This window comes from Muscardinus avellanarius (assembly GCF_963383645.1).
Source record: "Muscardinus avellanarius genome assembly, chromosome: 19".
Classification (NCBI taxonomy): Eukaryota; Metazoa; Chordata; class Mammalia; order Rodentia; family Gliridae; genus Muscardinus; species Muscardinus avellanarius.
This window is the reverse complement of record NC_137805.1, coordinates 24,908,524-24,978,817: the sequence shown is the minus strand read 5'-3', so window position 1 is coordinate 24,978,817 and position 70,294 is coordinate 24,908,524. Positions and strand designations below refer to the sequence as shown.

Genomic DNA, 70,294 nt, shown 5'->3' with positions numbered 1-70,294 from the left:
CTTTGTAGTGAATCAGTCAAAGTTAAACTAACTATCAGCTGTGCTGGGAGAGGGGGCGGGGAGCGCTGGCTGGCAGGGGCGTTGGCGGCACCAAGCCCTCTGTGGTTAAAGAAAAACAGCCACCAGATAAAAAAGAAAACTGTTTAAGCTTAACAACTAAAAAAAGAAGCAGTTGGCTCCAGCCGTCCAACTGTTTTATAAAGCAACAGCAAAATGAAAAAAATAATAAAAAATAAACTGTCCCAGAGAACTGTGGGGAGGCCAAAGATATTAATATACAGGAACATGGCGAACCCTCCACAAGCTGTAAATATTTTCTTAGTTTCCCACGTCTAATCAGCAAGTGAGGTGGTCCTTTTTAATCTCCCCGCTCTTCCCGTTTGAAAGCCATGCTGTGGAAGAATTTTGCCAAGAAAAAGAAGTGTTAGGTGGAGAAGTTGTCTGCCAGAGACCCATGAATTTTTTTTTGTTTTGTTTTGTTTTATATATCAGAGGGAGTTTCAGCCCTTAGAACCAGAAGAATACAAAAAAAATAAAAAAATAAAAAAATAATAAAGCAGATGCCAGATCTCAAAAACACACAGCATGCTTCCTGGGACTAGTGCCAGGAGGGACATTTGCGGAGGTGGGTGGGCAGATAAGACACGGGGCACCGGATAACTTTAAATTTCAGATACGCAAATAATATCTTAATAGAGGCAAAGGACAGGAGATTCATGCTCATGAAAAGCAAACAGAACTTGGCATCCTATGTTTAATTCGCTGCACCTGATACCTGCTGGCTAGGAGAGGGAGCCCAGGCCCTGGGCAACTCTGCATTGAAAGACAGACAAGGCCCACCTGGGTGGCACGGGGCGCGTCCCTGTGCCTGCCCGGTTGGTTGACCAAGTCTCCACTGCTGTCAGGAAGGAGGCTTTGGGAGGACCCGGGGCCAGCACAGCAAGGTCTCTAAGTTCTCAGCCCTCTGTGGGCAGAGGACCCCTGGCAGTCACGGCACAGGAGCCTTGGCTCTAACAGAAGCCCCCTTAAGCCTGCCCCCACCCTGACGCACAGATAACAGCCAAGGTCATCTGCCTGGCAATCACCCTGGACCAGGGAGGGAGTGTGGGTTCCACCTGCCTCAGAGGGGTAGAGCCCCTCCAAGACCAGGGTTCCCCATGGAGCAGGGCCTCCTGCTGCAAAGTGGTCCCAGGCGAATCCGCTCTGGCAGCACGGTGTGTGACCGGTGCGACCATTCTATTCACCGTGGTTGAGGGCAGGCGAGCACCCAGCCCCACTGGGTCCTATGTCCACTCCACTCCATGTCTTCAACACTGATGTCCTCGAGAAGCAAACCCCAGCTCCACCCAAAGCCGCCTCTCCATCTTCCTGATCCCCTAAACTTCGTGGCTGGGGCCGAGGACCTGCCAAATGCCATCCCGGGGCGATGCATCACACCAAGCCCTTTACATAGCTCCTTCAAGGCGTCAAAGGTCGCTGTAAATGGAGAGGCACAGCCTCCATCTCCCTTTACAGACCGGCGGCCCCGCCTCTCCAGGTGCGCCCTCTGAGCTTCGGCGTCCCGCGCTGCCAGGCAACGGGTCTCCATGGCGACGCGAGACGCCACCGCGGAGCCCATCAGGGCTTGCGGGCGCTCAGAGACTCCAGGACCATGGCGCAGAAACCAATCAGCACCGCGGCGGCAGAGCGCATGAACCTTGTGGCCCAGGATGAGATTTGGTAACATCTGGCGTCCTGTGAGCCCCAGGGGGCTGGGCCCGGCTCACCTGAACGGTGCATACCTGGCGACCAGATCCCCCCCCCCCTGCCCACCACCAAGCCTGATCGGCCCAGGCACACTTATTGAGGACAAAATTAAGACAGAAAACAAAACCAAACAGTTTATATTTGTGCAAATTGAAGAAAAAATACATATGCACTTTATTTCTCAATTTTCCTGAATTTTCAAAGTAATAATAAGTTGTAATTTTAAAAATCTACTTTCTAAAAGATTTTGGTTTGGCAGACATTTGCAAGGTTTTGTTTTTTTGTTTTGTGTGTGTGTGTGTGTGTGTGTGTGTGTGTGTGTGTTTGTGATACTGGGGGTGGAACCCAAGGGCTTTTCTACCTCCGGGATATACTCCCAGACTTATTTTATACTTTATTTGGAAACAGGGTCTCACTAAGTTGCTGAAAGCCTCACTAAGTAGCTGAGGCTGGCTTCGAACCTGTGCGCTCCTCCTGTCTCAGCCTCCCAAACGCGGGGATTACAAGCGTGCGCCACCTCGCCCGGCTGCAAGGGTATTTATTTATTTATTTATTTATTTATTTATTTATTTGTGGTACTGGGGTTCCTGGAAGCCCTTCTACCTCCGGGCTACACTCCCAGACCTATTTTATATTTTTGAAACAGGGTCTCTTAAGCCAGTGCGGCCGGCTTCAAACCTGCGCGATCCTCCTGTCTCTGCCTCCCAAGCGCGGGGATCACAAGCGTGCGCCACCACGCCGGGCTGCAAGGGTGTTTTTAATTGGCATTCTGTTGGGTTGCTGATGTTACTTTATTTCTTTGGATATGTAACCAGTATAAAAAAGTTACTAATTCAGACACAAGAAAGTTTTAGTTACAATTCAGCATAAGCGCTTCCCTCCTAACTGTGGTGACTCTATTTACCACGTCTGTGATTTTTTTCGTTTTTAATAATACCTGTATTAGTCACTACATATTTGCATTTAAATTGGCTGTTTCACTTAACAAATGAATGTTTATAGGAAACAATGTCTCAGTATCATTTGGCATAAAGTACATAACTATTCATTTTAATAGTATGTCTTTATCCAAGGATCCTCAGTATGAAATACTACCTTAGCATGCTCTGTTTTCTCTCTGCCTGGAACACCATTCCTCCCTTCTCTGCACCAGACAAACTCCTACTCATCCTTCATTGCCCCAATCAAAAGGCCCCTCCTCTGGACCTGTTAAGCCCTCAGACTGTACTGCCCAATGCCCAACATGACCACCAAGCACTTGAAATGCAACTGGTTCAAATAGAGATTAGCTATAAATGTAAAATGCATCCCAAAGTTTCATATCCCCCCCAAAAAGTATTATTAAAATCAATGTCACTTGGCTATTTTTTTTTCTTTTTGATGTAGCTACCAGAAAATTTACAATGACACCTGTGACTCGTGTTTGAATAGACACCGCCTTCGATACTCAGTGTCAGGGCAAAGGGCGGAGCCGGGGCTTCCAGAGCTCTCGATGTGGGGGAGGGGTGCCGATACCGATCCCCAGACAGTGGCCAGGTTGGGCCAGGTGTCTGCAAGTGGGAGGGGCCAGCCTGTCCACTGCACCTCCGCTCAACTCAGATACTTGTGCTGAAATCGTATTGGAAACGGAATAAAAGCAGTGCGCGGGGCGAGGGGTGGCGGCGAGTAAGGTGCTGGGAATAATATTTAAGGAGGGGCTGGCTGTGAGGGCCACACAGGAGCTGAGTCCACACTTGCAGGGCTGGGACCGAGGACCTCCTGGGATTCCCCCACCCTCGGGCCTCACCCCCTCAGGCCAGCAGACTTACAGAATTGTTCCCCAAACGTCCATGGCCGCGGGGCACAGGGGCCTTCAAGATAAACAGGCCGGTCCTAGGCAAGCCCCAAGTGGTCAGCACCCGCAGAGTCCATTCCAGCCACTTTCTCTCTCCTCCAGCCTGCTCAGCCACTGGATGCTTCTGTCCTCTGGCTCCCAGCCCCGCTCCTGCAGCACCGCCATCCAGCCAGTGCACACGACGTGCCGTTGTTAATCAATTTATTTGTTTTATGTTTCAGTACCGGGGATTGAAACCCAGAGTACTCCTTCTCTCAGCTACACCCCCAGTCCTATTTTATTTATGTTTGGAAACAGGGTCTCACTAAGTTGCTGAGGGGCTCTTGAAGTTGGTGATGCTGTCCTCAAGCCCCGCCATCTTTCTGGCTCAGCTTCCCAAACACTGGGATCACAGGCGGGTACCACTGTGCCTGGTTTTAATTTTATGTTTTCTACAGTCTGAGGCTTGGACTAGTTATTATTTATTTATTTATTTATTTTGCCGTACTGGGGATGAAACCTAGAAGCATTCTACCTAAGGGCTACACCCCCAGCCCTGTTTTATTCTTTATTTTGAAACAGGGTCTTACTAATTGTGGAAGGCCTCCCTCACTAAGTTGTAGCTGAGGCTGGCCGTGAACCTGCGATCCTCCTGTCTCAGCCTCCTAAGTACTGGGATTACAAGAACTAAGTACTGGGCGCCACCGCACCACGCCCGGCTCAAACCCTTTTTAAAATTTTTTAAATTTTTAAAATTTTTAAAATTTTCTTTTGCAGGAGATACCGACTGAAAGCTGAATCCGAGGCACGGCAAAACTGGCCCCAGAAGTGGGGATTTTTAACAACTCCCTTCGAGGAGGTAAATATAAATTCTATGAACCCTGAGCCACAGAGACCATCGTTTCTGAGAACAAATGGTTATGAAGCGTATCATTTGCAAAAATAAGAGTAAAGAGCCCGTGACAGGCAAAGATCATTCACAGTGAAGCCGGAGGGCCCTTCCTTGTGGAGTCGCTGAGTGTCCCGAAGTGCGGCCCCGGGCTGGGTGCTTCATTGGGACCAGCTCAGTGAACCGGCCCGAGAGCCCTGTGCAGAGAGAGCTGCTGCTTTACGCACACATTAGAAAACTGAGCTCAGAGGACAGCGGAGTCACGTAGCCGATGGGGCCAGGCCACGGGGAGACGCGGATCCATCTAATTCTGGCCCCAGACTGTGAAATGGGGTGGTGGCCCTCACCTATCCCAGTGAGGGTGAGCAGCAGGGAGTGGGCAAGCGTGGGGCCCCTGGAAAAGCCCCCAGGCAAGCAGCTGCGCAGTGGTCGAGAAATGCTCCTGGAGTTCTCCAGCACAGGCAGCACAGGTCCAGGTGTCCATGGGGAGCACACACCAGGCGAAAGAAACTGGAGGGGCCAGGTATAGTTAATGGGGGCACCGGTAAGAGATGACTGGCCCTGTCCAACAATCACGCAGCCACCATCAGCCCTGCCCAGCACGCCACTTGGGGAAGCTGGTCGCATCTTCTGAGTAAGAGAGTCCAGAAGCCGGGCGTAATGGTGCACACTTGTAATCCCAGCGTTTGAGAGACTGAGACAGGAGGATCACGGTTCGCAGACAAGCCTCCGCTACTTAGTGAGGCCCTTGGCAACTCAGTGAGACCTGGCTTCAAATTAAAGAATTAAAAAAATAGTGCTGAAGGTGTTGACCACAGGTAGAATGCCCCAGGGTCCATCCCAAGTACAGTCCAGAAATTCAGATGTTTGAACAAAATTTGCATCTGGAACGAGGGCCTTCTACTTGTAAAAGCAGAGTAGAGCCACACAAAGGGGTTGTAACACTTCCACAGGGTGCCGGCTGTGACCCCCAAAGTGTCCCCGGCCGGTACCCAAGGGAACCTCCTTTCTTAGGAGGAACACCGAATCCTTCCCACCACTCACGACCCAAGGCAGCAGAAACCCCATCTGTAGCTCTAAAATTATGCCATTCTTAATGAGTTTTTAAAAATTCTTAGAGAGTTACACAATTTGAAATTTTAAGCATAAAAGGAGGCCTTATTAATATGATATGCATAAAACGCATCCATGTTAATATTCCTCATATGTAATTAAGTTGGATTTTTAGAGAGTTCAAAAGTGCTTTAAAAAAACCCAAAGTGGGGCGTGCGGGGTGTGGGGGAGGTCTCCTTTAGGGCTTGAAAGGTCGGTCCTGAAAAATGGTTGGGAATTTCTTTAAAAAAAAATTTTTTTTTTTGGTGGTATTGGGGGGTGGAACCCAGAGGCTTTCTACTTTCGGGCTATACTCCCAGACCTTTTTTATATTTTATTTGGAAACAGGGTCTCACTAAGTTGCTGAAAGCCTCACTAAGTAGCTGAGGCTGGCTTCGAACCTGCACGATCCTCCTGTCTCAGCCTCCCAAGCGCGGGGATTATAAGCGTGCGCCACCACGCCCGGCCATTTCTTAAAATTTGAGTCTATAATGGGCAAAGGTCCAGGCTGCGGTGTGTGCAGGAAGGGAGCCACCTGGACAGGTCTCCTCATGGCTGCTTTTTGTGACCCCAGGCCCAAGTCCCACCCCCACTCTGAACCCCCATGCACCACCGGTCAGATGTGGCCTTCTGGGGAGCAGAGTGAACAGGTCGCACCCCGCCTCGGCCTAAGTCTTCCATCCCTGGGTCTCTGTTCCAGTTGATCAAGGGTGAAAAACCCAGCACCCCGAAACCCGAAATCCAGCTTCCCGAGCGCTTCCGCATCCGGCCGGTGACCCCCGTGGAGAAATACATCAAGGTCAGCAAAACCATTTTAAGTCCTCAATGTCCTACGTAAGAAATAAGCCCGGTTGAAAAGTGTCACCTCGCCAGCCACCAAAAGTAAGAACACAGCAGTACCCGGCGGGCGTGGAATCCAGTGTCTTCAGCCAGATGTGGAAGCACCTGGGGTGAGACATGCTGACACCGACACCCCAAGGTCCTGCGTGCTGCTCTGCAGACCCAGAGGAAGCCAGGGCCCCAGGGCCCCGCGCACTCTTTCCAGCTTCTGCTTCCTGCTCGAAATTCCTTTCTTGTCTATCAAATGAGACAGATGTCCTCCTACCACCTTCTCACCCCCTTGGAATGAGTAGAACCTTTAAAAACATTATCACTGTAGCCAGGCATGGTGGCCCACTGTAGTGCCAGTATTCGGGAAGCCAAGACAAGAGATCACAGGTTCAAGACCAGCCTCAACAACCTAGCAAACCCGTTTCAAAATTTAAAAAAAAAATTTTTTTGAGCCGGGCGTGGTGGCGCACGCTTGTAATCCCCGCGCTTGGGAGGCTGAGACAGGAGGATCGCACAGGTTCGAAGCCAGCCTCAGCTACTTAGTGAGGCTCTCAGTAACTTAGTGAGACCCTGTTTGCAAATAAAGTATAAAATAGGTCTGGGAGTATAGCCCGGAGGTAGAAAAGCCCCTGGGTTCCACCCCCAGTACCACCAAAATAAAAAAAAAAATTTTTTTAAAGGACTGGGGGTGTAGCTTGGAGGTAGAATACCCCGGGTTCAATTCTCAGTACCCCTCCAAAAACTACACACACCCATGTGCACACACAGACTCATTGTAGCCAGATATGGTGGCGCACATCTGTAATCCTAGTACTTGGGAAGCTGAGACAGGAAGATCAAAGGTCTGAGGACAGCCTCAGCTACATAGCAAGCCCCTCAGCAACCTGGTGAGACCCTGTGTCCAAACAAAACATGAAAAGAGATGGGGCTTTCAGAGGTGGAATGCCCCTGGACTCAAACTCCAGTACCACAAACAAACACATGCAAAAGAGAAAAAGAAGATGATAAAGAAGATGGAAAAAGAAGTAAAAGAAGGAGAAGAAGGAGAAGAAGGAGGAGAAGAAGAGGAAGAGGAGGAAGAGGAGGAAGAGGAAAAGGAGGAGGAAGAGGAAAAGGAGGAGGAAGAGGAGGAGAAAGAGGAGGAGGAGGAGGAGGAGGAGGAGGAGGAGGAGGAGGAGGAGGAAGAAATAATAGTCATTTTTAACAGGTAATTTTTATACCCAAAAGCCACTTCCCCTGCCTGCAGGAGCCATTGTCCAGCTGCACACGCCCTGCGCACACCTGTGCACCTTTTCCTCTTAGAAGCTCATCCTGGGAGTGTCTCCACCTGGGAACACGCGAAGCCGCCTCCCCCCTTTTCGACGGCCGCATGGCCTCTGCTGCGGCTGAACCAAGTAGAAGCGTCCCGAGCAGGTGGATTCGCAGATCATGACCAACCACTTGCTCCTGCACGCGGGGCCGCGACGTGCCCATGCCCTGGTGTTGTGGGACCCGTGCAGACACGAGGGAACCTCAGGGCACGTGCCTAGGACAGGTGGCAGGCTGAGGGCATCTGCGGCCGCCTGCCAACAATGTCCATAGCATCTTATCCCTCGATGGCCTAGTTAGCCACGGAGCCCTCCTCTGTCCCATGACAGGGCGAGGTGTGACATCCCACGGGGTTCGCCATCTCTGCTTCAAGTTGGATGGAGACTCAGACTAGCCTGCTCCCAAGGGCCAGGAGGGCAAGATAGATAGGCAAGACGGCTTTTCCTCTGACTGGCTCCGTCCCCAGCCGGCTCAAGGACACTTGGACACCTCTGGTGTTTATAGATGTCTGCTCTGCACGTGGCTTCTTGGGAGATTAATTTCTATCCTTCCTCCAGGATATATTGTAAGGGGCTTTACCCCAAGCAGCCGCCAGCATCCCCGGACCATCCCCGCCCGCCTCTCTGCCGCTGGAGCATCCTTCTATCAAGAGGAAGCGCACGAGCCCGGGCATATTAAAACCCTTATCCCCACTCTTCCGGGAGAACAAATATTCCTCGCTGCTCTGCCTGTGTGCAAAAAAACCTTCAGAAGCAAAACGAAGGATTTCAGAAGTAGGGAATTTGCGGAAACACTTTACCCTCATTTATCCAAGAAAAAAGCCAAGTGTGTCCAAAAAACTGACCGACGAAGCTGAGCCTTTTGGTTTCGAATAGAAACCTGTCGTTCCTCTTGGTGTTTTAATTGAAAACAGTTGCCCTTCATCCCTGTGGTCTCTTGCAGTTTGGGGTGGGGGGAGAGAGAGAGGAGAGGGAATTAATAAATATGACTCTGTGTGTGCCTGCATATGATAGAGACGTATAACCCAAACAACACGCAAACCGCCAGAAAACCGTCTAACAGACTTCTCACCTATTTTATAAAGGGCAGGGAGGAACGTCACAATTGATATTTCTGAACCTTACCTTTTTTTTTTTCCTCTTTTACCAAATAAAAATGATTTCACTGGCCATGAGTTAGTACGCCGAGCAGGAGGAGGTGAGATGTGCCTTCTGCTCCTGCCTTCGGAGAGGGGCCCAGACTCGGCCGCTCACCACGTGCCTGGCTGTCAGCGGCGCGGGCTCCGCTCTCTCCCCCGGGGACTCTTTGCAGACAACCCCCGCCCCGTGTCGCTGTGGCCCCGGTGACTGACGCCCTGTATTTCCACCCCAGGTCCTCCCGTCCCCGCCGGTCCCGAAGACGACGCAGGGCTTCATCGGCTGGAGGTCGGGCGTGCCCGGCTTGAACAAGTGTCTGGAACATGACTCCGAGATCAGGAGCTGTAAGGGCGCCTACGCCCAGGAGCTGGGCTGGCCCAAGCAGGGAATCCACTGAGGCGGGAGCCGCCGGCCCAGGACCCAGACCCCATGGCTGTGCTCCGCTCTGCTGCAAAGAACACGACGTCTGCCGTCGACATCCCCTATTCCTCCGTGCCTCGCTTCCAGAATGTTCCCAGGACACGCCGAGCCTCGGCTGAGTAATGCAGAATAGATGGCCTGATTTTTGTTGTTGTTTATTTGTTGATACCTTGAGAGTTTCTACGTATGATTTTAGAAAAAATAGTGATTTAGAGCCAGGCTTGGTGGCTCACGCTTGTAATCCCTGCGCTTGGGAGGCTGAGACAGGAGGATCCCAGGTTCACAGCTGGCTTCTACTTAGTGAGGTTCTCGGCAACTTAGCGAGACCCTGTTTCAAAATAAAGAATTAGAGCCAGGTGTGGTGGCACTGGCTTGTAATCCCAGCATTCGGGAGGTGGAGACAGGAAGATCGCAGATCGCAGACAGCCTCAGCTTCTTAGCGAGGCTTCGTAACTCATAAAATAGAGCCGGGCATGGTGGCGCACACTTATAATCCCAGCGTTTGGGAGGCTGAGACAGGAGGATCACAGTTTGAGGACAGCCTCAGCTACTTAGTGAGACCCTTTTCAACTCAGTGAGACCCTGTTTCAAAATAAAGAATAAAAAACAGGGCTGGGGTGTAGCTTGGAGGTAAAATGCCCCTGGGTTCCATCTCCAGTACTGGAAAAAAAAAAAAAAAAAAAAGAAAAAAGAAAAAGAGCAGGGCGTGGTGGCGCACGCTTGTAATCCCCACGCTTGGGAGGCTGAGACAGGAGGATCGCGCAGGTTCGAAGCCAGCCTCAGCTACTTAGTGAGGCTCTCAGCAAGTTAGTGAGACCTGTTTCCAAGTAAAAATATAAAATAGGTCTGGGAGTATAGCCTGGAGATAGAAAGCCTGTGGGTTCCACCCCCAGTACCGCCAAAATAAATAAATAAATAAATAGACTAAAAAATAAGACCTGGGGTATAGCTCGGAGGTAGAATGCCCCTGGGTTCTATCCCCAATACTGCAAATGAATAAATGAATAAATAAATAAATAAAGTAAGTAAGTAAGAAACAAGGAAAAAAAGAAAGAAAAAAAGAATAAAAAATAGGGCTGGGGGTGTAGCTCAAAGGTAGAATGCCCTTGGGTTCCATCCTCAGTACTGCTAGAAGAAAATCGTGATTTAAACTTTAAAGGCATTTTGTGCAGGCCTTCAATGGCACCTCTCAGGATCCCTATTGACAGTGAGTTTGCTGACCAGGGGATTCTCTGTCCACGTATCCTCAGACTTGTTTTTTGGGAGGATTAAAACTCTTTGAGGACCCCTTCACTCCCTTTGCTGAGGAAATTTGCAATAGCTTCAAGGGTAGATGTGAGTCCTGTATTTGCTATTAAATATAGATTTCTAGCCAGGCATAATGGCACACGCCTATAATCCCGGTACGGCTGAGACAGGGGGATTGCAGGTTCAAGGCTACTTAGTGAGGCCCTCTGCAACTCAGTGAGACCCTGTTTCAAAATAAAGAATAAAAAATAGGGCCAGGGGTGTAGCTTGGAGGTCAAATGCCCCTGGGTTCAATCCCCAGCCCCACGAAATAAAAGAAAGAGAAAGAAAGAAAGAAAGAAAGAAAGAAAGAAAGAAAGGCTGGAGGTATAGCTCAGAGGTGGAATGCCCCTGGGTGGATCCCCAGGACCACACACACACACACACACACACACACACACACACAAGGTGGGCTTCCCTAGGACACTAATATAACCACCCTGCCCTCCAGCCTGGGCTCCCCATCCCAGCCCAAGCAGCACCCGGGTTCCTGCTATGGACATCACGCCCTGGACCTGCATCTCTCTCTACCCTGCCTCCCTCTGCAGCTGTCCTCCTGGGCCCAAAAAGGCCTTGGGGGATGGAGCGCCCAGGTGGGCAGAGAGCCAAGCTGGCCTGTCTTCAGGTCTGTCGAGCTGGATCCCAAAGAGCAGGAGAGGGAGCGTGTGGCAGCCTCGGGCAGCTCCTCCAAGGAGCAGAGGGCTGGTGCCTAGATGGGCAGGATATCGGGGCCACGCTCGGTCTTCTGCCCTTCCCAGGGCTGTCAGGCCTCGCTGTTGGAGGGCCGGGCTGCTGCCTGCCTTGGCTGACGGGGCTGAGTGGCTTCCATCTGGAGAAGGCCGTCCACACACATCAACCCACCTCGCTGTCCAGGTGTGAGCAGGTGGGCGCTCTGTGGCCAAGCCAAGAATCCTTCTTCAGCACCATTTGAGGCTCTCCCCAGCCCTGAATGCCGGCCTCTGCACCTCCCTAAAGCAGCCTGGGGACCCCAATACCTGGGGACAGGGCTTCTGCTGAAGCGGGGCAGGCCCCACAGCGCCGGGCTCGGAGCCCCCTTGATGGTCCCTCTCCCAGCCCCAGTGTTCTGCCTTCCCCGAACCCTCCTCCAGGCCAGAGTGGGAAACACAGGTCTTCGTGGGCTGGAAGGGTCAGCCCCTAAGAGGGCAGCCCTCGGGGACACTTGTCACCTCCACCTGTGATGCCCGTGCTCGCTGCCCGCCACAGGAGCCGCGGCAGCCTGAGAATGTCGGAGCAAAGGAGAAACGGGGCGTTGTGGGTTGAAGCCCGTCCCCTGAAAAAGGCAACGATGGTGTCCTCACCTCGGCTCCCGTGACTGTGACCTTACCTGGAGTTAAGGTCACTGCAGCTTTGACTAGTTAAATTAAGATGAGACCCTACTGAGCTCTCAACCCAGCGTGATTCGTATCCTGGGAGAAAGGGCCACACCGGGACGGAACAGCCAGGTGGAAACAGAGGTAGAAATCTGAGTGGCGCATCTGGAAGCCAAGGGACACCAAAAACTGCCAGCAGACCTCCGAGAAGCTGGGAAGAAGCCAGGCGGGATTCGACCCGCGGATGTCAGAGGGACCTGGAGACCTTGACCGCAGAGCCCTGGTCTCCCCGGTGCTGAGAGAGAAGTCGAAGCCACCGGTTTGTGCAGCAGCCCCAGGAAACCAGTTCAGCGTCTGGGGCCCACTTGCCCCTCCTCTCCCTCCACCACCGCCATGTGTCTCTCATTTCTCCTGATCCAGGCTGCAGCTGCATGAGGACCAGGTCACATGGCCTGCTCACCGCCAGAGATGGCCCGCTCACGCTCGCTCAGCCCCACGTAGACTAAACAACTGGACGCCTGGCCAAGCCTGTCCCCCTTCGACGCTAATGTTTTGGCATCTCCCCTTGAAGAAATGCCCGCCTCTTGCAATGAGCTGTCCCCTCCCGGCTGGGCAGAGTGGCCAGGAAGAGCGAGGTTAGGCTGACCTCCATCTCAGCCTCGCGAGAACTCTGCCTTGTGGGCTGTCCTGGTCCAGGACAGCGACCCCTGGCAAGGGCTGGTTGTTCTAATTCCTGATCCCAAAACACACCCAGGCGTCACCTTCATGTCCTTCGCAGGACCGAAACAGGGACTGAAGAGCCCAGACAAAGAAGGGCTCTGTTGATCTGTCTCAACCCCAAACCCGCACAGGGACCCGCAGGTGCCCTTGGACAATGTGCCTGTGAGTTAACTCTCATTCGGATTCTTTTGTGTGTGTGTGGTACTGAGGATTGAGTCCAGGGGCATTCTACTTCTGAGCTACAGCTCCCAGGGTGTGAAATGGGGTCTCGCTCAGTTGCAGAGGACCTCATTAAGTTGCTGAGACTAGCCTCAAATCTAGGATCCTCTTGCCTCGGCCTCTCAAAGGATTACAAGAGTGCACCACCACACCTGGCTTCATTCCGATTCTTACTTACCAGTTCCATGTGGACCAACAACTCTGAGTTTTAGGGAGACTGACCAGCAGGAGATGAGCAGGATGGGGCTGGGCAGGCACACCACCGTGTGGACACCGGAACCTTCAGAAAGACCACACCTCTTAAGCGCGGCAGTCCTCAGGGTTGACCACCCCTCCCGTCCACAGTGTGCCAGCAAAGGAGGTGGGTGTGAGCCAGCCGCGTTAGCCGCACCCTGATCCAGGTCCCAAACCACTAAAGACCTGGATCATAGTTGCAGACAAATCAACACCTTGCATAAAACCAGCACACAAAGATGCTTGAATATCGAGGAAACCATGCGATACTTTTTATGCTACCCTCGAATTCAAATGAAGCCTACTCTTCGTGTCCCTTAAATCCCTTCTTCTTAAAACATTCAAGTACAGATCCGCCAGGCGTGGTGGCACACGTCTGTAATCCCAGTAGTTGGGAAGCTGAGACATGAGGATCGCAGGTTCGAAGCCAGCCTCGGCAATATAGCAACACTCTCAGCAGCTTAGTGAGACCCTGTTTCAAAATGATGTAGGGCTGCCGGGCGTGGTGGTGCACGCTTATAATCTCGTGCTTGGGAGGCGGAGACAGGAGGATCGAGCAGGTTCGAAGCCAGCCCCGCAGGCTTAAGAGACCCTGTTTCCAAATAAAATATAAAATAGGTCTGGGAGTGTAGCCCGGAGGTAGAAGGGTTGCATCCCCAGTACCACCAAAAAAATTAAAAAATAATAATAATATAGGGTTGGGGGTAGCTCAGAGGTAGAATGCCCCTGGGTTAATCCCTATCTACACACACACACACACACACACACACACACACACAGAGTACAGATTTTGTGTGTGTGTGTGGTACTGGGGACCCCTAGCCCTATTTTTTATTCCTTATTTTGAAACAGGGTCTCACTGAGTTGCAAAGGGCCTCACTAAGTAACTGAGGCTGTCCGCGAAATGCAATCCTCCTGCCTCAGACTCCCAAATGCTGGGATTACAAGGGTGCACCACCGCACCTGGCCCAGACCCTTTACTTTTTTGTTTGTTTCTTGCAGTACTGGGGGATGGAACCCAGGGGCACTCTACCTCCGAACGACACCCCCAGCCCTATTTTTTATTCTTTATTTTGAAACAGGGTCTCACTGAGTTGCAGAGGGCCTCGCTAAGTAGCTGAGGCTGGCTGCGAACTGCGATCCTCCGGTCTCAGCCTCCCGAATGCTGGGATTACAAACGCGCGCCACCACGCCCAGCTCAGATTCTTTTTCAACATATTATTTCTGTCAATACATAGCCAGTTAGATATTTTATACTAAACAACATCCAGGGAGCCTCATTGGTGGGTTTTTTTTCTTCAATAATTTATTCTCCAACGAACCACATGTGTGCATTTATTTAAGGAAATGAAAACTGAAAACGAGACGCCTTTTTCTTTCTCTTTCTTTCTTTCTTTCTTTTTTTTTTTTTTTTTTTTTTTTTTGTAGGCACAGATTTTCCTGCCTCTGCTCCCCCTGAGCTCCCAGGCTGACCTTCCCACAGGGAGCGAGTTAGCTTAGAAATAGGACAAAGCCCCCAGTCGATGGTCTGGCTAAGAATCGAACTGAGCGACACGCCAGGATGCGATTACCCTGGACCGTTTCAAACTTGACATTTAATCTATGAAAACCAACCTCTTTGCGGGTGTCCAGATGGGCCCGTAAACGTCACCACATGTTGTAAAATACCACGGCACTTCCAAGGTCGAGTCGCGGCTGGTGAATGTGTGGACGGGACGGGACGCCACAGCACGTCCCGCAAAGACCGCCGCCCGGCCTCGGTCAAGGTGCGCGCCCCTGGAATTATGGGAAACCTAAGTGGGTTGGTGGGGACTCTGGATGGATCCCAGCGCAAGCGTGACGTGATCGGATAAAAAAATTAAATGATCGGAAAACACCAGACTCTTGGTCATACACATCGAAACACACCCAAGGATAACTGTCCCCAGACACTCTGGGTTCCTAGTGCCCAAAGCCCAGGACCTGATTGTTTGGAAGTTTAGAACTTTATACATTTTAGAAAGCACCCACACTGTTACATAAATTAAATCCATTAATATTTTCATAGTAAAACATGTGGATATCCACGCTGGCTGGAATAGAGGCTCTAAGAACGTACCAGTGTGAGCTGGACTTGATAACCATTGAGTGCTGGTATTAAACTCAAGGCAAGTCTCAGACTTGGTACACTTTGATGTTTGGGGCTGAAATAGAGTATTACCATCACAGAAACTATTATAGGGTTGATTTTTTTTAAATCAGCCTGTAGTTATGAGCTTATACCAGGACTCTCTTGGCTGTAGGAGGAAGGAGCCCAAGCCAAGCTAGTCAAAGTAGAGAAGGCAAGTATAACAGGGGTGATCTGGCCTCAGAAACAGCTTGACCAGGAATTCACACCACTGCTGTTGAGAATGGGAACAGCTCTCCCCGTGGGTCGGGCTGGCCCTGGCTTTTCAAATAGGAGCTCAGCATTAGGAAGCTGAGAAAGGAGGACTGCAGATCAGAGGCCAGTACATGGGAACCTAGCAAGACTCTGTCTCAAATTGTTTTAAAAAATAATAATGTAAAAAGTTGAGAGGCCGAGACAGGCGGATTGCAGGGTTAAGTCAGCTTCAGCAACTTAGTAAAGCCCTGTTTCTAACAATAATAATGATAATGATTATTTTTTTAAATTTTTTAAAGGGCTGGAGGTGCAGATCAGTGGTAGAACATCCCTGGGTTTAATCCCTAGTGCCACAAAAAGGAAGGAAAGAAGGAAGGAAAAAAGAGAGAGAGAGAAATCTTAGCATAGACTCACCAGAGGCCAGGGTGAGGACCTGGCTGTAGCCAGGCTTCTGGCCAAGCTGGGTGCTCCTCCAGTGATCCTCAGGACGACACCTTTCATAGTCACAGAATACAGAATTCGCTCTCCTTCTGGGGTCAGGCAGTGTTGCCTGCGCTCCCCGGGCTGTGCTCCCTGGGGCATCCTCCCCGAGTGGTGCTCCCCGAGCTGTGATCCACGGACTGTCCTCCCTAGGCCATGCTCCCCGGACTGTGCTCCCTGGGCTGGGCATCACTCCCCAGGCCTGGCCCGTGCTCCCAGGCCGTGCTCCCTGGACCATGTACCCCGGACCATGCTCCCCAGACTGTGTTCCCAGGGCCGTGCTCCCCGGGCTGTGCTCCCCGGGCTGTGCGGGATCAGCCGGGCAGGCTTCCGCTGGAGGACACCCTCCTCCTGCCGCCACCGCTGCCGCCGAGCTACCTTCTGCTTGAGCACGTGAGGATTCTGATTAGATAAAATTCAAATGTTGACTCTTGGATAAGCCGCAGCCTCGGAATCCCCGGCGCCGGAGTGAGCCGCTTGTTCCCTGGAGAAATTAAACCCGTGCATAACAAGCGTGGCCTGTGTGCTCGGGCCGGGTGAGATCGATCGCCTTCCTGCGCAGGAAGCTCCCTTTTAATTAGGGAGTAAATCTCGCTTCTCGGTTTGACTGTCACATTCCGGCGAGGATACACAGGGGATGCTGATTCCGGGGCCCAGAGGCAGCCCACTGGAGAAGCAGTGGTCCTCACTTATGGGGCCCTACGAAGTTCCTGCTGTGTGTGGGGTTTTTTTTTGTTTTTGTTTTTGTTTTTGTTTTTGTTTTTTTGCAATACTGGGGATGGAACCCAGGGGTATTCTACCTCCAAGCTACACCTCCAGCCCCATTTTTTATTCTTTGTTTTGAAACAAGGTCTCACTGAGTTGCAAAGGGCCTCACTAAGTAGTTGAGAACCCAGATCCTCCTGTCTCAGCCTCCCAAATACTGGGATTGTAGACACAAGCCACCATACCCAGCACTGGGTGGAATTCTAAAGAACCCCCGTTCTTCCTGGGATCCACACCCTCATCCCCAGAACCTGACCGTGGGGTAACACCACTGTTATGATTGTGTTGCTGTGGGGGCCTTAGGGCAGGGGGCGATGCTGCGTTATCCAGGCCGGCCGGGGTAGTCACAGGAGCCCTTCCAAGCACAGCGCTTTCTCCGGCTGGTAGCCAGAAGCAATATGGAGACACGAATTCTGGAAGGATCTGATGGCTTTTGGCACTTGAAGATGGACGTGGATAGTGAGCAGGAAACGGCCAGCCAGGGAAGCAGAAATTCCCCCACCCCAGCCAGCGTCCAGCCAGGAAAGGGGGCCACGGATTTCCCAGCACATGGAGCTATGTTCTGCCTGGAACCTGACTGAGCCTAGGGCTGGATTCCCCCCAGGAGCTGGACAGGAGCTCAGACCGCGACACCTGAACACCGGACACCTCGGTGTGACCTTGTAGCCGCAGAGCTGCCGGGTTGCTGACCACAGAGCTGTAAGGTGGACCCCTGCACTTACCAGTGGTCATCTGCTTTAGCAGTAACAGAAACTAAAAGCAAATACCCTGGGCAGGGCGAGAATGAAGAGCCTCGTCCAGCCAGCGACGGAGGAGAAGACATCGTCGTCCTCGCGTCCAAGAGCAGGTCTCCTAGCGCGTGCCGCAGGCCCCGGGCTCAACCCTCCCGCTCTGACACCACACGGCCTCCCGGGCCCAGAGGCAGGGGGCCAACCGCGTTCACGTTCAAGCTGTTTGCTGGGCTACGAGTAGTAAAGTCCTCTGTCTCTGGCCCAGGAGCCTCGTGTCTTCTGCCAGCACACACGAGCCAGTAGCAGGCTAACTCAGTAGCTCAAATCCCAGGCCCAGGACTACCCTCTCCTTTGCACTATTAAACTGGGGCTCATTCTCCGTCCCATCTCCGGGCCCCTCCTGAGGGCGCCTCCCCTGACCTGCCGCCCTCCACGCTCTGAGAGCAACAGATCAGCCATGTCGCGTGTATTTGTGCGACAGTTTTGCTCCTGCCTGGTCCCCGACAGCCCGGCCCTCCTAGCAGGCCGGGCATCACGTCCGGTTAATCCTGCCTGCGCGAGCACTGCCGACCACAATGCCCAGCACACGGGCACTCGGGTTTGTTAAAAGAAGACATCTCGGGTGCCTGGGTCGGGACCGATTCCCAGAAACATCTGCAGCCTGCTCTGAGCGCCAGGCTACAACTCTAAGAAAATGACAGGCGCCTCTCGCCTTCAGATGCGACGCTTTCCAGAAAACACAGTGAAGCTTCAGTGTTTAAAGTTCCAGGGACGTCTCTTCTCAGAAAGCGACGACATTTTGTCCAAGTCGGTACTTGCCCCTCCCGGTGGATATAACGGAGCTGTTTCCAAACGTGATACCTGTCCTGGGGCCGTGGAGTGCTGTGTTTGTCTTTGGTTTTTATTTTCAAAAATTAAGCAGAAAATTGTCAGATTTACTTGCTAGAGCGCCCACCCGGGCTGGACTTCTGCTGACGCCGCCCTGGGCCGGGTGTCGGGGAGGGAGGGAGACCGCGACTTCCTGGCCTCGGCAGCGACTGCCGGCTTCTCCTGCTCATTTGTTGTTTTGTTTGTTTGTTTGTTTGTTTTGATTTGATTTGTTTGGGGTACTGCTGTTTGAACTCTGAGCATTCTGCCTCTGAGCTATACACCCCAGCCGTGTGTGTGTGTGTGTGTGTGTGTGTGTGTGTTACTAGAGATTGACCAAGGGTGTTCTAATTCTGATGTACTCCCACATTTTTTTATTTGCTTTTTTGGTTTTGGGTTTATTTATTTTTTTATTGGTACTGGGGATGGAACCCAGGGGCATTCTACCTCTGAGCTACACCCCCAGCCCTATTTTTTATTCTTTATTTTGAAACAGGGTCTCACTGAGTTGCAAAGGGCCTCACTAAGTAGCTGAGGCTGGCTGTGAACCGCGATCCTCCTGTCTCAGCCTCCCGAATGCTGGGATTGCGAGTGTGCGCCACCACGCCCAGCTTTATTTTATTTTTTATTTTTCAGACAGGGTCTGGCCAAGTTGCTGAGGCTGTCCTCAAACCTGTGGTCCTCCAATCTCAGCCTCCCAAGTACTGGGATTAGAGGCACCACTACACCCAGCTGCAGATTCAGCTCTCCACTCTACGTCATAAAACCCTGAGGAAGGAGTCCTACCACCTTCTAGGAGGGGGAGAAAGGACACACACACACACACACACACACACACACACACACACACATACGCACGCGCACACACACCCAAGTGTGCACACAAGCTGCAGATTACCACCTATGCAACCAGGTGGACACGAGTGTGTTTTCTAAGGCCACGCTGGGGTCAGGAGCCCGCGGAGCCCCCACCACCTGCATCCTGCTGGGACCTGCTTCTCACTCCAGAGACGGCGGGGCCTGACATTTAATGCAGCAGAGGCGCCCCCTCTGTGTCTCTGAACTGGGCCTCAGCAAATAGCAGGCGCCGCCGAAGCCATTCCTCCAAAAGGTCACCAGCCAGACACCCACAGCAAGCCCAGCCGTGACTGTCGCTGGCCGCGGCCTCCCGCCACCCATCCTGCCTCCCAGTCCTCCCGTCTGTCCGCCTCATGCAGCCCAGGCAGGCAGGAGGGCAACAGCCAGGCCCCCAACCCCCAGCCAGGGCCTGCCACCCTCCCAACCCCGGCCTCCTGGCACACAGAGACGTCCTTCCAGGCTCCATCCTCAGGACTCTGCCACCCGGAGTCACGTACACAGGCTTGTCTCAAAGCAGAGGGGTCTGGGGTCTTTCCAGGGGACGGGAACCCCTCAAGACTGCACAAGAAGCCCGGTCGCCCTCCCGGGCCCTGGAGTCACCCCTGATAGGCCTCAGTTTACAACAGAAACCCTGGCCTCCGGGACCAGGTTGCTGGTGCAACTCCCAGGGCCCAGGCTGGGGCATGGCCTCTTAAAAAGAAACAAGCAGGGATCCTCGAGATGGACCCAGGCCACACGGGCCAGAGAGCTTCTCCCAGACATCGGAGGAGACATCCACACGTTAGACACTGGCCAGTCTCCTCCTGTAGGGAAAGCCCAGGGCTCCCCCCGTGACCTCCATGTGTGTCTTGCCACAGAAAGGAAGAAGGTTTCCCTGGCCGCAGTTCAGAACCCCGTGCCGGCCACTCTCAGCTGGACCTCACGCCTGCAGCCACCGCTCACAAACACAGCCTTCCTGCACCCACCAAGGGCACACCTGAGCCTGCCGCGGAGCTGACCGGCCCTGGGAAGACTGGAAGGACAGCCCCAGCCCCCAGCAGAGAACCCGAGAGGCTGAGACAGGAGGATCGCGCAGGTTCGAAGCCAGCCTCAGCAGCTTAGTGAGGCTCTCAGCAACTTAGTGAGACCCTGTTTCCAAATAAAGTATGAAATAGGTCTGGAGGTATAGCATGGAAGTAGAAGGCCCTGGGCTCCATCCCCAGTAACACACACACACACACACACACACACACACACACACACACATAGCTGGGAAAGGAAGCAGGGTGACTGTGGGCGGGGCCTTAGGAAGGAGCCTTGGGCTGAACAGAGGAGCCTCAGGCAGGGCGGGGAGAGGCAGCCAGCATTGGAGGCAGGAGAGCAGAGGTAGGTAGGGTGGCCAGGTGGAGCAAAGGCAGGCCTCAAGCCTCATCTGCCCTGTGAGCCCCTCCAAGGGGGCCCTGTGTACCCACGGGAGACCAGGCACAGGGACAGCAACAGGCCACACCCAGAAACCGTAGGAGGGGTCCTCCTCCAGGAACACCGGGCCAGTGGCCCGCCATCTCTGAGCCGGTCCCTTCAGAGGTCACAGAGGAAGGGGTGGAGTAGCAGGGAAGGACCTATGGCCCTGAGCCCAGCCTTTGAAGGACACCGTGCCCTCTGTGAGCCCCCAAAGGTTCCCACTCCTCCAAAGTGAATCGCTCCTATCTAGAAACATGATCTGCTGTTTCACAGACCAGGCTGGAGTCCCAGGGAGGAGGAGAGGTGCTGGGGGAGCCGCCCGCCCAGAGAAGAGCATCCCCCTCCAGCAGGGGTCAGGGGCCAGCTAGGGCCAAATTCTGAGACTAGAAGGCTTTGGCGCTGTGCGTCCTTGGGCAATCTGCTTTACCTCTCTGGGTCTCAATTTTCTTACCTGAAAAAGAAGAAATTATTAAAAATAGTAAGATCCTACCTACCTCACAGGGGCAGAGTAGAGATACAAAGGGTGGCAGTCACCGGTTCCTGAGTGATTGCCGTGTCAATGTCAGGAATCGCTGTGTCCGGGCGGGTGGGACCCCTCTCCAGGGAGCACACTTCTGTCCTCCACGGGGTGGCAGGCGCCCCTCCAAAACTGTCTCATCCTTACCCCAAAAACTCTCTTTCACCTGCCTCCTGCCAAGAGTTCACTTTAGTTGCATTTTCTCAGCTAATTTATGTCTAAGTGTGCTTTTTTCTTCTAAAGTCTTATATTTTAAGGTTTCCTTTTAAAATTAAGCAGTGCACTCTTGCCTACTCGTAGAAAACGAGTAAAATATAAAATGCACACAGAGGAAAATAAGATGTATCACTCGAGCTGGGCTGCTGGGATGGAGCCTCCCTCTGGGCTGTGACTCCCCCAAACCGCCCGGCCTCCAGACACCACATTTCCATCTTAAGAGACTTCCCTGGCTTCCCCTTGTCATCCCAGCACGGGGGAGGCTGAGACAGGAGGATCCGGTGTGCAGACAGCCTCGGCTACTCAGTAAGGCCCTCCGCAACTTAGTGAGACCCTGTTTCAAAATAAAGGAAAAATATGGGGCTGGGGGGTGTAGCTTGGAGGTAGAATGCCCTGGGTTCCATCCCCAGTACCTTGCGCGCGCGAGAGAGAGACAGAGACAGGGACAGAGAGACAGAGGCAGAGACAGAAAAAAGAAAGAGACTTCCTAAGAGGAATTCCCTGGCCCGCCATTGCCTACCCCGTTCCTGGAAACCACAGTTACTTAATCTCTGCCTCCATCCCACCAGCAAGAGCCCCAGGCCAGGCCAGGCCACAGACCTGGAGGGGGCCTGGCAGTCTGGGACCCCGCTTGCCGGCCTGCCCAGGGCAGGTGGTTTCCTGGGGAGCTCTAGACACTGTGCTCTGCCTGGGCCGCAGGAGAGGCGCCGCACACACATGGTGACCTGCTTGGGGCAAGGTGGCCAGGGCATTCCGCCTCTCTCCCAGGCCTTGGCTGGGCTGCTCTGGGGCCTGCGTGCTAAGGCCAGGCAGGAGGACACAGGGAGATCATGCCCCAGGCCCTGGAGGGCTCTGCCTGGAAGCTCGGCAGTGGAGGGGACCGGGGAGCCAGATGGCACAGACACGGAAGAGATAGCTCGTCCACCTGATCTCCACAGCAGCGCTATTCACAGGACAGAGTACAGAGGAGTCATGTGCAAATCCGCAGCAGGGGGACAGCTGGAACCACCCTCTCAATGCCACTGTCCTGAGACCTGGGCCAGAGACTCTGTGAGGGCCTCGTCGTCCACATCTACAAAACAGGCTCACAGGAGTGCCGCCTTGAAGAGTCCCGGCAGAGCTGAGCATGGCGGTGCACACCTGTAATCTTAGGAAGACTGCAGGTTCCAAGCCAGCCTCGGCAACTCAGCGAGGCCCTCAACAACCTGGAGAGACCTTGTTTCAAACCAAAAATATCAAAAGAATGCCGAGCATGGTGGCGCACGCTGGTCATTCCAGCATCAGGGAGGCTGAGACAGGAGGATCGCGGTTTGCAGACAGCCTCAGCTACTAAGTGAGGCCCTCTGCAACTCAGTGAGACCCTGTTTCAAAGTAAAAGAAAAAAAAAAATAGGGCTGAAGATGTAGCTAGGAGGTAGAATGCCCTGGGTTCCATCCCCAATACCACAAAATTAATTAATTAATTAATCAAAAGGGCAGGGAGTGTAGAATGGAGAGTACTCCTGGGTTCAATACCTTGTACTAAAAAAAAAAAAAAAAAAAAAGTCCCGGGGAGGTGCGCAGGCTCCTGGTACACACCTTAGCACTTTATACCTTCGCATCTGCTCACGTTTTTCCACTTCAAACCCAAGGAGCCCACGCTGCTCACCCAGAGCCCCCTCCCCAGGGCAGGGCTCAGCAGCAGCAGGTGAGAGCACCCTGTGGCTCCTCGCGGGTCCAGGTTAATTCGCAAGTAGGGAAGCCACGCGTGGGAAGGCCGACGGCGCGGTCCCACACCGCCCCCTGCTGGGCCCTCGCGGCGGTGCAGGACCAAGCGGCCAGGCTGGCGGCCTGAGTCGGCCCAGGCCCTCAGGCCCCACCTCTCCGCGAACCGCCCCAGCCCGCTCCTCCAGCCCCGGAGCAGGTGAGCTGCGCAGGGAGACTTCAGAGGGCGCTAAAACATCAGTATTCCGGTAAGTAAGCTTGCAGAAGTGAAGATCACAGCGCAGACATCCATGATACACAAAATACTGAGATTCTAAGTGAGGACCGGGTTATCGTGACCGATTCCCTCTTGCCTAGGCCCCAGAGAGGCTCAGTACAGCACAGCACTGGAATTTAGCTGTCTTTAAAGCTTCAATACTTCATCATGGATTTTTTTTTCCTTTTTCCTTTATCCTTTTTTTTTTTTTTTTTTTTTTTTTGTTTTTAATTTTGTGGTACTGAGGTTGGAACCCAGGGGCAGTCTACCTCTGAGCAACACCCCAGCTCTATTTTTTTATTCTTTATTTTGAAATAGGGTCTCACTGAGTTGCAAAAAGTCTCACTAAGTAGTAGCTGAGGCTGTCCACGAACCCCGATCCGCCTGTCTCAGCCTCCCAAATGCTGGGATTACAAGTGTAAAAAATTTTTTAAAAATTTATTTTTAAAATTGCTTTTATTTATTTATTTTTTATTTTTTGGTGGTAGGTACTGGGGATGGAACCCCAGGGCATCCTACCTCTGAGCTACACCCCGGCCCTATTTTTTATTCTTTATTTTGAAACAGGGTCTCACTGAGTTGCAGAGGGCTTCACTAAGTAGCTGAGGCTGTCCACAAACTGTGATCCTCCTGTCTCAGCCTCCCGAATGCTGGGATTACGAGTGTGTGCCACGCCACACTTGCTTTTATTTTTAAAATTGCATTTAAATAGCATTTACCTTCATTAAAGGTGGTCTTGTTTTGTTTTATAGTGCATTCTGTTTTGCTTTATTTTGTTGTTGTTGCTTTTTACAACTTCCCTTTTTTCCTGCACCTCACATGTGAGTGCCGGGTCTCTGGGCTTCTAACTCCGCCGTCCTCCCCACCGGGAGCTCCTGCCGCTTCTCCTCCAGAGCGTCTGGCCCTTGGTGTAGCCAGTAGACCCCCAAGCAGACTGCCAACCTCCAGAACCGTAAGGCAAGGCTTATCAGGGCCGGAGTTTGTGAACACATTTACAGCAGCTGCTGGAGCCTGACGCCGTGACCACAATGCCCTTCCCCGAGTTCCTTGAATTTCACAGGAACCTTGAGATGCCTCCAGCCAGGAGGGGAGGCCTGGCAGCTGATGTCTCACTATTCATGAGGACCCTGTATTAGCCCCTGTGGCCACTGTGGCACATGACCACAGGCCGGGTGGCTTGAGAGAGCAGGGCCCGATTCTCTCTGTCCCGAGGCCGAAGTCTGGGCTGAGCTCTTGCAAGGCTCCAGGCCCTCTCCTTCCAGGTGGCCCCAGGAGTCCCTGGCCCGGCTCAAGGCTTCATGGCTCCAGAACCTGCCTAGGGTCCCAGCACCTGCTCCCCTGCTCCCCTGCAGTGGTGTTAGGCCTGCCCAGATGTTACAGGACATCTGTCCCAAGTTCGTCAATCGTCCACCGGCTTTTCCTAAAGGCCTTCTGTGCAGGTTCCAGGGATTGGGACTCAGGAGCTGTAGGGCCTTGCTCAGCCTTCCACAGGGCCTGGGACGTGCCAGCCACTCTCTGGGAGAGGCGAGGGGCAGTCACCTAACCCGGTGGTAGAGAATCAAGCTGCAAGCTGGATGTGGTGGCGCACGCTTGTCATCCTGGCATTCGGGAGGCTGAGACAGGAGGATCGCTGTTGGAGGACAGCCTCAGCTACTTAGTGAGGCCCTTTGCAACTCAGTGAGACCCTGTTTCAAAACAAAGAATAAAAAATAGGGCTGGAGGTGAGGCTTGGAGGTTGAATACCCCTGGGTTCTATACCCATTACTGCAGAGAGAGAGAGAGACAGACAGACAGAGACAGAGACAGAGACAGAGAGATGAGATGCCGCATACAGAAACCTCAGCCCCATGGAGGCTGCAGTCGCTGGCCAACACCAAAGGGGGTCGTCCTAGGAGGCCGCAGGACAGCATGGGTGCAGGGGTCCCCTCTTCCCGGAGGCCTCGGCTCCCCACCCTCTGGCCCCCTGCGGCCTCAGGAGCCACCGCAGTGTTCAAACATGGGATGGGCCGTATTTCACACACTCCGCCATCCTGTCACGCGACGTCTGGGGACCAGAGCTCACCCAGAGGACTTAGCACACACGCTTGGCGGCTGGTGACCCCACAGATGGAACCGCAGCTTCAGCATGGATAATTGGCCACATATAATCCCCCATTTTATTTGAATTTGCCATTATAGTTAATTACATGGGCCTACCCCTGCCACTTAGGGAAGCATATAAATCATCTCTAAGTCATCTGTGCAGAGCTGATTCCCACAGAAAAGACAGTAAATGTACCCAGCAGGCTCAGAGGACATTTCACATGCACGTGTGTTCACGCGTAAAAATAGATGCATGTGTATTTATTCTGCACGTGCTCAGACACACACACCTACATATATGTATCAATACAGTCAGCTATATATACGTACCTATGGATATATGGACATATCATATTAATGGTTTTTCTCCCCACCTCCAGTCTCCCAGGATCTTGTGGTATATGTTTATTTATTTCATTTATTTTTATTTATTTATTTTTCCTACTAAGGATTGAGCCCAGGAGCTACATGTGAAACACAGCCCCTCTGGGTTGCTCAGAGTCTTGCAAAGTGGCTGTCCTCAAACCTGCAGTCCTCCTGTCTCAGCCTCCCAAGTACTCAGACTACAGGCGTGGGCCACCACGCCCAGCTTTGGAGTACATTTTCAAAAAAAAAAAAAAAATCTGTAAAGGAGACAGCTTGAATGTGGAGTTGTCAAGGACGCTTGTAATCCCAGCGCTTGGGAGGCTGAGACAGGAGGATCACGGTTCGCGGACAGCCTCAGCTACTTAGTGAGGCCCTCTGCAACTCAGTGAGACCCGGTTTCAAAGTAAAGAATAAGAAATAGGGCTGGGGGTGTAGCTCAGAGGTAGAATGCCCCTGGGTTCCATCCCCAGACCTGCAAAAGGAAGGAAGGAAGGAAGGAAGGAAGGAAGGAAGGAAGGAAGGAAGGGTGAAAACAGCTACCACACGACCTCACTCGCATGGAATCAGAGAGCCGACTGAAAGGGGTTGGGGAGCACGGTCATGGTACGTCGGGCTGGGGAGGCGCAGGCGGGCGGGGCGCCAGTGGACCCAAAGTCACACCACGTAGGGGAGGGGTGGCCGTTGTCTGTTGCACAGCAGGGTGACTACAGCTGACAGTAAGGACTGCATATCTCAAAAGAGCAAGGAGAGAGGACTTGGAATGTCTGCCCACAAGCACAGAACCAGCGATTGAGGTGACAGCCTCGCCAGTCACCCTGGTCTGGTCGACACGCACGGTGAACCCACGCATCTCACTGTACCCGGAAATACACACGAGCGCTCTGTGTAAGTTAAAATAAAACAGTACTTTTCAAATTAAGAAAAGATGAGGCTGGGAAAGAGAAGTCAGTCTTCCGACTGTGCGAACGCCCCACGTGTTCCAAACTTCTTCGTCTCCTCTCCTCTTGGGGCTGTGGAGGACCCACCACGATGGAAGCCCCAGAGAGAGTGGCGTTTCCTGGTGCAGGGACTCCGTACAGACTGCGCCATGTTATCAGTCCTTTACTGTTAACTACCAAGCCGTGTTGGACAAACGGGTGTTTTATTTATTTATTTATTGGTGGTACTGGGGGTGGAACCCAGGGGCCTTCTACCTCCGGACTATACTCCCAGACCTATTTTATATTTTATTTGGAAACCGGGTCTCACTAAGTTGCTGAGAGCCTCACTAAGTATCTGAGGCTGGCTTTGAACCTGTGCGATCCTCCTGTCTCAGTCTCCCAAACTCAGGGATTACAAGCGTGCGCCACCACGCCTGGCTCAGGGGGTTGTTTTAAAGGGGGTGGGATGAATAAATGCTATCCCTTCACCGTGACAGAGAAGACACAGAGGTAGTTATGGCACCCACCATCAATGACCACACCAGGCAGAATCCTAAGACAGCTGGGTGACTCCCGACTCCACCGTCCCAGCCTTTGGGAGGCCCCTTCGCTGGAACAACTCAGGACTTTCCTCCAGCTGCCGGGAGGAGGCAAAGTCCAGGGCTCAGAGATTCTGCAGAGGTGATTAAGGTGCCTAATCAGATGGCTTTATGTTACTCGGGGGCGATCCTTCATCAGATCTCAGGGAAGATCATGGGCCTGTCCCAACCCAGGGACCCTCCCAGAGGAAAGCTCAGAAGCGATTCTGCCTGTCGTCTCCTGTCTCCTACCACGAACTCCAGGGCCACCCAGCCCGGTTAACCACCTGAGCAAATCCTTCCCCACGGAGCCTCCAGGTGAGAACACGGCCCTGCCGGTCCTTTATTTCAGCCCCTGCGACCCTGGAAGGGAGCCCTGAATCTGGGCCCAGACTTCTGACCTAAGAGCTGGGGATAATATATGGGTGTTGTTTTAAGCCAATAATTCTGGGCTCATTTGTTCCACAGCAATAGAAATTGATATAATGAGCCTATTAAAATCTCTTTAAAATGCAATAAAGTAAGCGATTATACTGTGAAGATCACTGACTTACACCTATAAGACAAATGGGGGAAACCGTCCTGACAGCCCGCAAACGTGCCTCAGGATGAGACCTTTGGTGACAGCCTCACAGAGGAGCTAGAAGAGGACCAGGTCTCCACGGCTCGGCTGGGCCTGAAGCTCCCGAGCCACAGAAAGCTTTCCTGGGCCCGACCGGCTGGTGGTGACCCAGACCCCGGAGGCGGCCCCGGGAAGAGGAGGCATGAAATGTGTGTGGCGGAATGAACCACGCTTAGCGAGTCAAGCGTCACGAGCACGTGACTTCAAATCGATGCATCTAGCCGGGCGCGCTGGCGCACACTTGTAATCCCTGCGCTCAGGGGGCGGAGACAGGATGATCGCGCGGGTTCGAAGCCGCGCTGGCTTAAGAGACCCTGTTTCCACATAAAACAGTATAAAATAGGTCTGGGAGTGTAGCCCGGAGCCAGAGGGCTTCCAGGAACCCCAGTACCACCAAAAAATTAAAAAATAATAAAAATAAATAAGTCTATGCATCTAACTAGGCAGGGGTGGTGGCAGTGTATGTCTGTAATCCCAGTACTCAGGAGTCTGAAACAAGAGGATTGCAGGTTTGAGGCCAGCGGCAACAACTTAGCGAGACCCTATTTCAAAATTTAAAAATTTTTGAAAGTGCCCAGTACAGAGAGAAAGAGGAAAGAAGGAAGGAAGGCAGGCAGGCAGGCAGGCAGGCAGGCAACTATGTTATCTATATCTCTGCTTCTCTCTCTCTTTTTTATTGTTTTGTTTTTGTGGTCCTAGATATTGAACCCAGGGGCATTCTACCTCCAAGCTACACCCTCAGCCCTATTTTATTTTTATTTTGAAACAGGGTCTCCCTAGGTTCATGCATGTCTCACTAGTTGCTGAAGCTGTCCTCAAACTTACAAGCCTCCTGCCTCAGCCTCCCAAGTCCTGGGATTCAAGGCATGCACGACTGCACCTGGCTCTGTTTTTCAATCTTACTGGAAACGAGGAGCCCTTCTTTCTCTCCTGGATCCCCATGCATGCAGAATTTATGGTATTTGTTTAAAATGAATTCATGGATGTCTGCTGCCTACACAGGGTGGAGTCACAGATCTTAAAAGCAGCAGGATGGAAACTCAAAGCAGCCACACCCAACCCAAAGACCCACCTTCTAAGACTACACTAGAAGCCAGGTGTGGTGGTGCACACCTGTAACTCCAGTACTTGGGAGGCCGAGACGGGAGGTTCACAGGTTTGAGGCCAGCCTCAGCAACTTCACAAGACCCTCAGCAACCTAACAGCACCCTGTTTCAAGACAAAATATACAAAGGGCTGGGGGGTGTAGCTCAGAGATAGAAAGTCCCTGGATTCAACTCCCAGTACCACACATGCACACAAAGTCTCCACTAGACAAATATGGAGAGAAGTTTCCAGAACCAGAAACCAACAGATGACGGGGACATCAAAGTGGCCCCGGGCAGCACGGAGTCCAGACAGACCACCGAGGCCCCTCCTGGTGCAGCCCAGATGGTCACAGGCAGCAAAGCTCCCCTCAGATTCCCACAAACTTACCACTTTAGGCCCGGAAATTCATACCTCTCCTCAACGCCCACCCGAACCTCCCCACCTCCAGAGATAATAACTTGGCTTTCAGCGCACTTGCAGTTGTGTTAATGGAAAAAAAAATACCTAGTACGAAGGCTTTTAATGCCCAGTGATACAGCTCTTGTTGCCCGGGCCACGGGGGAATGGATCTTGTCCATTTACTGTCCCGGTGATATTCAGGGTAATGTGTCCCAGGAACATAATTTTCAGACCCTAATGGTGGAGGGAAAAAAAACCCATTTGGGGGCCACATTTTGAGTGAATACTGTACACCCATTTAGTACGGACACAGCTAAAAGCACAAACGGAACAGCTGGAAAATGACAGCCCAATCCTGCCTCTTTTGTTTTATTTTGTTTTCTCTAAGTTCCACATACGAGAGGAATCTTGAAAGTTCTCAAAGCTAGGTTCAGAGCTAGGGGTCAATTCTGGCTTCTAAACTAGGTCAGTCTAGAAAAAGAACGAGATGTGTGTTTTAATTATTAACAGGGCTAGGTATCCTTCCCTCCCCGCACTCTCTCCTTCAGGAAGCCTCCTCTTGCACTCCAGTGGTCCCCAGATCTGGAAGCGCATGGTAATCATGGTGCCCCAGCCCCGCACATGTACAGTGCAATCCATAGAGCAGGCCAGCCAATCAGAGTACTCCTGGGTCATGACGATTGGCTCTAAGATGGGCATGTGACCCCCTTGGGCCAATCAAGGGCTCCCCTGAGATTTGATGGGAGGAGAAAGAATTTCTCCTTTTTTCTGGGGTCTTTTATTTTTTGTACTTGGATTGATTCCAGGGGCATTCTACCTCCAAGCTATACCCTTTTTATTTTTATGTGGCAACAGGGTCTTGCTAAGTTACCGAGGCTGGCTTTGAACCTGCGATCCTCCTGTCTCAGCCTCCTAACTACTGGGATTTCAGGCATGTGCCAACGCACCCATCCTTTCTGGGGTCTTGAGCCTTAAAGACCACGTGAGCTGGGGCTTCCTGCTGCCTCTGCCCCCTGGCGGGAGGACAGACCTGTCCACAGGAAGAGAGAATACAAAATCACAAGAGGAAATGCAGAGGAGCGGGGCGAGAGAGAACCATCCGATGATAGCGTCCGACTCCGGCCCGTGACCCGGGCCCCGGGCTGCTGAGCACCTCGAGCCCACACTGCCCTCTTTGGACTGGGGCCAGCTCGGCCTGATTTTCTGCCAGTCACTCCCTGAGGATACGGAGATCTTCTGCCACTTCTCATTCTGAGAAAAGGACACAGTCCTTGATCCCAGAGAGTCCGGCGGGGCACGGCCACGGCCCCTGGACAGCTGCTCGAGACAGGAGTGGAGAGAGACAGGCATGGAGGGGACCCCGACACCACCGGGCCCTCCCCCAGACCTGCCTGTAGCCTCCCACACTTTTTATTGGGGGCCCTGGGGTTTCTCACAGCCATGGCAGAAACGCCTGGAGGGGGTGGGCTTGTGGGGGGGGGTCTCATAAGGCCCAGGGGTCTTTTCTGCTTTGTCCTAGGAGCCAAAGCTTCTTTTATGGCAAAACTCAAAATCAAGAGTTTGGAATATTACACACTCCCTCTCTGTGGGAGGAGCTTGCAGAGTGAAGGGTTGGAGCCGGCCATCTTCACAGACGTGTGATGGACGGCGGGCCAGCCCCGGCCCACACGGGGCCTGCAACACTTCAGTGCAGGGCTGGCAGTGGAAGTACAGCACGAGTTGTAGATAATAGCTTAATTTTTGTAGGTAGGTAGATAATAAATGATAGATAGATGATAGATATTCATATAGAAAAATACCTGGAAAGATATAGACTATCAGGAAGTTCGTGGGCAAAATTAACAGGAGAAGAATTAATTAGAAGAATCTGCTGATGTGGGAAAGACCATTCTGGAAAAGGTCCCGGCCAGGTGGGGAGGGGAGGCCGGTCCCCACAGAGCGGGCAGGGGTCTCGCCTGGGACCTTGGGGCAGGCGGGACGCTGAGCGAGCGCTCAGGGGGCTGGAGGGGCCGCGCGACCACCATCAGAATCCTGTGCAGCTGGGCCCGCCCCATCACCTAGGCGCTGGCAGCGAACCCCACGAACCCCACGGCCACAGGAGAAATACCCGGCCGGCGCCTCCACGCCTCCACCTCGCTGCTCCATGTTGGCGCCCCCTGTTGGTGAATCACACCCTAAAGTGTTCTCTAATCCACGCACCCACACCGGCTTTAATTCTTACCTAAGCAATTTATTACCGGGCCTCAATCTGAGCAATACCGGCTGGGATGCAGCCACAGAGCAGCTCGTGTACACCGCAGATGGGCCCAGGGGGCCGAGGCTTCACCTGGTCACCCTGGAGCCCGACCCCCAAACCCGAGGGCTCTGCCTGGCCGCAGAGAAACCAGCCCGTGCTTTGGGAATGACGCCCTCACGCCCTCCCTGGCTCCCATCTGCCCGGGGCTGGCCTTGACCTCCAGGTTCCCTGGGAAAAGAAAGTTTCAGAAACCACCAAGGCTGGTGGCCTCTGGGAAAGAGGGAGACAGGCCCGGCCCTGGCCTGGATGAACTGTGTCTAATGGCCCCGGGTCACTGTCTGACTTGATCCTTATCTTTTGCTCTGGACATAAAAACAGGATGTTAGGGTTTGCTTGTTCCCAAGGATTTAGCAAAACTCTTGATATATGCGTATGCGTGCACAGTGCGTGTGTGCACGTAATATATGCATGAAAGATGCCAGACAAGATCTTTTTCCTCCCTAAAATAAGGGTCTCAGGGCCCAAAACTGAATCCCCGAGGTCAAGTTCTTCCCTCCTGAACTCGCGCTGGCAAAAGTTCAGCCGAGTCATATCCCCTGGTTCTAATTCTAAACTTCCCGGACAAGGAGCAGTGGGGCCGCTTGATCTATAGGCTTTCTCAAAATAAATCACCCGCCGCTCGCTCGTGGCAGCGGGAGGGAGGGAGGGCACCAAGCTCTGTGGTCTCTCAAGGGCTCCGCTCCTCCCCCACCCCTCCGTCTTCAAGCAGATCTGGGAGGGAAAATCTAGGCTGGTTAGAAGCCTAAACCACTTAGCCAGTACGGCTGCCCTGGAGGAGCAGGGAAGCCGTGTCCTCGGATGGCCAGGCTGGCGGGAGAGGCAGGAGGGGGGCAGGACTGCGGCCGCAGTGGCTCTGCCTGGAGGGGGCTCCGGATGCTGGGGTCCAGGGCCTTGCTGAGGACGCCCGGGACCCCAAATGGACACATATGTCTGGTGGTTCCATCAGGGCCAACCGTGCCGGACTCCTGACCTCGGTCAACACCTACAATCCTGCCCTTGGAGGGCAGACTCCAGGAGCCTCTGGTGCTGAATTTACTGCCCGCCCAGAGAGACGGCGCTCTGCGTCGTCCAGACTCATCTGTAGGGCGGCCGAGCCTCCCTGTCTTCCTTCTCTCTTGGCCCCCTCTCCTCGCACCGCAGCTCTGAGGAGGGGCTCTGCAAAGCAGAGGGAACCCGAGTTCCTTCCTGGGCTCCGGGCCTCATCCTCAGAGGCAGGGAGGCCAGAAGCTCAGAGAGGTCGGGGCGCAGCCTCTCCTGAGGTGAGGTGTGTGCCTCTAACCCCCCTGAAAGGCAGGGACTCACCAGGGGCGTGGGGCCCAGAAGATGCCCAGGGAGGACCCAGCGCGGGGCAGCGGGCACGTGCAGCAGTGGCCAGCAGGGCGTCATGCCGGGCCAAGGGCAAGTCCTGCTTACATCAGGCTTTGAGTGCCTTTTCCACCTTAGGATGAAGAGGACCTGGAAGAGCCCACATGTACACACACACACACACACACACACACACACACACACACACACACACAGATATATATATATATTGCAGTTCAATAACCCAGGGGCATCCTACCTCTAAGCTACACCCCAGCCCTTCTTTTACTTTTTATTTTGAAACAGGGTCTAAGATGCTGAGGGACTTGCTAAATTGCTCAGGCTGGTCGCCAGCCTGCGATCCTCCTGTCTCAGCCTCCCAAGTACTGGGATCGCAGGTGTGTGCCACCACGCCCGGCCAATCTGTTTGTGTTTGTTTGTTTGTTTGTTTGTTTGTTTTTAAGGCAGATCAAAAGACAAATACTGAATGATTCCACTGATCTGAAATCCTAGAGTAGTCAAATTCTTAGCGACCGGAGGTAGAATGGTGGGTGGCTTGGGCTAGGAGGGTCAGTGGGGCGCTAATGCTCCTGGCTGTAGAGTGGGGTTGGGTGATGGCCGTGGTCGCAAGACAGTGCATGCGTTGAATGGGACTGAGTTGTGTAGTTAAATCAGTAAAGTGAGCTGGGCGTGGTGGCGCACGCACTTGTCATCCCAGCATTCGGGAGTCTGAGACAGGAGGATCGCGGTTCGCGGACAGCCTCAGCTACTTAGTGAGGCCCTCTGCAACTCAGCGAGACCCTGTTTAAAAATAAAGAATAAAAAACGGGGCTGGGGGTGTAGCTCAGAGGTCGAATGCCCCTGGGTTCCATCCTCAGTATCACAAAGATAAAATAGTAAAGTGAGTGTTGTATGTTTGACGGCGGTGACTTAAAAACGCAGAACGGAGACAGGAGAGCGGCAGGTGAGGTGGGGCGTCCAGACTCACCTGCTGTGGCCAGGACGGCGCGGGCAGTGGGGTCGGCGCTCCGGGCTCCGCGGGGCCCGGGAGCCGCACAACATCGTCCACAGTGTGGTCCAGAGAAAACCCGGCCACGCTGAATCTGTCGCCCGCCCGGGGATCCCACGGCCAGCCCATAGGGAGTCGGGGAGTCGGGGAAGGAGCCGAGGGTCCTTAAGGAGACTGAAGGAGAGGACAGGTCCTCCGAGAGGAGAGGTGGAAGCTGGGCAGTCGCTGCCACACGGCTGGCTTTGCCGATGGAGATGGGGCCAGAAGCCAGGGGATAGGGGCCTCGGAGGCAGGCAGAGGCCGGGCGGCCTCCTCTAGAGACTCCAGAGAAGCCAGCCTTGCTGGGTTGAGCCTCTGAGCCCCAGGGCAGGCTCCGGCCTCCAGAACCGGAGACACGCCCTCGATTGGCTCACGCACTACACCTGGGCCAACTGGTCACCGCAGCTGTAGAAACTGACACAGATGCTCTGGGAGGCGCTGGCGGCGGCGGCCGTGTGTGTGGGGGAGGCCAGTGCCCTTAGTCTGAGAAGATGCAGGTTGGAGGGTTTAAGGGAGAAGTCTCCGTGACTTTGGCAAAATAACCCCAGAAAGGAAAGAGAACGGGGCAGAAGTCAACACCCACTGGGGGTAGGGGGCGGGGGTTGTCCTGCTGGGTTTTCCCTTAGGCTTAAAATATTTTGATAATTAAGAAGCTTCTAAAGTCTCAGTGTGCGGTGGCACACGCCTGCCACCGCAGTTTTGGGAGGCTGAGACAGGAGGATCGCAGGTTTGAGGCCGGCCTTGGCAACCTGGTGAGACCCTGTTTCAGAAAAGATTTAGGGAAAAAAAAAAAAAAAGGCTTGGAGTGTAGCTCAGTAGAATGCCCCTGAATTCAATCCCCAGAAATAAATAAATAAGCAAACAAATAAAAAGTAAAAATAAAAATAAATCTCAGTGTAGAAAACCTCTCACCAAATGGGAAATGTGGGCCTGGACAAGTGGAATCCCATTGGACATGTGGGAGGGGGCTGAGACCCCCACCCTCAAAGGTTTCCTCTCCATCTACAGGTGTCTCCTATGGACACCCCCCTCCCTGCAAGGCCTTTCAATGGAGCGGCCCCTCTCCCCACTGGACAAAATGGGACCTATAAACTTTTTCACTATTTAAATGTAATTCCTAGCCAGGCGTGGAGGCGAAAGCCTGTAATCCCAGGATTTGGCTGAGACAGGAGGATGGCAGAATCGAGGCCCACCTCAGCAGCTAAGCGGAGGCCCTCCGCAACTTAGTGAGGCCCTGTTGCAAAATAAAAAAAAATAAAATAGGGCTGGGGGGGGGTGCAGCTCAGAAGTAGCATGCCCCTAGGTGGATTCAATCCTAAGTGCCACAGTAAAAATTAACATATATATATATATATATATATATCCTAAACCACGTGTGACCTGAGCCAGGTATGAAGTACACTGCAGCCTGCGGAGGGAGACGGGCATAAGATCCTCTGAAGGTGTAATCTGCTGAGGACGGCGATTCCAAGGTTCGCTCTTGGGTCTTAGCCCTTCTCTGCAGCTGTGGTTTCTACTTTACTGGAAGAGGAAAATGTCAAGAATCCTCAACTTCAGACGCCTGAGACTGATCATTCCTTCTGCCTTTGTGGCCACCGCCCCTCCTGGGTGATGGAGGCATTCCTTAAATGTCCATTAGAGTTGAAAGAAAGAGCCCGTACCCCTCCCCTCCCACTTGTGGAGCGCCAGAATGGAATTTAACTTCCTGGCTCTTACAGGGGGGGGGGGGGGCAAGCTGGAATCCTAGACCTGGGGGGCTGAGGAGGAGCACAGGCCCCAGGCCAGCTTGGGCAAGCTAGCCCACCCTGTCTCAAAAGCAGTTAAAATAAGGCGGCTGGGGTGGTGCACGCCTGTGACCCCAGGACGTGGGAGGATGGCAGCCGGGCAACTTAGCCAGACCCTCAACAGCTTAGCAAGGCCCTGTTTTGGGGGATGGGGGAAGAGAGACAGACAGAGACAGACAGACAGACAGACAGACAGACAGACAGACAGACAGAGACAGACAGACAGACAGACAGACAGAGACAGACAGACAGACAGACAGACAGCCGTAGCTCAGAGGTAGAATGCCCCTGGGTTCAATCCCCAGGGCAGCAAAAATTGTAAACGGCTGGCGAGCGGTTCCCCTACAAGGAGACCATAATCGCAAACCCCTGGACGGGCTCCGTTGGAGGACCGAGTTGCTACGTTTTTATTACGTGGGTTTGGGTGAAGTACTATGCAATTAAGTTAGACGTCTGCAACGATGTTCCAAACTTCGCAAAGAGCCAAACGGCACGGAGGACGCGGGAGCGGAGGTCCGGAGAGCCGAGCGTCGGGACCTCCGCGGGCCCCAATGGCCGCCGGCGGCTCGGGCCTTCGACTCATCCGCGGTCTCGCTGCGCCACCTGGCGGCCGCCGCCCCGCCCAGCTGCAGCGGCTGCGAGCAACAGCGCCACCTGGCGGGCGCCGCCTGCGGGCTGGCCCGGGAGGGGTTCCTCTCGGAATCCAGGACTTGGGGCGCGCCCTGGGGGCCGCTGGGCCCTCATAGGGGTCCAGGAGGTGTTCGTGGGGTCTGAGCACCTGTCCATCCACCCTGTTGCCCTGCACTGCCCAGGGGTGGCCAACGCAGCGTGCCTGTCCAGGCGGGACTCTGGCTCAGGTGAGACTCTGATGATAAGAACTTGAATTTTCTGGTTTTATTAGTGGTAAAAGGGGGCTCCGAGGAGCAATCGAGGTTGCAGGAAGGCCCACCAGCAGGCTGGCTGCAAACCTCACACTGCCCAGCCTGTTCCCCACAGTGGTGTGGGACTGAGTCCATTCCCCTGGGAAGGGGCAGCTGTGAGCTGGTGAGATTCACCTGGCAGGTGCCCGTCAATACACCAGTAGGATCATCGGCCTTACCCTGACACCCAGGTGCTGTGTGTCCCTGGGCAAGGTGCTGACCTTCTCTGGGCCTCTGTTCCCCAGTGACAAGGGGGTGTGGACTTGCTCAGTGCCACTCAGCACCAGCATCCTGGGACTGGGGGCTAGAAATACAGAACTCAGGTTCCCAACAGGCCCACTGAGTCTGGAATCTGTAGGCAGGCCAGCAGTCTGCTTACCCAGCCGCTAAGTACCTCTGCCGCCCCAGATCGCACACAGGTGCCCAAAATAGTGCTCTACCAGCTTGGGAGAGCTCAGCTAGGGGGGTTCTTTTTCCTTCCTGGCACTTTTCTTCTTTTTCTTTTTCTTTTCTTTTTTTGCAGTACTGGGGATGGAACCCAGGGACATTCTACCTCCAAGTTACATCCCCAGCCCCTTTATTTACTTATTTATTTATTTATTTATTTATTTATTTATTTATTTATTGTGGTACTAGGGGTGGAACCCAGGGGCTTTTCTACCTCTGGGCTATACTCCCAGACCAATTTTTATACTTTATTTGGAAACAGGGTCTCACTGAGTTGCTGAAAGCCTCACTCAGTAGCTGAGGCTGGCTTTGTTTTTTGTTTGTTTGTTTGTTTGGGTTTTTGGTTTTTTTTTTTTGTTTTTTTTTTTTTTTTGGTGGTACTGGGGTTCCTGGAAGCCCTTCTACTTCCGGGCTACACTCCCAGACCTATTTTTTTATATTTTTTTATTTGGAAACAGGGTCTCTTAAGCCAGAGAGGCTGGCTCCGAACCTGCGCGATCCTCCTGTCTCTGCCTCCCAAGCGCGGGGATTACAAGCATGCGCCACCACGCCTGGCTCCCCGGCCCCATTTTTTATTCTTTATTTTGAAACAGGATCTCACCGAGTTGCAAAGGGCCTCACTAAATAGTTACGGCTGGCTGTGAACCACAGTCCTCCTGTCTCAGCCTCTCAAATGCTGGGATTACAAGCGTGCACCACCACGCCCGGCCCTATTTTTTATGTTTTATTTTGAAGCAGGGTCTCACTAGTTGCAGAGGGCCTCACTAAGTAGCTGAGGCTGGCTGCAAACCTACGACCCTGCTGTATCAGCCTCCCAAGTACTGGGATTACACGCAGCTGGGCCTTTTCACGTGGATCCTTTGATTATAAGAAGAAGGCTTGCTGTCCAGCAGCACAGTCTGCGGCCCCTCGATTCCCCGCCCCCTGGGGGGCGGCTACTCTAAGGAAGCAAAAGCCGGAGCCTGAACCAAAAGGCGGGTGGGCGAGTGGTGTGGGCTGCAGCCCCCTGATGGAACCCCCGGCTAAAGAGAGAAAATGAGAGCTCACGCTGCAAGAGAGAGAGGGACCTCAGGGGCACACTAAGCTGAGAAGTCAGATGCGCGGGGCCGCCAGCGCTGGCAGTGTCTTCTTTCACGGCAAATGGCCTGCAGGTGCAAGAGCACAGAAGCAGAAGCGGGAGGGGTTGGCGGTCATCTGGTGCTGGGGGCTTCCAGGAGAGGTCCCTGTGAATGGAGCTGAGGCTTCTTCTTGGGGTGATGAAAATAGTCTAGAACTAGACAGTATCACGGTTGCACAACTTGCTACTCAATGGTGGCACATTTTAGGTGTTTGTTTTTGTTTTGTTGGCAGTCCTGGGGATGGAACCCAGGGGCATCCTACCTCCGAGCTCCACCTCCAGCCCTATTTTTTTTTTTTTGTTAATTCTTTATCTTAAAACAAGGTCTCAGTAAGTTGCCGAGGGCTTCACTGCGTAGTTGAGGCTGGCCGCGAACAGGCGATCCTCCTGTCTCTGCCTCCCAAGACCTGGATGACAAGTGTGCGCCACCACACCTGGCTTTTAGGTATATTTTGCCACCATCAAAAAGAAGACACACAAGTCTTTGTTCAGAAGTGTACTCCCCACCGTCCCGAGGCTGCGATGCTGAGACCTTAAGGGAGTGTTTCCGACATTATCCATTATCCCTGAATCAACACAGGGAGACCGGCGCGGCTTTTGCCTCCCTTGGGAACTGGAGCTGGGTAAGCACAGACACATTTTCTGGGCAGCCCTTGTGACCACCCCGCGGCCTGGGCATATGGATCAAGCCATCTTGGAATAACTGCAAACTGTGCCCCCTCCCTTCCCCTCCCTGTGGGCACTGGGCAGCTTCCCGGCACAGGCCACCGCAAAACTGCAGTTATATAATGGGGCTCTGTCTCTACGGGACGGTTTGCACAAGTGGGGTAACTGGGCCCAGTTGGGGATGTTTTGTTACATAATGACTGATCATAATCCTGAGAAAAGGTGGAACTCTACAACCCCCCCTCCCCCCGCTGGGTGTTGGGACATTTCCCTAACACACGCAGTGCAACACAGCCCCAGAGATCCCCGCAGGGACGTTTCCCAGGTGTAAGCCGAGAGTGCACTCAGACGAATGGATCAAGAGTGGCATTGTTTGATGACGGATGAGATTCCCTTGGCAGAAAGGTAGTGGTGCCTCTTTATTCCGTGCCCAGGTGCGGGGCCTCGGGAGGGAAATTTCAGGGTGTCCCAGAGCTCTCCTGCGCCCTCTGCCCAGAAAACAACTGTGCGCACACCTGCCTGCGCAGAAACGCCCACCTGCGGTCCCCCGCGGCCAGACCCCGCTTTCGAGTTTTCAAAGTGACACAGACGGCACAGCATTTCTGACATTTGTGATGAGCACAAACACGGCATTTTTCTAAATGTTAATGGGTTTCCATGCCCTCTTGCTGCCGCCTGTGGCCGGCGCGCGCTGCGGAGGCCGAGCCGGGCGGCTGGAATTTTCCTCTTGCCCGGGAGCTCGCTGTCCCTCCTAGGGCGCCAGCCACGGAGTTTCAAGTTCAGAATGCACTTTTTGCAAATTGCTGAGGAAGCCCTCCTCTGCTTTACTCTCCAAATCAGCAAGTTTAAGGGAAATTATTCATCTCCCACTTTGGGAATTATTAGTTCTGGATGGAGACTCTTATTGTATAAGGTTTGCTGAAAATTTATGAGGCTCTCTGGAAACAGGGAGCGTATCGATTCCCAGCGAGTAAACATTTTAAGCAAATTGAACAGCAGCAGTAATAATAATAATGGCTACCATTTTTCAAGTGTCTTCTCTGCGCCAGACATTTCATCCCTAAGGTGACGACAGAGGAGAGATGTCATTACCCCAATGTTACAGAGGAGGAAACCGAGGCCCGCGCGGCGGCCACGTGCGGCTAGGTGCCACCCTGGTGGCAAAGGAGAACCCTAACGGGGTCCACAGACGGCAAGCCCAGGCCCCCTCTGGACTGCGAGTCAAGCCGACAGGACTGGGGGTCGAGAACCCGGTCCGTGTTGGCCAGCTCATCCGCGTGGCCGACAAGGCTCTTGGCGGGTGGGTGGGGGCCAGTGGTCGCAAGGTCGAGCAACAGGCAAGACGCACGGGGAGGCGCGGGGGCTGGTGCACAGTGACCGCAAGCTCTTAGTCAAAGTCTGTAATAGGGAGATTAGCCAGGGTCCGGTGTGAAGTCGAACCAGGGGACCATCACTCTCTCCAGAGGACTGAGAGCAGCCTGCGAATGGGTCATCTTTCTTTCTCACCTATTATTTTAGCATCACATGAACCAGTTGGGGGCACCTGAAGCGCCCCGAGGTGCCACCAGAGGGGCGCCCCCTCTCTCTGCTCTAGGATACCCCGACCATGCTTCCTGCAGGGGGCTGTCCTTGCCTTCGACGGGGCTGAAGGTGGTGGTGGCAAAAGCCCCGTGTGCACTGCAGCCTCGTGGTGGAAACTTTTCACCAAGAAAACAAAGTGCCGAGGACCAGGTAGAGCCTGAGGGCCCACAGACTGGGGCACACCGGAAGGACTCAGCGCCTGGGGTTAGCGACACCCAGGACGGGGCACCACGTCAGTCCCGGGTGAGATACTTAGATCACCCTCGAGAACGCCCATTTCACGCCCGCTGCGCTGACCTCCAGGCAGGAAGTGGCTTATATTTATACGATGGTTTGAGATGGAATTTTAGACAGGGAGATGACGCCTCACTTGGGAAAGAGGAGAGACAAGGGTTAGCAAGCTGGAGGCTCACTCTGAGTAGACTCTGGCGATGGCTGAGCGTCCTCACAGCCAAAGTGAGAGGAAATGCCCTGGCCGACTCGGCCACCCTGCTCGTCCGCTTACAGTGAGCCTGTGAGCTAGGGCTCCAGCAGGGGTGGGGAAACCAGAGCGCCAAGGACACACAGCTCAGAGGCAGGTCACCTGACCCTGGTGACCAGAGTTTGAGAGCCCAGGACCTCCCGTCCTCTCCTCTGTCTCACGAAGCCTGACCATTTCACCTCTGACTTCAGCAAGATGCCAGCCAGGCTCTCGGACAATGGCCAGGGCTTTCCTTCCTCCCTGGGGTCAAGAGGGGTGGTGACCCCTGCCCTCCTCCAGGAGACCCTCGGTTCAGCAGTTCACAGCAGAGCTGACCAGACCCCGTGGTCGGCGTCAACCCCACCGCCCCTGCACAGTCAGCCCTCTGTGTGCAAAGCTCCCGGGAGCTCCTCCCCAGGGAGTCCCCTCGGCCAAGCAGGACACAGCTGCTCCGCCTCAGTGGACCCTCTCGAGCGCCTGGGCCTGCAAGAATTCCAGGGTCCCACAAAAACGGTTAAGCTCCACCCTCCCCCAATTGTTTTTTTGTTTGGTTTGGTGTTTTTTTTTTTTTTTTTTTGCTCCCAAAGTATAAAACAAAAACAAAAACACTTCAAAATAAACATTTAATGAAATAACTACAAAATGTGACATAATACCAATCATGGCAACTCAAGACTTGTGTGGTTATGAGTGTCTTTTCTATAATATGAGATCTGGGCTTGCATCCAGCTATGTGTGTGTGTGTGTGTGTGTGTGTGTGTGTGTGTGTGTGTGTATGTGTGTGTGCTCGCGCACGCGTGAGTGTATTGTTGGGGATGGAACTCAGGGTTTTGCACACGGTATACAAGTGCCCTATCCCCCTGCTACAATCCTAAAAACTGTTTGGATTGTCGAAGCGACCCAGAACCAGAGAGTTCAAATGACCCTGTTATGGGTTGAACAAAAGTCACCACAGCGTGAGAGAGAAAGAGAGAGAGAGAGACAGACAGACAGACAGAATTGCCCAGGGCCTAGGCAAGTGTCTACTTGAGTCGGAACATGTGAAGTTAGGGCACTGGTCCCCAAAATGGTGGGTGCAGGTACCGGCTGCTGGCTCTCCTGGCTCCAGGACTGCTGAGCGCAGCTCCTGGAAGACACGTGGCCTGGAGCAGTGCCACCCGTGCGGCTAAAAGGGCTCCCACATCTCCCCCTCCGCGCAGCTCATTAGCTAAGTGAACTGGCCCTCTGGATCGGGGTCACTTAATATCTGCCTATTGACTTTGCACAGTGTCTGCCAGAAACAAGAACTCAGTTTTGACATCGTTGATGTTAAGCTATTTTTCCCCCCTGACTATTATTTGTCAAACAGATTGCTGAGCTGAGCATGGCCACGTGGACCGGGTATAAGACCACGTCGTCCACACAAGCTTGCTTTGCCGAGACAGCAGGAAACGCAATCCATTAATTTAAAAGCCAGATCCGGCTTCTGAGATGTAAGTTGGGAAGTGTGACAGCTAGCACATGGTGCCACGACCCACAGCTTTGAAAAACAGGGCCTGGGCAAGAGACCTTTGCCCCACATTTGGATTCTGGAAGTTGTGCTAACAGACAGGGCTTCCGAGAAGCATGGAGGCCGGTGGTGAGGTGGCGGGGAGGGCCCTGCCCGTCATCTGCAAGGCCTCAGCGCGGGCTGTCCTGCTGAGACTGGCTGTTTGATAGCAAGGGGCCGTCCCTGGGGTACACCTCAAGCCTCCCTATTACCTCAAGGTAAGAATCTAATGGTAAGAAACCTTACCAATTTCTTCAAAAAATGCAAGCCAACATTTAAAAAATCAGGAGGAATCCTATCAAAAAGCCAGGCTTCCGCTCTGAAAAGCTCTGGGAAGATCTAGCTGCCTTTTGAAGCCAGAGCTGGGGCCCAGCACCGTTGTCTCCCGCCACCCCTTGCTGGCCTGACCTGGGGTACTCAGGGGTGCTGCAGCCCGGCCTAAGACAAGGGAAAGTCAATGTCGGAGGCCTGGAACTGACACTCAGGGAGCCCTGTCCACAGGTACGAAGGCTGATAGGACCCTAGCAAGCTGGGGAGGGGCTGCTGGGGACCTACGGGCGTCAGGTGCTCCTACACAACTTCCTCTACACCTAACACCAGCACGTCACCTCACCAGGAAGGAGGCGCCCGGGCATCTCTTTTGGCGAACATGTTTGGGGAACCCAACCCTCAAACCCAGCTTGGCTTCTGCACCCCTGACTCAGAGCAGCAGACCCCTCAAGGAAGGCTCGGCAAAACTTCCGGAACATCACTAGCCATGCCTCGAGTCACAGCCCACGCCAAGCACCACCTCCCGATGCCTGCTGGGACTTGTTTTGTACAATAACAATAGCGCTATTATCGTTCTTGTTATTACGCCTATTATGCCGGCGCATTAGATGGTCTGTAGAAGGGAGAGAAGGTAATTGGTTCCCATCACCCCAACCAGTGTGATTGGATGCATTGTACAAAGAGCTTAAAATTAAAAGCTGGCATGGGTGCCCGTTAGGTCTGAAATGGATTAGTCTTCGACACCCTCCCAAAGCTATTTGCAAGCAGGACAGCGGATGCCCAGTCTGGATCCGATCGGTCTTCTCGCCTGTCCCCACACCGATGTACGGCGGGGGATACTGCAGGTTGAGCTCTGGAAAGTCACCTGGGTGCTTTGAGAGCTAACTGATGGTCATTCTCTTCCTCCTCACCATGGAGGTTGCCCTCTTAAAGGCCTCTTTGGTGATAGCGGCTTTGAGATCCCTCACGCCGGACTTGGTGAGCCAGTGGAGGAGGAACATGTGACGTTCGCTCTGCTTGCGGTTCAGCCGGCGGGCCACGGTGATGGGCGTCTCCCCTTTGGCGTCCTTGTCGTGGATGGAGGCGCCGTGCTCCATGAGGAGGTTTATACAGTCCAGCCGGCCCATGGCCGCGGCCACATGCAGCGGCGTCCTGCCCAGGGGTGATCTGCCCGTGCAGCTGGTTCCTACAAACAACAATGCCGACTGGGGAAGTGCTTTCCCAGCCAGGGACGCGGGTTAAGGATGCAGGAGGGGCCCGGGGAATGGAGGGGATGCTCTGCAGAATTAGCCATTTAATTGCCCCCTGGCATAGCTGCCCAGGTTGACAATCATTATCCCATCGCTGGCACCCCACCACCCACAGGGCACATGCCAGGTCTTTGCTGTTCTCTACCTTACCCCACCTGCCCCTTATGATGCAACACCAGCCTCCTAAGCGCTTCCTCCTTCATTCTGTGGAGGGTCCAATTATACCTATCTTCTACCTTTACACTAAATAGACCCTACTCTGCATCCCGCCCCAGGCCCTCCGCATGTAAAATCTTTCCCCATGACACCTCCGTTATGAAACTCAAAAGACATCCAACATCCTCAGAATGTCCTGTCTGCAACTGACCATGACATCCATCATTCGCAATAATTTGCCGGCTTTCCCTCTTGAGTTGGACACAGGTTGGGAACACACTTGCTCTGAGCGCCGCAGTGGCCGTTTTCATCCCCAGCACGTAGCTCCGGGCTGGAGAAGACAGGCGCCAGAGAGTGACAGACGGAGGACAGTCTGAATCATGGCCGAAGCCTCAGCACACTGAATCCCTCACTCCCCCTGCAGACGGATGGGCCCGTGACAGGTGTCCAATGCCGACTTGTTGAATTGAATCAAATTCCGGGTAACACATACCATGACACAGAAAATAATGCAATTCAATTAAATTCAACTGACAATTCGGCAGCCAGCTTCTGATGAGTGATGGCTGGTCTGCGAGGGAAAGTTTTAAATGGGCTCTGGGAACCGTGTGTCCCTCCCTGCGGCGTCTGCTGGGGATAGAAAACTTTGCAAAGCCGCCTATCATTTTTTAACCGGTGCCTTCAAATACATCATGGTTCCATCAGAGGGAAAATGACTTTTTATGAGCTTAAAGGATTGCTGGGCTTTGGAAAGCCCATATTTCATTTTCAACATGATATGCGTGGAGAGGCGGTAGAGGGAGGTGGAGGACACAGTGGCATAATCCTGGGCCAGCCGAGGTTCCTGTGCCCGGCGCGGCCCAGCCACCCCACCCAGGAAAGCCGAGCTGTTCTCTGCCATGCTTGGGGAAGTGGAGACCATAGCAAAGATAGAACCTCAGGATGCTGGGAAGGTGGGCGGGCAGGAAGGAAGAGCTCTAACAGAGACACCATTCCAGGAGACCTCAGAAAAGCCTCTCCCGGGCCCCGAGCTGCCGGCCAAACCCCTCCCCACTCCTTTTTCCTTTTTCCAGTGGCCTGGGCCGTCTGCGGTGATGGCCGATCTGCAGGGTGCTGGAGGCGGCTTCGGTTGGGACTGGGACAGCATTAGGCTGTTCGGTCAGAAGTAAGAAGCCGGGACTCCCTGCAACTCGCTGTTTGGGCATCTTGTGATTTCTGTCTCACTACCACAGAGAGAATTTTCTAGAGCCCTGGCTTAGAGAAGGGCCCAGCCCCTGACTGGCAGGTCCTAAGAGACACACCAGTCACCCACCCGTAGGAGGCCAACAGGGACCGAGCTTGGGGGTGACAGCCGAGAGCCCAAGGAGACAAGATGCGCCCTCCTCTCCGAGTCTCCTCCCAACTATGCTCTCTGCCAGAATTACCTTTTTCTAGAAGGTACTTCACGGCTTCGTGGTGGCCTCTGTGGGAGCAGACGTACAGCGCCACGAACGCCCTCTCAGATATCCAGCGCCTCAGCCTCTCCCCCTCAAAGTGCATAGAGTGTGCCGTTCGGTAAAAGGAGTCTTCGGTGACCCCAAGGCAGGCCAGCTGGGGAGGGAAACGGAGCAGGGGTCACTCTCGAAGGCCCAGCTCCATGGCAGGAAGCTGGGGGGCCATGCTTGGGGGCAGGACTGCTCTACCCCACAGCCAGGTGACAGAGGACAGGGCAGGTCCTATGGGGGAGCAGGGAGGGGCCAGGAAAAGATGGCGGAGACAACGCCCAATGCTCCCTACATGTCTGGAAATATGGAGCGGCCATCAGTCAAGCGGGGAAGGCAGGAAGGTCTTCCCGTCTGTGTTTGAAGAGAGACAACAGCCGTGTTGGTCCAGAGGAAGGTGACAACATGGCCTTTCCAGAGGGGAGCCTGAGAGGGTGGCAGAGTCTTTTTGGAGGCTTGATGGAGTCTGGTCTTCTCATCTACTTTGGGGGCCGCTGTCTTTGGGAACTTTTGGAACATTCTGGACTCAGCTTCAGAAAAGTAGCCCCGTCACCGAAGCAGATTGAGTGTCTGAGCTCGGGAGAAAGTCCACGGGATCCCGCAGGGAGGACCCGTGCCCCGCAAGTCAGGGGCAGGTGTGGGGAGAGGGAGGAGCAGAAGGTGGTGAGCGTGGGACAGTGGGGCTGCAGTTCTGGCCCAGGATCTCAGACAACAGGGGAGATAACCCCATATCCAGGGCAAGAGCCAGAAAGCTGAGGCATGTCCTGACCTCATGTGTCAGAGGGCTAAAATAGCAGGGAAGGGCCAGGACAATGGGTATGCGTGGTGGCTGGGATGTGACCCTCCCTTCCTGCCCAGGCCTGGCACATGCCAGTGGAGGAGTGATTGTCAGGTCCTGACTCTGCCCTTCCGAGCCACCCACTCTCCCTGTGCCAAATCCCAGCATCCATCTGCGCCCAGCCTTCCCTGGCTCCCTCCCCCAAACCTTTCCTAGGAAGTTGTTCAAGCTTGAACCCAGAATGTCATCTACAGAAAGAGCCAGTGCACACACTGGGCCCCAAGTCAGTGACTCATCTTCCAGGTTGGGTAAACATCCTATCCCGGTCTCTGTCCTCCTTCCGCTCCTGGCCCAGCCCCAGCTGAGGGCCCAGCAGGAGGCCTGGCAGAAGGGAGTCCCCCTCCCTGTACCCAGCACCGCACACCAGTTGATTCGTATAATACCCATTGTCAAAGAAGTGTAAACACACCTTATTGGGATCCCCTTCCACTGAGGCCAAAACCAGTTCTGTCCAGCCATCGTAATGCCAGATACATAAAGAAATAAGGCCCCCAGGGATAACATCATGGAACTTCAGAGTGGTGTCGTCCATTAAAATTCCTAAAGGGAAACAATTTTTCTTTTGTAAAAAAAAAATGGATATTAAAGAAAATCTATTACATTGGTTAAGAGATTATCTGACCTTGGCTATCACCAAGATAATTTTAGAGCCTTAAACAACAACAACAAAAATCTCATTTGATGATTCCGCGTTAAGTCTGCTGCCGTTAATGCCTTTTAGAAAATTAATTTGGCTCAGCTCGGAGCAAAGCTGGACCGAGAAACAACGACAACGATTTATAAAATTCTGTAATTATAGCGCGTCCTGTTGCGAAAGAATACACGAGTCAGGAAAGTCATTTTATGAGGCCAGCTCTACAATTAAACTACTTAAATTCGAAGGAACCCTATGTTATAGTGCAGTGCACTTACCCAAGCTCTCGACGGTCACCTAAAATACCAGTGTTATCATTAGCTGGCTATATCCACACCCGAGGAGAATGGCAGAGACAGGATATGTGAATGACAGAGGACGTGAAGAAAAGTGTGACCAGGCTCAGGTCGCCTTTTTAAACACACACACACACACACACACACACACACGTTCTCGAGAACAGTCTAGCCAGGCGTGGTGGTGCACTCCTGTAATGCCAGTACTTGAGAGGCAGGAGGATTGTAGTTTGGAGGACAGCCTCAGCAATACAGTGAGACTGTCACAACCTGGCGAAACCTTGTTTCAAAACAAACAAAAAAAAAATTGCATGTCTTTAATCCCAGGCCTCAGGAGACTGAGTTAGGAGGATCCCAGATTTAAGGACAGCCTCAGCAATGCAGTGAGACTGTCGGGAACCTAGCGAGACCCTGTTTCCAAACAAAATATAAAAAGGGCCGGGGGTGTAGCTTGTAGAAATCTCCTGGGTTCGATCTCCAGCAAAACACACACACACACACACACACACACACACACACACACACACTCACACACCCTCAGGAGAACATACTCTGTTCATAAGCAATAGCAAACACTAAGTCTCTGTCTGCCCAGGCTGAATGATCCTGTCATATATTCCTCGGGAGATAGAATTCACTGGCCTGTGTGCTCAGTACTTTACTTAGTGAGTACTCTGTGCCGGCAGCAAGTTCTGCGATCCTCTCGGACACCCTCCCAGGGAGGTGGCGCTCTGTATGCCCAGGAGCGGAGAAGTTCCCACGTTCTCTGACTCTGTGGGCACCATGTTGTCCCTGCAGCCTCGGGAGGGTGGAGGTAACACCCAGGACTGACGGGCAGATCTGTTCATTAGGGCTCTGTTTGTGGTTGAAAGAAGGTGTGAGATAGAGTTTGGTCGGCAGTTCAGGGGCTCAGGAGGGGCTTTTCCGAGGGCTCCTGGCACCGTCCTTCTAGAACTTTCTGGCTTTTGTCCTGGATATGGGGTCATCCCCCCCACCCCCGTTGTCTGAAGGCAGGGTAGTCAGAAGTTAGTCCAAGCCAACTTAACTGCTGACAACTTTGAAAACATGGAGGAAAACGGCTTCCCTGAGCACCCCGCATCTCCTTGCGGCTCCCACTAACCACACTTTTTGTTTTTTCTTTTTTTCCCTACAGACAGGCAGCTTCTGCCTGGGCTCAGGCAGATACTAATTATCACCCGCTAAATAAACGATCAGTGCTGATACCAGACATAGGAGGGCGACCCTCGTCCATGAATTTCCTCGACCCTTTAGCTTTGAGCCGCCCAAGGTTCCCAAACACATGATCTCATCTGATCCTCTCCCCACCCCTGCAGCCTGTGAGGTGGGCAGAAGCCACTTATTTATGGCCGGCAGCCCAAATTTCTCCTGACCGCAAAATAGTACCTTGTCTCCTGCTCGCACGCCACCCGCAAAGGAGGCCCGCGCGGCAGAGCTAGGTCACGCTCGCGGCGGGGACGGAGTGATATAGCACGGTGACATCAGTTTTAAGTCACCGCATCTCCCCCTTCCTTCTTAGCTTCCTTGAATTTATTGCTTTTCCCAGCTCATCAGCTAAAATAAATGAACAAAAAGGGGTCCGGACATTTGTAGTTGGGGCTACATAATTTCCAAATTACTTGTTGAAGGACTCTTAATCAGCCCTTCAGTGACCCACCTTTGTTCTTAATGTGTTACACACAGACGGGGCTCAGGACGGGCTTCTTGCTAAATAAGGCCTCCGAGATGCCCAAGAGCATCTTTTGAATACTAAAGTAAGTGAGGTTGGGGAGCAAATACGTAGCCTATTTTGAAGCGTGCGGGAGAGGAAGTTCTGGCCTGCCCTGCCCATTTGGACTTTCCTGAGTCATTTCTGTCCACGGGGGAAAAGCACTGAGAGGTCCAGACCTAACGGGGCTCTGCGTTACGGATTAGAAAACCGAGCCCCAGGCGGGCGGCGTCTGGGAGCCCCGAGCTCCTAGAGGCCGGCCACTTTCAGATCTGTCTGTCTGCTTCGCGTCCGGCCCCCTGCAGTAAGGCTGCGGTCTCTGCAGTATGGCTGTTCACATGATCTCTGTGCAGCTACCAGGGTTTTTTGTGGGTTTTTTTTTTTTTTAAACCTTCGTTTTCTTGAAGTGTTTTGTCTTGATTTCAACTGGGTGGGGCGGTGATGGATTCCCAGGGCTTTGATCCTGGTCTCATATCCTAATATTGAAGTAATATTGTAGTCAATCGGGATAGTGAGAGCCATGTCCTCAGGTAGAGGAAGATGGGCCAGGGTTCTTGGTCTACTGGGGACCTCCCACAGGAGGTTTCTCTGGATGGGGGGTCTGGGGGTCCTGGCAGGCACAGTCAGCTCCGGGTACCAGATTCCGATACCGGCTGGGCTGGCTTTGAGCTCCTGGGCAAGGATACCACTTGGAATTCAGGGTTCTGATACAGGCTGGGTTACTGCCAATACTGGGGGTTCAAATGAAGAAAGGTTTGGCTTGGAGCTTTAGGGTCCCAATCAGGGTAGAATTGACTCTGGGTTTGGGTTTAGAGGTCCTGGTTTGGGAAGGGTCTTTTCTGGGATTTAGGGTTTTCATATGGCCAGGTCTTGTTTGGGGATTTGGAGCTCTCAACCTTGAATACTGAGGCAACTGGGGCTTAGGAATCAGGCAGGTCGGCTCTGAGATCTGGGGTCCTGAAGGTGATAGGGTCTGCCCCAAGATTTAGGGGTCCTGACAACAGGCTGAATTTGGTCTAGAATTGGAGGTTTGGGAGTGGATAGGTTGAACTAAAGAATTGGGGTTTTGAATATAAGCAAAGTTTGCTTCTGAGTTTTGGGGGTCCTCAAAGAGGCAAGGGCTGCTTCAAACCTTGACTTCCCCACACAGGCATGGTTGACTAGACCCTTGGGAGCTGGTGTAGACACAGCTTTCCTGGAGATGGGGGTTCAGACTGGGGTAGATTTGACTGGAGTTTTGGGGTCCTGTTGTGGGGAGTTTATCTCATTCTCAGGCCCTTATGAAGACCCCTTTGCTTGGATTGCAATTCTGTCATGGTCCTGGTGAGCGTGGGGCTGGCTTTGAGACGAGGGCAGAATCAGCTTTGATTTGGGGGCTCAAATACAGACGGGATCCATTTTGGGGACTCTGACATCCTCACGGAGACAGAAGTGGGGTGATGGACTGGGGTTCGGATGCACACCTGCTTGGCCGGAGAGGGGGAAGAGGCTTGGAATCGGGCCCACCTGCTCTGGAATTTAGGGTCATGGTGAACTTAAGAGTGTACCCTGGCATTAGAGTATATGGGGTCCATGGGACCCCAAGGAGGGCAGGGTTTGCTCTGGGGCTTAGCACCCTTGGTGGGCATGCTTGTTGAAGGATTTGGGTTCTGAGATGGTGATGATTAACCTGGAGTGTTGGGGTGCAATGTTGGGCAGGTATGTTTGGGTTTGGGGGTTCTGAGATGGGCAAAGTTGGTTTTATTTTTGGCATATATATGCAGAATGATTCGCTATTCTGAGTTGGGGATGGTTGCCTGGAGATTTGGGGTTTTATTTGGTTAAGTCTGTTCTGGGTTTTAGATGGGCAGGGTCTGAGAGTCCTGAATGGAGAATCTGATGGAAAGATAGGTTCTGGGGCTGAGGGTTAGCCTGGATATTTGGGGCTCAGTTGAGGGCAGGTTTGCTCTGGGTTTGGGGGTCCTGAGGTGGTTCCGGCTTATTCCGGCTTTGGTATGCTTGTGGGGGCATGGCTGCTAGAAGGTCCCGGGTTCTGAGGTAGTAGAGGTTAGCCTGGACATTGGGGTTCAGTCTTGGGCAGGTATGTGGGGTCCTGAGATCAGCAAGGTTTGTCTCAGGGTTTGGAATCTTTACGAGGACAGGGAGGGCCGGAGGACTTGGGGTTCTGAGGGTAACAAGTCCAGCGCCAGGACCTGGCTGGCTTTGCATTTGGGATTCTGAGCTGCTCCGGGCTCGAGGTCCTCCTGGGAAAGTTTTGTTTGGCTTTACTTTGCTTTTCAAGTCTACGGTCTAGTGTGGATGTGGCTGGATTTGGACTCGGGGTTCCTTAGAGATCAGGGGGACTCGGGGTCTGGGCTCCCCGGGTCCTTGACCTGCAGGACAAGGCTGGCCTTGAGCTTTAGGGTCCAGCAGGAGCCCAGTGTCCCCGGGATGGTGGGGGCCGTCCCTGGTGCCTCCTCCCCCTGGGGTCTCAGGGCAGCTGGGCCACCTCTAACATGGGGGTCCTTCCACAGGACCTTCCGGGGGCCCGCGGACCCCGTCCCGGGAGGGGTCGGGGGCCACCTTGGTCCAGGAACTGGAGCCGCTGCAGGTTGGCAGGGATGCCGAGCAGCAGGTCCAGGTGGCCCTTGAGCTCCAGCACCGTCATGTCACTGCGGCAGTTGGGCACGCGGAACAGCTCCCCGGTCTCCTCCAGCCGCACCCGCAGCGCGAAGGCGTCGGGCACCAGGTCGAGCGCGGCGGCCTGCGGGTCGGCGGGCGGCGGCCCCGCGAGGGCGCGGGCGGGGGGCGGCCCCCAGCGGCCCGGCCCGGGGTCCCTGCGGGGCCTGCGCGCCGCGCCCCCGCCCTCCGCCCGCCGCCTGGCCCGCGCCATCCCGCCCGCCAGCGCCCCGCGACTGTGACGCCCGCGGCCGGGCCGGGGGTGATGGAGGGGCCCCCGCCCCGCCCGCCCGCAGCCCGCGGCCCTTCCTTCCTCCCGTCGGCTAAAAGCGCGGTCTCGGTTTAATTCAGGGCCCACCACCTGGGGGAGGTATGCGCCCGCCAGTCTGCAGACGGTGGTGACCCGCAGTCTCTGGCCATGCTTAGAAGTGTGTCCAGCGTGCGTGAAAACGGGACCCAGAAATAAACACTCCATCCCCAGATCCGGGCCGGTCTGCCTGGGGGGCTGGGCCACCCCAGGGTGGGGAGGCAGGCGAGAGAACTGGCGATGCTGCACCCACCTCGGCAACTTTGGGGGCCAGGGGCCGCTGGGCATGACACGGGCCAGGGGGTCCCCTGGGTGGGCGCTTCCTTCCCGGGAGCGCCTGCTCTGCGAGGAACCTGGTGCTCCGGTCCTCCCGGCCTCCGGGCCACCAGGACTACCTGGGGGCTCAGACCTGAAAGGTCCCTGGGAGCAATTAATCTACGCACCCGGAGTTAACTGAAGGCAGGAGCAGCCCAGGAAGGGCAGGCAGGCCACCCACCACCCTGGAAAGCCTCAGTTGTCATAAAAAAGAAAAAAAAAATGTAGTGGGGCGTGGTGCCGCAGGCTTGTAATCCCAGCATTCGGGAGGCTGAGACAGGAGGATCGCAATTTGTGGCCAGGCTCAGCTACTACTTAGTGAGACCCTGTTTCAAAAATAAAAGCATGAAAAATAGGGCTGGGGGTGTAGATCGGAGGTAGAATGTCCCTGGGTCCTATTTTCAGTACCGCAAAAAAAAAAAAAAAAAAAAGAAGAAGAAGAAGAAGAAAAATGTAAGCTGGAAGATAATTTTGTGGAGACTTAACAGCCATAAAAGAAATCTTTGCATTGGGAAGTGTCTGTACTAAATTATAGACGATTTTAACATCCGGACTGAAATGGTAAAGGTTAGATAATTTGCCAGAGCCGAGTCTTCACGATCACGTTGTGATTCAGCGCGCAAATTATACACCTCACGACACAAACTGAAGTCCATTTTTTTTCTTTAATGGAATATTAAGCTCTGCATAGAACAGACAGTTTCTGCTGAGTAAGTGTACAGCTGCCAGACCAACAGATTTTAACATGACAATCTCACATCTAGGCAATAAAAAATTAAAAACTGCTTTATTATCAAAGTAAAGGAGTATCAGCATCTATTTACTCTTTAAGACAAGTATTAAACACAAGATGGACTTAAAAAAAATAATATGCACCTCTAATTTTAATCTACTTGGTCTGCCAAAGTGGCGTACAATGTTATCTAGCTTGCATTATGAATGGTATAGATTCCCTCCTTTCTTTTCATAGAACCAGTTCAGTGGAATTGGGGGGCTGGGGAGGGGACATCCTGAATACCAGGAAATTCAATATATAGCTTCAGAAATTTTTTTTTTAAAGGCATACAAGATCAAAGAGGAAAACAAAAATAGTTCCTGTGCTCCTTGCAGCTGGCCCTGAGCCCCCGGGCTTCTCCTCTCGGGCCTTTGAAAAGGTCAACAGAGAAAGGAGAAGGTGCACAATTTAACCGAATGTTTACAGACCGTCCAGTTATTAATAGTGAAAATACTATTTACATCCTAAAGCATTTTTCTCTGAGTCTAAATTTTAAAAGCAGGACACGTAAGTCAATTTGAAGAGTACCAAATTTTGTCCTCAGAATCACTGGTATTTCTCGGTAAGTTCTGATCAGGACCGTGATTTCCTATTTCTTAAGATTCTAAAGCATCAGATATAAAGTCCATACACATGCAACTGTCAATTTCCCTCCCGAGTTTTTAAACACCTGACTGCACCTAAAATAGTGAAAACTCCTTCAACTTTATGCTTTTTTTTTTTTTTTGGTGGTACTAGGGGTGGAATCCAGAGGCTTTCTACCTCCGGGCTATACTCCCAGACCCATTTTATATTTTATTTGGAAACAGGGTCTCACTAAGTTGCTGAGAGCCTCACTAAGTAGCCGGGGCTGGCTTTGAACCCGTGCGATCCTCCTGTCTCAGCCTCCCAAGCGCGGGGATTACAAGCGTGCGCCACCACGCCCGGCAGCTTTATGCTTCTAAAGAGGGCCAACACACATCTTTATGGGTAGAATTTCTGCAAGAAACTAGTACTGGGGCATTTTGGGAAAAGTTCCAAGTACAGTTTTTAACAAAAGTACAATATTAGAAAGGCTGCCATAAATCATCCTTTAGTAGATTTCCTTATCACATTTTTAAAAGTAAACAAACTGGGCTATATTTGCAGCGACTCAAGGTGGAGCATAAATTTAAATGATCCATTTGTTCAGTTCACTGACAGGAGGCTAATACTACATGAATATATTTTTCTTCCTGTCAAGAGTTATTTAGAAGCCAGGAGCGGTGGTGCACGCCGTGTTCCCAGCTACTCCAGTGGCTGAGGCAGGAGGATCACAAGTTGAAGGCCAGCCTGGTTAACTTGGTGAGATGCTCTCAAAACTTTTTTAAAAAGTTATTTACATATGTGCAGTATTTTAATTAAAAATAAAATATAACATCATAAACTCTATTTCATAGGAAAACAACAGGGAACTAGATAGGCAAGTCTTTAAAGATGAAAAGGCTTCTAATGAACTGCTAGGGGGGGACTGTAAGTAGCTCGTCTGTCTGTCCGGCAGGCAGTCTGGTGGGGGCGAGGCCCGCGTGGCCCCCGGCCGGGCCTGCGATGTCTCCGGGCAGGCCTGTGGGGTCGGGAGCACAGGTCTAGGCATCTGAACGGCGGCTCAGTCTTTCGGGGCTGCAGACAGGAAAGGGCTCTGTCACTGAGAGCACACGGTGAGAGGGTGAAGCTGCAGCAAGCAAAGCCTTCCTCCTCCAGCAGGAAGCGCACACTCAGCCCGCCGAGCCCGCCACGAGCGTGTCGGGGTTAGTCCGGAGTCTCCGGCACCCCGTAGTGTCAGTGATGTCCGCTGCTTTGCTTCCACAGTGGCAAGAAAGGAGACATCCCGGTCCCGGTCAGACCGCAAAGCCAGAACGGGCTCCTCAGTGACTTCAAGATGAGGGTTACCGGCATTTCTAAAATACACTAAGAAACAGCAGCTTGAGTGACAGGTGCCATGAAATGTGTTCTAAACATATTCTAGTTTCGTTCTGTTTTAAACCACATGTCAGGTCAATAAATTGCTTTTAATAGGAGAGTCAAATATGTAAGTGCTTACAAATAATAAAATCAAAAAGTATTGAAGATTTTAAAGTTGGATCCCCAATAGTTCGTTTTAATACTTTTTTCCTACACCACAAAGACATGGGTGAGTGCCCGGAGGAAGCCCAGGCACAGATTGGGGGGTGGCGGACTGGGCGGAAGGGGAGGGCCTGGGTGGTTCCCCGGCCTGTGGAGGTAAGCTGTCCAAGGGACAAAGCACATGTCAAGTCCTTTAAAGGTTTAAAATAACCGCCTCGGCTGAATTGTAAATGTCTCGTTACTGACTACAAAATAGAACCACTGCCACTTAAGAGAAGCCGAGGCCTAAGCCTTTCAAAACCTATGCTGTAACTCAAAATCGACAGCGGTTTGCCTCCTTTCTGGGAGTCCATGCGATGGCTTGCATTTTAGCATATGTTTACTAAAGGTAACGACTGGATTCCCTTCCTCAGTCATTTGACAGAGAGCAAACATCGTGCACAAAAGGACTATCCCAATTGCGAGACGCACTGGAGGACCGGGTGGCGCAGCCGGCCAGCTTCGTGACGGAGCTGGAGCCGCCGGGTGAGCGCGGGCGGGGGGCACTGAGAGCTGTGCGCACCCTTCCGCAGCAGCGCCTGCCGCAGGGCTTTGGCCAGCAGGACCCTCACGTTGGGCACGGGATCTGACGCCAGGCTCAGGGGGCTGGCAGCAAGCGCTCCACACACTGGTCCGCAGGGCCGCTCACCACCGCCTGCGGCACAGCAGTGCCTACGAGCTCCCCCAAAAGTCACTTCAGGGCCCGCAGGGGTACGTGCGGCCTCTGTGCGTGAACACTCCATCAGCTAGGAACCTTTCCTACCGTACTACAATGCACCCACACACTGGTTCACACGCAGTCAGTGGTAACATCTGCAGGGACAGCAGAGGCTCTGGGCCAGAGGGATGGGACTCACACCCTAGCCAGGCCGCGGACTCCCTCCACGGCCCTGGGCCAGTTTGGGGCCTTGCCGAGCCTCAGTCCCTCCACTGCAGCGGCCTGGAGGCCCTCAGGGGTTTTTTGCCTCTTCTCCTGACCTTCCCTCCCTGGATTCTCACAACCCGCTTTGGAGATTCACATCAGCCTCGTCTTGCAACTGGGTGCTGGAGCCCGGTGTGGTGGCAAGGTCTGACAGCAGGGAGCCAGCGCTGGCTCAGGTCCGCGGGTGCACGGCTGGCTGATACCCCCACGGCGCTGGGATCCAGTGGAAGCCAGATGCTTGTGACCCCGAGGCACCGGGGTGACGTCTCCCCAGAGCCGGGTTTAGACCAACAAAGTCGGCCCTCTTGCTGTCCGGCACCCCTTCCTCTGCCTGCTGGCCCCACCACGGAGCTCCTCGGCCACCTTCTGATGAGGGTTTTTGGTTTGCATTCTAGACCTTTAATAATTAGAAAAATCAGTAACTAGTGAGAAAAATTAGTGAGAAAAAACATCTTCACAGATTTTTCTCGAACAAAAGTAGCTGGTATAATCTTTTATTTCTAACAGATTTTCCAAATCTCAGATAAGGAACTAAAATTAAAATAATAAAAAAACAAAAACAAAATTCACTTGTGCTTTTGCTGCAAAATGTTGCACACACCAAAGGCTGCGCTCTGGGCCGGGGTCTGAGCGATGCCCCGTCAGCCCTGCAGGGGGCGCCCGAGAGTGCTCGGTGCGGTGGTCGGGAGAGTGGCAGGGTTTCCGAGCTCTGGGCTATCTATTGCCAGCGGTGTCGGAGGCTCCCGGGAGGCACTGTGCCTTCCCCTCACCTGTGTATATGCCTGAAAACATGAACAATTAACAGTGAAAAGAATTCCAAATAACTCTACCCAAAAAACCAATCGTGCCTCTGTGCTTCCTGTGTGATCTCAGGCAAGTCACTTGACCTCTCTGGGCTCAAAACCAGCGGCCCAGAGGTAAATGAGTGTCTCATGCTCAGCCACGGCAGCACAGCAGAGATTGAGCTGTGCTGAGATGCCCGCCACCCAGGCATTAGAGAAATGGCAGCCGCCACCACTGCCATGAGCCCCGGCCAAACACAAGTCCCTGTCTCCAAGCCGCTCAGGAGAAAGGGGGCAAGGGGCGCTGGACAACACTTCCTGGGCCTGGCCCCGGCGCCCCGTGGAGGCCCTCAGCTGGCCGGCAGGAGCTGCGGAGAGCCGGGCTTGGCACTCACTGGCTGCGCACAGTAGGGCCCCGGGAGCGCGCTGTGGTGTGTGGGCACGCGGGCCAGGCCCGCCCGCCTGTGGGGTGACAGCCTCCTGCCGGCCAGTGGGCCGCCATCAGCACAGGCGGGCCTTGCAACCTGACAAGTGCCTTCCAGTCCACTCAGGGCAGCGGGCCCGCCGACGGCTGGGGCCGGGCTAGCCCCGCACCTCCTGTGGGCAGCGCGGCTGCAGTCCCCGCGCTGGGAGGACCCCGGCCTGCGTGACGGCCAGGGCTCGCGCCCCAACCGGTCAACGCTGGCCCTTCCCTTCAGAATTAATTCAAAGTGTTTGTGCCCCCCCACAATGAATCTAAACCCTTGTTCCCCCAAATGTACTTAAAAACCCCGTGCCTCTCCTCAAAGTGAATCTAAAATGTCTGTTACCTTCCCCTCAAAATGAATTTAAAATGTCTGTGCCCCTTCCCTTTTAGAATGAATTTAAAATGTCTGTGCCCTTCTCTTCAAAATGAATTTAAAATGTCTGTGCCCCTTCTCCTTTAGAATGAATTTTAAATGTTTGTGCCCCTTCTCTTCAAAATAAATTTAAAATGTTTGTGCCCCTTCTCTTCAAAATGAATTTAAAATGTCTGTGCCCCTTCTCCTTTAGAGTGAATTTTAAATGTTTGTGCCCCTTCTCTTCAAAATAAATTTAAAATGTTTGTGCCCCTTCTCTTCAAAATGAATTTAAAATGTCTGTGCCCCTTCTCCTTTAGAATGAATTTTAAATGTTTGTGCCCCTTCTCTTCAAAATAAATTTAAAATGTTTGTGCCCCTTCTCTTCAAAATGAATTTAAAATGTCTGTGCCCCTTCTCCTTTAGAATGAATTTTAAATGTTTGGGCCCTTCTCTTCAAAATAAATTTAAAATGTTTGTGCCCCTTCTCTTCAAAATAAATTTAAAATGTTTGTGCCCCTTCTCTTCAAAATAAATTTAAAATGTTTGTGCCCCTTCTCTTCAAAATAAATTTAAAATGTTTGTGCCCCTTCTCTTCAAAATGAATTTAAAATGTCTGTGCCCCTTCTCCTTTAGAAGGAATTTAAAATGTTTGTGCCCTTCTCCTCAAAATGAATTTAAAACATTTGTGCTCCTTCCATTTAAAATAAACTTAAAATGTTTGTCCCCCTTCTCTTAAAAATGAATTTAAAATGTTTGTGCCCCTTCCCTTTAAAATGAATTTAAAATGTTTGTGTCCCTTCCCTTTAAAATGAATTTAAAATGTCTGTGCCCCTTCCCTTTAAAATGAATTTAAAATGTTTGTGCCCCTTCCCTTTAAAATGAATTAAAAATGTTTGTGTCCCTTCTGCTTTAAAATAAATTTAAAATGTTTATCACAGTAAGCATCAGAACACAGAGAAAAAGGTGCCTAAATATATGGCAATATACACATAAAAACCTTCATAAAAAATTATCAAGGGCACTGGCATTAGAAAAGTGCATCACTGAACCTAAGGTTCTAAATTTTAGCATGTGTCTCCCTGCATAATAACTAAATTGTTACCTTTCAGAACATGCCATTTTTACAAATGTTAATACCACCTGAATATCTTAATATTTCCAAATGAGATGTTCTTCAAATATTTTCAAATGAGATGTCAGTATTCAGCAGGTTTAAGCCCATATAAAATGAGATTGGCTTTTCTATACTGAAGTCTGCTCACTAAATATTTTTCCACAAAACTGAGCTGGAGAATACTAAAAAAGCAAAAAACAAAAACAAAAACAAAACAAAACAAAACCCAGTAAGCTATTATTTAAAGAGTTCCATGTATAAAATAATTTATCCACAATTTCCATCTGAGGCACACAATTCAACAAAAATTGATAAAACCATAATGATTCCTAATTTACAGCTCCTGATTTATATTTCCTAAATTACAATTCCTAATACAATTTCTGAAAATTGGCAAAACTATAATGCAGTTCCTAATTTCAAAATTCAAAAGCTAGTTTTATAGGTAAATGAATTAATTTACAGTTCCTGATTTATAATTCCTAAATTACAATTCCCAACACAATTTATGCAAATTGGCCAAACTATAACACAATTCCTAATTTCAAAATTTAAAAGCTGGCTTTATTGGTAAATTGACAAAATAAGCCAAGAAAAAAAAAAATAAAGGAGTTAAAAAAGACACATCAACATTCCTATTCATACCACTCACAAACAGAAAAGGCCCGAGTTCCTTACTAGTTTGAAGGAGATCCAGCCAACTTCAGAAACTCTATCTGCACACAACTTTAAGGCAATATGCAGTAAGTAACCATACACATCGCTGGGGCTATACAATTCCAAAATCAGTATCAGCTGCCTGAAATGAAAAAAAAAATTTTTTTGGCCCCAAAAAAATCTTAGTAATTTTTTTTTTTTTTTACTCTCGTTTCATCTAATTTAAAAAAAAAAAAAATAGCCGGGTTAGGAAATGAAGACCCAGCAAGGCTTTGGCGGTAAAACGCCGGCAGAGGGACGCTGAGTGCGACGGCCATACTAAGAAACGGAGGGGAAATTCATCGCACGCGACACACTCAAAGGAGATAAATGATAAATTAAACTTTGTAAAGCAGAGGCCGAGGAATAGATGCACACGGCCGTGATGCTTCCCGCGCGTACACTGCGGCCGCGGGCCGCGCGCGGTGGGCACCGGGCACCGGGCACCGGGTACCGGGATGCAGGAGCGGGATGCAGGAGCGGGATGCAGGAGCGGGATGCGCCGCGCCGCGGCCGCCGAGAGCCGAGCTCCGAGCCCCGAGCCGGCGCGGCCTCGCCAGGCGGCGCCGAGGCCGCGGCGACCACCGACCAGCGCCGCCGACCACCGCGGCGGGGCGCGCTCCTCCGCACGGGGACCGGGAGAGAGGGAGCGAGCAGGGCAGGAAAATAAATGGCGTTATTTTCACCCGGGCAACCAAAGGAAATGAAAAAGAGATGGGGAGGAAGTTAGAGGCAGAAGCCGGGGGTGCAGGTGCTACTTTCATATCAAAAAGGCACTGTGTTCAGAAAAATGACACCAATATCTTGGGCACGGGAGCGCGGAATTCTTATCAGCAGCTCGGGCTGCAATAAGCCGGCGAGATGCGGATCGGCCGCCGCCGATAAGGGCGCCCAGGCCCGCAGCCCGCGCCCGCGCCCGCGCGGCCGCCAGGGGGCGCAGCGCCGCCGCGGAAGCGCCCATGCCCGGCCGGCGCGGCCACCCGGCCTCCACCGCTCAAATTAAGCATAATGATTAGGGCTCACAGCAAAGGGAAAATCTTCCAGCTTGCCCCCGGCACCAGCCAAATCCTATCCTGAAGAGCTGCAAAACCCGATGAATTTCTTCGGGGAAGACAATGATCTGAGAGATTTCTAGTTGTGGATAAGAAAAATGAGAACTAAAGATACCGAAATGAATCTGAACGGGCGGAAACTAAAACGCATACAACCCTCTCCCGCGCACGGCGGCGAACACCTGTTCACCTTCCATCAGAACCGAGCCTAGAACATTCCCACTGCAGGCAGGAGGTGGGGGGTAACTTCTCCACACAGGGACCGCTGTACAGATACGAGCCACCTTGGGGGGGGCGTTTTTATTCAATAACTCTCATCTGGGTGAGACCTTTCAGGTCCCCCATCACCCAATTTTCTTTGGCCGCTGAAGCACAGAAAGCATGCTGTCCCTGCAGGGGGACAGCGCTCGGAATGTTCAAGAAGCTCTGCAAACACCGCTCTGATTAACAGGAAAATATCGGAGAGCGGGTGATTCATCTTTTATTTGGTTGAAATAAATTGCCTTATAGAACAGCAGAACACTCTAATTCCAGGGTGACTCCAGCCCTGTCTCCATGTGAAAATGCATGTCTCCCCAGAGACTGTGGTATTTGTAACTTGGAGCTTTGGAATTCGGTTTATACCTTAATAAAAACATAATCTCCTTATCCAAAAGAGCATTATTGCTGCTGCTTTAGAAACCAATTATAAGCTGGACCAATTATAATTAGGACCATCTCTTCTGATCTGCCTTCCCACAGCCCTGGTGGGTTTCACTCACGCTGTGAGTTCATGCCGAAACCTCCAGGTCCTGCTCTTCCCGGTCACTACAAATCCTTGAAGCTGGTACAGACACTCTCTCCTCTGGTCTTCATGGAGCAACTGGTTTTTAAAATTGCCCATGTAAACAGAAGCACGGCATCCCTCACGGCAGCCCCGGGGCCCCTCGTACGGTGCTCTGAATTACAGTTGTCATGGTTAAGGCTCTCTGCTGCCCTGGACCTCTGGGCCCCGTCATTTCCTCCGTGGCCTGCGGTGGCTGTCAGCTAACAGTGCTGCTGTCAGCCTCCCCTGAAGCTCCCAGGCTCTTCCCCTGGGCGGGGGTTGGGCCTCCGACCTCCCCAGTGCCCCCGGGGGATTTCTTCCTTTTGTAATTTCCCACCTAAACCGGCAGCTCTGCCTGTTCAGAGGCGCAGCTCTGCTGCCGCCGCCGCCGCCGCCGGGCTGAGGCTGCTAGTCTGCACGGGCAAGGGAGTCTAAACGTGCTCAGTGCAGCAAAGCCCCTCGAGGGCAGCTTCGGGTCAGTGGGTGCCAGTAATTAGTTTCTCTAGGTCATTTCTAAACTCTGATTTTTACACTCATTATCCCTTTAGGACAGAGAGAGAGAGAAGAAAAGGAAAGGGGGGAAAAAGCAGCAAGAAGGGAAGCAGCAACATTCTGCAGAGAAAGCCTTGGAACAGATCAGCCCGGGATTTTCCCTGGGCGCACTCCCAGGGGCCTCGGCTTCTTGGTCTGCGTGAAGTGTACTGGGGTCTACGGCCTCCACAGAGCGGCAGGTCTGGAGCGCAGGTGTGAGGAGAGGTGCAAGCCACCTGCCATCGGGAGAGCACGCCTGCTCTCCGGTGCCTCTGCACCGCGGGGGCCCGGACAGCGCCGGCTCTGCTCAGCGTCGGGGCCCAGCAACGCCGCCTGGAGACGCGCAGGTGCTTTCTGCTTGTTTTAACCCTTCTCCCTACCATTAGGAAACCATACAGATGCTTCAGAGCTCCTGTGTGTACCTCGTACAGATCCTTTAAAAACCCACTGAAGACAGGCACCAGGTCGGCTGCCGTCAGCTGGTCCCCGAGAATCACAGCCAGCTCGTGAGTGGAGAAGGCAAGGGTCCGACGGACCTCCCACTAGGGTGCACAGCAGGGCACGAGTCACACCGAGCAGGCGTCAGGCGCCGTCCCAGAGTCTTCGTGACATTTGTGGAGCCAAAGAGATGCCAGGTGTTGGCCACTTACAGCTTTATTTCACCAGAGACCAGTAAATCCGCCAACATACATCCACAGGAAGCCGGGCCGACAAGCCGGCCGCGGCCGGCGGCTTCCTAATGAGATAACCCGCCTCTCTCTGCACCTGCCTTGGTAGAGTTTTCCGTTACCTGCATGTCAGAGGCCGGGTTTCGTGTGTCTCTTTCAGGCAGTGCCAATCCTGCCTGCCACGGGTCAGGGCCGCCCCCGGGAGGCTGCAGGCACAGTGCTTGGCTCTGTCGGTACCAGCAATCTGGGCCCGAGCCGGGTCAGTCATGAACACGACCTGATCCAGGAGAGGCTGAGGGGTTACGTCCTGGGGAACAGGAGAAAGAGGAGAGAAAGTCAAAGATAACAGCAACCTCAGGAAAAGCAAGGGACTTGGGACTAACAGTAAAAACAACTAAGCAGAAACTTGAGGGGAACAGGGGCCTTCCTGAAGCCAAGGGTTGCCACCTTTTTTTCCCAGGGAGCGGAGCTTCGCCCGGGAGGGGAGGAAAGCAGCGGCCACACTCGAGTCCGCAGATGAGGACATCTGGGGCCACGGAGAGCAGCCAGACAGCACTCTGCACGGCGTGGCCCGCAGCCCGAGAGTGCAGGCTGCTTCCTCTTCTCACCACCGATCAAGAGTCGAGGGCCCAAGATAGGCCGCGGAATCCTGACTACGTTTTTCCGACTGATAGGGGGCCTCCTTCATGAGACACCACCCACGGACACTTCTCTGAGAGGGAGGCGCCACAGTAATCTACGGCATGCAAGAGGGCTTAAATAACAGGAGAAGTCGACCCACAGAGTAAGACCAAACAGGGCTCAACAAAAGAAGATGTCGACTTTTGGACCAAAAACAATAAAATGACTTGGACAAGCAGATGATACACATTGTTAGATATCAAAATATTTTTCTTACATTGTTTAGCTTTATTAAAACGTGATTCTAGAAGCCAGGTGTGGTGGCACATGCCTGTAATTCCAGTACTGTGGGGGTTGAGACAGGAGGATCGCAGGTTCAAGGACAGCCTCAGCAAGTAGTGAGACTCTCACCAACCTAGTGAGAATGAGACTGTTTCAAAATAAAAATTAAAAATTGGGCTGGGGGTGTAGCTCAGAGGTAGAATGGCTCTGGGTTCAACCCCCAGTGCCACATGCACTAAAAATAATATGATTCTACTTTATTCAGAAAACGTTAAACACTTTAGATCTTCCTCTTCTACTTGAGAGGAACCATCAGAAACACAGATCATGATCTAAGAAAACGTGACTGATACTGATGGAAGAAGACACTTGGTTTTTTTGGCCTTTCTTAAACTTAACTTTTTAAAAATACGATGGTTTGAGTTTCTTTTTATTTTTGAAGGATCAAACCTGTAACTTAATTCTCCTCAAACACGGTGGTTCGCGCCCCTTCTCGGTCTCCAGATGGCCTGTGGCTCCATTTCAGGGTTCGCCTGGATCCTACAGAGTTAAGCAGACATGTTACGATGTGTGCCTCGGACACCGTCCTCCCCGCGCCCCTTCAAAGAACCCTCTTCCCTGTCAGAAGCGACCTCTGCGAGCCCTGCGAGCCCATGCCCTCGAGTCAACGGCGTCTCTCCATTTGCAGTTACTTGTGATGTTCCACAGTCATCTTAGGGCTAGAGAAAATGGGCTTTGTACATTTTAATTTCTAGGCTGCTTAAGGTCCTTACAAAAAAGGTTAATGTTCAAACTGGCAAAAGGCCAACGCCATGCGCCTGCGTCTACTGGTGCCTAAACCCTGGAGGGTGGCTGGCCGGCCCCTCAAGGAGCGGCCGCTTGCTCAGGGCGTGGAGGACGCCGAGGGGCGAGGAAGGGAGGTCGCGAGGAACAGGCCGAGCGCCCCGGCTTTCTCGGGAATCAGAGGTTCAGCAACGGGGACCTCTAGACAGGGTGCAGGGGTGACTCTGAATGAAAAAGAGTATTTACTCAGTAAACTGTTCTTGACTTTCACGTTTGCTGATGAACCTTTACATTAGGTTAACAATTAAAATAAGCAAGAACATTCAACAGTGACGCGCGGGTCTCTGATCATTGATTAGCATTAGCCGAGATAGACCTGACCTTCTCCTCCAACCAGAACATGGACTCCCAACTTGCACTTGAAATGTCATACTGTCTGCCGGCTTAATGGATTCTGACAAATCAGCTCAATCTATGATCCGGGAAAGCCGATTAATACACCGGTGGATGCTGCGTTTGCTCTGAGGCATGCTACCAGAACCGCCAATTCCCAAGATTCTCATTGAAATGTACTGTTTATTTAACAGAATATTTGATGAAACCGAAGCTTTTTGGTATGAGAACCTCAGATTTCTCTTAGGCATGAGAACCTCAACTTCTCCGAGTTAATAAATTCACATATACCAATAAGATATGCGACTGGAATCACTATTATCACTTTAGGAATTAATTTTACTCCAAAGTCTTTGGTGTAATTGTTAAGTGCAGCATTTACTTCAGAAGCCGAGTCAAGGTTTAAGCAAACCACAAGTCGACCCCCAGAGTACTGCGGCAGAGCACATTTCCAGAGCATCCGCGGTGGGGCTGCCGAGCAGCCCTGCGCGCCCGCCTCGCACCACCACAGCCGGGAGGCGCCCGGGGAGGGGCTCCGGGGCAGCAGTGCGCGAGGCTCCTGCATTAGGTGTCCTTGCTCTTCCTAAGCGCAGAGGGAGGTGGGCTCCTCCTCCCTGGCTGGGAGGCCCAGCTGCAGCCCTGGCACCGCGTCTGGTGCGGGGAGCTTTCCCTGCCTTTTATATTTTTGCTTCCTCTTCCTCCCTTTGCAGCTCGAGGTCCCTGGCTGATCCCAGTGGAGCCCGGGAGTCAGGAGCTCCGACTCCCACACCACTGGTGCAGTGGCACCAAGCCCTTCGAGCCGTCAAAAGGCCCAATGGGAAGACCCTGTCCTCCCTACACTTCTGTTTCTGATAAAGAAACCCAGAGACCGCTGGACCCCACAAGGTCAGTGTGGCCACACCTTTCCCCTTACACGAGGAGGAGACAACAGTTTTCTTGCCAGTTCTTAGGAACAAACTAGCGTCCCAGGGTCGCACCCATTTCTTACTAACCAAGGACAGCCTTAACAAACCCTTAAAACTGTACCATTTTTGTTTTGTTTTGCGGTATTGGAACAGGCCTATGGAACATGAGACGTGATAAGTGTAATCACTGAAACAGAATTATAAACTGTGTGAAGAGAAAAACAATTTGCACTCTGGCCCTGAAAGCTGTTAGGTCTGAAGAGTCTGTCTCCGCAGCCCGCGGTAGGAGAGGTGCTAACTGGCCCTGGAAGGCCCTGATCACAGACCTTCCTCCTTCTAGCCCTCTGCTCTTACCCGGCCCAAAGTGGCCCCCGTGCAAGCTTGGCAGGAGTTAGGGTGGCAGGGCCTCCGTAGAGAAGAGGTTTGGAAGCTTCTGGAGACTCAGGGAGAGGGGAGCGCGGGGCCTGTGGCTCCAGGGGGCCGCCCAGCAGGCCAGCGCCGACGATTGGAGGGACTGGAGGCAGCCTTCCTCCTCTAAGGCCTCTGTTCACTTTAAATTCTAGCAATTGCTCGGAATCGCTTGCCACTCTTATTAAAAGATGTAAACAACTGTTAGCAGTGACACGGGACATTTATATTGTTCATCCCCCCAAAGAATCAGTTCTTGTCATCTTTGGAGGAGAGGGACGGTACTTTCTGGTCCCCACCCTGTTTCCGTGGAAGGGAACCAGTGTTATCAATCACCTGATTGATTGGTTGTCTAGTTATCCAAAACGTGACCTTAAGGATGAAATGGAACTTGCCATTTATCTTCTCTGCGGGGATGTGTTAATAAAGCAGGGCGGCTTGGTGACTGCTTCTGCATCCTCCGTGGCTGGGGGATAGGGCAAATACCCACTGTGCTTTGCAATATCCTGGCCGCGGAGAGCTCATTCGGAGCTGATGAAGCCCGCGCAGGACGTGATGGGGGGCAGCGCGGGGCTCTGACACGGACACTTCATTTGGGCCGCGTCGCCACGCTCCCGGGCTCACTCGCAGAGTCAAGCTGCGCAGCTCTCACTGCAGCTGACAATACCTGGACTCCAGCTGCAGGAAGAGAAGTTTCGAGAATTCTAACACCTTGGTGCGGCTCGCGGGGGCCGCGCACACGCCTGTACCTGCTCCCGAGTGGAACGCTGCACGGCAACAGGCCTCTGGGCTCTCGGATACAGCTCTCAGCAAGGTGTGACATTAAGGCCATTACTGCTAACCACTTCAACTAAATGCCAGCCACGCGCAGACAGCAAACCTCAGCTCAGAAGGCCTCAATCAGGAAACACCGGAGCTCGGCGGCAGCACCCCCACCGGAGGACCACGCAGTGTGACTGGACGGGGCGTCTGGGGTACTCTGTTCAGAAAGTGGGTGGGGTCCTGCTTCCCTGGAGGGCAGGGTGGCAACCCCCCCCACCTCAGGCATGAGCGAGTCAGTCTGTGAACAGATGAGTAGCGGCCCTACTCACCATGCCCCAGGGCTGCCCGTCACTCTGACTCAGTGGGACTGCCTGAGACCCCCAGACCTTGCAGATGACACACCTGACGTATCTTCCTATAACAATAAAACTGCACGTTTCCATGTCTCCAGCCTCCCAACACACACACACAAGTTCTGCATCCTGTTCTCCACCAGTTAAACTCAATAGAGTCCAAGGTTCATTAAAGTGAACGGCCAGCCCAGAGCTGGCTCCCCGGCACCCAGGGCACGTCCCTCCGCAGCGCAGCGCACCAAAGCCTCCCACGGCCCAAGGCACATTTGTGGTCAGTTCACAAACAAAACATGTCACCTGTTCCTGAATCTTCTGCAGTTCCTTTGAGAACTGAGGAAAGATGTGAGTTCCTTCTCACAAAGAAATTAAATTTGCATCTACAAACAAGATACTAAACACTGTGGTTTCAGGGACCTGAGAGAACCCTCTAGAACTCATCCCTTGAGCTCCCTGGAGGGCGGGTTCCCAGCCAGCCCCTGAAGCAGAGGTCAGGCGCCTCCTCCCCAACCTGCAAGGTCCTTCCCATGCTCCCAGGGCACTCTGTGCCGCCCCTCTTCCTCGCCCAGGCGCCACCACGCCCTGCACAGGGCCCCTCCACCAGACCCTAGGCGCCCTGCAGGCGCGTCCCGGCACTGTGACGGGGCAGTTCCGCTAACGTGTTTTCCCAAGGCAGACCTTTGTCTGTAGCTATTAGCAGCGATACGTTGCATGTGGCCATTCCTTCAGCAAGCAGTGATTTAATTTCCTTCATAAACTTAAGGACAAAGAATCATCACGGGGCTAACTGGACCTTCACATCTGCCTTCCCGAAAGCACCACCAATCTCTGCCCAGCAACAGCAGCACGTGTTGTTTTTCTCCAATTTCTCCACCTCAAGGAGGAGGACAGATACAGCACTGTTTAGAGAGAGGAGCCGTGATAATGGAGATGGATTGTGAGGTCTGGCTCTCAGATCAGTGCTCAGCGGGAGCACCAGTCATAAAGCAAAACACCCCCAAGAGAAAGCTGTACTTTTCCTCACTGTGCAAAGACAGAGACCTGGGGATTCAGCTCCGGGCTGAGTTCACAGGCTCCCAAGGGGCTCCACCCTCAGCTGCTCCCAACTGGAAAGGCACTCACCGTGGGGAGCCGCATCGCCACAGACGCCCAAGCATCCCCTCTGCAGGAGGGACGCCAGGCCAGGCTTGCACAGGTCTGGCACAGCACGGGCCCGTGTGGAGACAGCTCTGCCTAGCTGCCGTGGTGACACGGCCATCTTGTCCATGTGCACACGCACAGTGTGGAACAAGTATGTACACACACCTCAGTGACAGGCCCGGGAAAAAGGAAGCGGCCTGCGCAGCACACAACTCAGAAATACCCAGGGTTTGCTTTCATTTCAGTGATAATATTTACCCTGAACATCTGGCTCAGTTATCATATGCTCCTGGCCACCAGGAAGGACCTTCTGGATCTCACTCCAGGCCACACAGCTGCTGGCCACAGCCGTGGGAGTGCTGCGAGCCTCCCCGGGGCTCAGCCTCACTCAGAATGAGCTCCTCGCCCTTGCTTATGTCAGGGAGAGGAGCTCGCCAGTGGAGGACACTGCTAAACTCATTGCCCGAGCTCCCTGGAAGGGCCCAGGGGTCTGGGCCCAGGTGGCATCAACATGGAGGCCGTTACTCTCGGGAGCTTCGAGCAGGCCCTGGGCCCCAGGGAAGCAGGGCCTCCTGTTGGGTTCCCGTTGGGCTGCTGGAGGGGCCGTCGACGCGCAGGCGATTCCTGGCTTCCACGGATGTCCCTTCCACGGGCACAGCTGGCTCTGTCTGCACAGGCTGAACTAGGACAATGTGAAGGAAGGCTTTGAGTGCCATGGGCTGGCCGGAAAATGACTTGGAAGACTGAGACCCGCATCCGCGGGAATCCTTCTGCTCCAGCATCCCTTCCCTCCTGCGTCCCCAGGGTCAGAGGGCTGGGACCTCACCCATGGCCAGCAGATCCAGCCAGCTGCCTGAGCTCCCCGGGAGTGCCACGCACACGAAATGCCATGTGCCGGCGAGACCACGCCTTCCACTTCAAGTGGTGAACCCGCTGGGCGCCGCACACACACCCCCAGTGGCAAGATCTCACCCATCCACTGCTCACTGGCACCTCCACCAGGGGCAGGCAGTGGAAGACCCAAGGCCTGAGGCTGGTGTGAGCAGGCTGCCTGTCGGCCACTTGACTGAGGAAGACATGGTAGCTGACACTGAGCAAGGCTCAAGGAATTCTGAGGAGAGGGATGGAGGGAAGGGTGGGCCAGTCTTAGGCGGTCTGCGTCATCTGCGGAAAGAATCGCCCACTACCACGCTCCTGCTAACACTGACAACGGCAAACTACCTCCAACCGTCTGGTCTGTACACACCAATCATCATCAGAGGAAAGACAAGAAAAACTCAAGCTCAATCATAATAGAGATGCTGCGGGCAAGTGCGGAGGTCAGGGATGCCGCCTCGGCATGCGCAGGACGTCCTATGCCACAGCCACGCGCTGGGGAGACTTCACATTTTTCCCTATGTAAATTATCCGAAGAACTTCATTAATCAAAAGTAAGAAAAAATTTTCCTTATAGGTTATTTAATCACTACTCTCAATGAATATTTTATCTAAATTTAGGAGACATGGTAGCTTCATTATTTATAACCAGTAGTCATGCTTCAAAATCATTATTGCAATTACTTTCTGCGTCTTTACATAATTAAAGCTCTAATATTCCATCCTGCCCAGAAGGTCACTATTACTAAAACTCAAGACAAGATAATTGCTAGAATTCCTGGTGGAGGCTTGAGGTGAAATGGGGGTCCCAGCAATGACCCTGGTGGGAGTGTACCTGGCTGAGGAAGCGCTATCACACCTGCTGGAACTGGGGGGGCCGGCGGGCGCACGCGCAGTGTGCTCTCCTCTTGAACGTGCCGGCCAGCCCCGAGGGGTTTGCAAAGGTGGAAATGAAGGGGCCGAGGGGCTGGAGGGCGGCCGGGTGCACCTGCCAGCGGAGGGAAGCAGAGTGAGCAGGGGCCGGCTCTGAAACAGACGCGGGGCTACAGACACCGCCAGTGGGGCCTACACAGATTTGCTGCTTCCCAAACCAGTCATAAATTCAACACACACTATTTCCCAACAGA

The 70,294-nt window shown here is 53.0% G+C and overlaps 3 protein-coding genes across 3 annotated transcripts; 1 reads left to right on the top strand and 2 right to left on the bottom strand.

The window, feature by feature from the left end:
• Positions 1–1,651: 1,651 nt before the first annotated feature.
• CIMIP1 (ciliary microtubule inner protein 1) lies at positions 1,652–9,212 on the top strand (the record flags this gene model as incomplete). Its single annotated transcript, XM_080716723.1, has 4 exons — positions 1,652–1,719; positions 4,337–4,418; positions 6,241–6,339; positions 9,051–9,212. The coding sequence occupies 4 exons, from the start codon at positions 1,652–1,654 to the stop codon at positions 9,210–9,212; spliced, it is 411 nt and encodes a 136-aa protein (XP_080572849.1).
• A 25,091-nt stretch (positions 9,213–34,303) lies between these two features.
• On the bottom strand, positions 34,304–51,811 carry ANKRD60 (ankyrin repeat domain 60; the record flags this gene model as incomplete). The annotated part of the gene is made up of 7 exons (XM_080716482.1): positions 51,643–51,811; positions 46,834–46,964; positions 45,530–45,695; positions 43,611–43,885; positions 40,039–40,152; positions 36,200–36,432; positions 34,304–34,409 (listed from the first exon to the last, which is right to left on the bottom strand). Exons 1-7 carry the CDS (start codon positions 51,725–51,727, stop codon positions 34,304–34,306), a joined length of 1,110 nt encoding a protein of 369 aa, XP_080572608.1. The 5' UTR covers positions 51,728–51,811.
• Positions 51,812–54,868: 3,057 nt separating this feature from the next.
• On the bottom strand, positions 54,869–68,409 carry LOC308277318 (serine/threonine-protein phosphatase 4 regulatory subunit 1-like; the record flags this gene model as incomplete). Its single annotated transcript, XM_080716481.1, is given in 11 exon segments — positions 54,869–54,953; positions 55,689–55,911; positions 56,020–56,023; positions 59,574–59,694; positions 61,405–61,505; positions 62,360–62,521; positions 62,770–62,786; positions 62,789–62,954; positions 65,986–66,064; positions 66,707–66,806; positions 68,274–68,409. Coding segments are annotated over 11 exon segments (1,194 nt in total).
• Between the last annotated feature and the right edge of the window lie 1,885 nt (positions 68,410–70,294).